Source organism: Vulpes lagopus, chromosome 1 (genome assembly GCF_018345385.1).
Source record: "Vulpes lagopus strain Blue_001 chromosome 1, ASM1834538v1, whole genome shotgun sequence".
Lineage (NCBI taxonomy): Eukaryota > Metazoa > Chordata > Mammalia > Carnivora > Canidae > Vulpes > Vulpes lagopus.
In genome coordinates, this window is record NC_054824.1 from 46,149,551 (window position 1) to 46,221,639 (window position 72,089).

Genomic DNA, 72,089 nt, shown 5'->3' on the forward strand with positions numbered 1-72,089 from the left:
ACACACTTAGTCTTTTATCTTATTTTCTCATTCACAGAGAGTTAACCGTTATTTAATATTAGTAATATTTCTCTACAAGTCATTCCTTGACTAGTGGGCTCTGTTATATGAGTCATGTGTGACTCAGCGATTGTTCTGGATTTTCAAATGAGTTACCATTTATTTAAGCGGGTTTTAGAAACATGATTAGTCATTCTGAGATGCAGCTTGCACATTTCCAGTTATAATTAATTAAAAATAAGAACAGGACAGATATTTACTTGGTAACTTTCTGAATTTTCAAAGGACTTTGGCATTATCTAATTTCATTTCATAAAGCATGTATTTTATCAGCTGTGAAAAACGGTACCTTATCTTAGAGGTCCTTTTTTATTTTTTATTTATTTTTATTTTTTAAAAAGGTTTTATTTATTTATTAATGAGACACACAGAAAGAGAGAGAGAGAGAGACAGAGAGACAGAGAGAGACAGAGACACAGACAGAGGGAGAAGCAGGCTCCATGCAGGGAGCCCGATGTGGGACTCAATCCTGGGTCTCCAGGATTACTCCCTGAGCCGAAGGCAGGTGCTAAACCACTGAGCCACCCAGGGATCCCCCTCTTAGAGATCCTTTTAGAGACAAACTGCAGTAAGTCATTTTGGAAAAACAGAATTAATTTGTGAATGAAAAAAGTGATGAATTTATGGAAAAAAAATGGATTATAAAATAAACTGAAGCAAAGAAAAATAAACTCTAAAAATGCACATTTGAACAATAATCAAAACCTTACAACTTAAGAACACAAAGAAGAGCTGAATAAATAATCATGTCGTTATAATAACACTATGAATTGTAAAGATGTCAGTTTTCCCTCAATATTCTACAAGTTGATGTGAATCCAAAGTATCAAATAGGTTTTTTTCTTGTTTTGGCCTTGTAATTCATCTGTAAGGGAAAATGCACAAAACTATCAAACATTTTTTGAAAAAGGAACAGTAAAGTAAGATTTGACCCACTGTATACCCAAAGTGTACTTTAAATATGTAGTAAGTAAATCATGCAGAATTAGTGTAAGACTCAACAAATAGGTCAACAGACTGTAATATGGAATTCAGAAACATACCATTTATGTTTGGAAATTTAAAGGGTGGTCTTTTATTAAATGGAAAAAATTTTGAAGCAAAAGATGTTGCATCAGAGATTGCTAATTGGCCCATTCTTCTCTGCCTCTTTAGTTGTAGAACCATGATTTCCAGCTGAGAATATGGATGCCCACAGCAGAGACTTTACCTTCCAGCCTCACTTACAGCAGAGTGGCCATGTGATTAATTCCAGATCAATGGGATGGAAGCATGAAGTTTGTCCTGTGATCTCAAAGTAAAGGGCCTAGCCACCTTTGCCTTTCCTCCTTCCTGCTGGTTGAAAGGAACCCAGTATCTGCTATCTTAAAGCAGTCTTGGCCATGGAAAGAGCAATGGTTGTAGTTGGCAGAGAAATAAGATAGAAGGAACAGGGGTTCATGATACTGTGAGCACTAGCTTGCCTATCTTTAGGTTTTATTTTTGGAGAAAAATAAAATCTTATTTTATTTATGCTGCTATTATTTTGGATTTTCTGTCATCTCCAGATGAACCTTGTTCTAGCTGTCACAGATATAAGGCAGTTATGATTATGCATTTAAGAAAGAAATTAAAAATCTACAAAAAGTAAAAAAAAAAAAAAGAAGAAATAAAAAAGAAACCATCTTATTGAAACACATTAAAAGGGAAAGAAAAAGGAAAGAGAGATCAGCCAAGTTTCATCTCTCTACTGTTGATGTAATAATTCTTTAAAGGGATGTCTTTATTTTTGTGGGATAATGGTATCTATTCCAAAGTTCATTTGCAAGTTTCTTGATTAGAGCTGGAATATATTTTCAGGTAGAACTAAAGTTACGGATGATGGTTGGGTTCCCTCTGAGCCCATGCTACAGAGGACAATAGCAGGTTTGGATGAACACATGGGAGAAGAATCTATGTTCAAGCCTTTGTAGATTTTTGATGTAATTTGGTTTTCATTTATAGGATTCAGGCTCCCATTTTCGTGCTAGAGCTCAGCTGCAGGTTGCTCACATTGCTTGTCAAGTGGCCTCTTCTATCTTCAAGTGACCAACAAATGGTCCTCTGAATCTTTCTGGTGCTTTCCATCTCTGATTTTCCCTCCAGCTGCCTGGCCAGAGAAAATGCTCTGCTTTTAAAGGGCTAATGGGATTAGATTAAATCCATTTGGATAATCTGTATATCGTAAAAGTCTATGATATGGAATTTGAATTGCCTAAGCAAATCCTTTCATAGCAGTACCTAGATTAGTATTCCATTGAATAACCAGATGATAGACATCTTGGGGGGCCCGTCTTTAGAATTTGGCCTATCGTAGTAACTACTTGTACTTTGGAGTGAACTAATTCTAGAGTTGCATAAATGAGTATAGAACAGTTGGGGTACTTAGTAACAGAAATCAACTCTGACAGATTTAACAGAAAACAAACTTGCAAAGACATCAGATAGCTTACAGAGTCATCAAGGAAGCTGATACTAGCCCCAGAAATTGGAGAAAAGCAGACTGAACTATGGCTTAAAAGAATGGCACAGAACTGACCGTACAAAGACACATTCACCACTGAGCAGTAGATGATGTAGCTTGTCCCTGAATTACTCACAGAACACCAAGCCCTGCCACTTCTGCCTCTAGAAACTGGATCTTTCAGCCACTGCTATGATGTACAGAGAAGTCTTCCCTGTCCCTGCTCCTTTGTCCAATAGCTTTGGACTGAGAGTTTTTTAGTTCTGTCTGATTGGCTGAGCAGGAGACAAATACCTGTTCCTAGATGAGGTGCATACAGGTTAACTGTAGGGTTAGAAATGTGAGAATCTAGTATTTTTAGCCTCTGTAGTGAGAATTGGTCTGTTGTTTCCACCAACATTCTCAACATAGGTCTCTTTTCCCCCCAAACACAAGATGCGTTTTAGATTCTAGGCAGTAAACAAAATGAAACAGAACAGCATCAATATCCATAAGAGGTTATGAGTAAACAATGCTCACTATGAATCTAACTGAATTGATAAAGCAAATAGCAAATTGAATATTTGTACTTTTACCATTCACTGATAATAGCATTTAAAATATCCCAGTTTTAATCATTTTTCTAAACATTGAATTCCTTTATGAGATTTCACATTATGTTCTTGATGCACTGGACTACTTTTCTTCTCTTTGGGGTTCTTAAAAAATGATGAGGAGATGGTGAGGGCCTGAAGAGCAGATGGCTGCTCTGGAGGGATCTGCAGGGCATCTCTACCCCTCTGCCCTCAGCTCAGTCACAGTGATATCACAGTGCTCTCCATGCCATCTTGTTTATTTTTTTAAGATAATTTTAAATTTACAAAGGACTTTCAAAAATAGTACAGAGTTCCAGCATGCTCTTCTCCAAGCTTCCTCTTATGTTTGCATCTTACATAACCATAGAACATTTATCAAAACTAAGAAATTAATCTTGGCACAATACTATTAACTAGAAAATTTATTTGTATTTCACCAGTTTTTCCAATAATGTCCTTTATTTGTTTCAGATACCATCTTGTGTTTAGGAATTCCATCATTTTATTTTTAGTTCATTTTTTTATTATTCCCTATGCCCAATACACGGAAATGTTCCAATTCTTACCTGGGCTACTCATGCTAGGTGCTTAGTTGGAATTAATTTATAAGGTCAATTTTCTATTATGGCAATTACAGCATGAAAGTGAAGGGTTTACATAAAACCTGGAATACACCACAGGGAGCATAAATACGGGAAGAATCTGAGACATCATCTTACCTCAATCCTCATTTTGCAAAGAAGCCAAGATCAAGCAAATTAGGTGATGTGCCTTTAAGGAACAAGGCTTTATTTGAACTCAGGTCTTTAATCTGCTGGCTGTTCCTCTATAGAACCTAAAGAACCCCTATAGGTTCTCAGTGTGGTCCAGGGATCCCCAGGGAACCTCAGACCCTTTGAGGAGACTATGAAGTCAAAATTATTTCTGTAGTAAGATGTTATTTGTCTTTTTCATTCTCATTCTCTCATGAGTGTAGAGTGGAGTTATTCAGAGGCTGCATGGCATGTAGTTCTGCAATGGAATGAATGCAAAAGCGGAGATGAGATTCTAGTGAGTTTTGACTTCTAGATATTAAAAAAGATTTGCAAAAATATAAAATGGTGGCAAGCTTCTTTTTTATGTTTTAGAGAATATAGTTATTTTTCTTGTAAATATATTTTTATGTTAATATTTAGTATGTTCATCACTATTCTATTTTGAAATATGCTAAATACTGAATGACATATCTACATAAATGAAAGATTTTGGAATTGCCAATAATTTTTAAGCACTGTCCTAATATTTGGAAGGACATTAGTAAGAGAAGGACATATGGACAACACTGACTATCAAATTTATTAAATTAATGGTGTTATAAAAATGTATTCTATGACACTGCCCTTCTTTTTCTAAATAGAGCTCTGGTTGTTTTGGAGTAATTTTTAGCTCATTATATGTGAATGTAAGCTCCTTATGTGCCTTGGAACTCAGATTTCATGCTCCTACATTCACGATCGACTTCATTTAACTTTATGGAGTTTGGCTAAATATATGAATAATAATTGAGAATGCTGTATTAAATGATTTTTAACTAGTATTTTTTTTTAAATTTTACCAACTCTACATAATTGTCATATACTTTTTTTAGGGAGTTGCATTATTTAGTACTTATGCTTAATTGAATTTATAGAAGGATCAGATGATAGGAGAAATTCTTTTTCCAGAGTAAATGAAAAGGACAACAACAAAAATCCTCCCATCTCCTGCTTATGTGTGTGTGTTTTTAAAGATTTGTTTGTTTGTTTGAGAGTGAGCAAGTACGGGGGGAAGGGCAGAGGGAAAAGGAAAGGGAAGAATCTTGAAGTAGACTCCCAACTGAGTGTGGAGCCCAACACAATGTGGGGATTGATCTCAGGAGCCCGAGATCATGACCTGAGCCGAAATCAAGAATTGGCTGTCTTACTGACTGAGGCCCCCAGGATCTCCCTAACCCCAGCAGTGTGTTTTTCTGCACATTCATGAAATCACTTATCTTCTACTCAGCTCTACCCAAACTATTTATTTTTAATGATAGGTTTTAAATCTCAATCCTGTAAACAGATCTACTGTTTCTTTAGAAGATGAATTATTTCTAGGCAGAATTGGGGAGAATTGGGGGCTGGGTAGGTGGAGGGGACTACAGGAAGCTGTTCAGATCAGGAGTTCCAGAACTACTGAAAGCCCAAATATTGCTCTTCACAATGTTTGACCACATTCTCTTCAACAGGTACATATGAAAGAGGAGCAAACCCATGCAGCTTCTAGAACAACCACAAATCTGGAGAAAGACAGGTGGAAATATCTTTGTCACTGTTGTCAAGGCCTCCCGCTGACCCTAAACTATGATTTTGTGGTGGATGGAGGTGGTAAAAAAGACTATTCTCTCTCTGTATTCAGTAATCATTCTTGCAAATCACCTAGGCCCTTAGTCACATTGGGCATGTTTTATTCTATTTCTTTAGCAGTTAGTGCTGGGAAGGCAAGAACTTTGTGTCTCATACATTGTCTTGTAACATATAATATACATAAACATGAAATGAAACCAGAATTATTATGGTTTTCATTTTCTCCCACTGTTTCTTCTACTTTGAAAGAATAAGTTTGATCTTGTACTTAATTTGCATCTTTTGCTCCTCCAGTCCTGTTAAATAATTCATCAGAAGGCAGTAACTTAGTGGTAAACAACCCACTATTTCCCCTTGTTGGTACTTAGTAAACTTTAGCTTCTGCAATCTGTTCTCATAAAATGAATCCCATCATTCCTTTAATCATTTTAGCCACTCTTTTCTGGATCCACTCAATTAGATTACCTCTTTTTGGCAAGAGAAGTACTCGAGTTGAACAGTCTTCCCATATGTTGTCTCAGAAGAGGGGTAGGGAAAAGCCTTGAATCTTACATTCATGGCTCAGTGGCTATAATCATTTGCCTGATATTGTAGGTATTGAACAAGTGCTTGTGAATGAGAAATATTGAATATGGACTTCTGACAATTCATTGCTTTTCCTTATCTATCTCTTAAACCCGTTACTAACACTTGGTTTCTTGAAAACTGATTTTTATAATAATAAGACTTTTAATGTATCTCCTGCTAATATCACAGATTTGGTTATATACCATTTATCCATGCACAGCAAGTGATTGTGGTAGCTGCCTGCATAGTTAACCTGTGATGCAGGTATTGACCACACATGTGCTGGACTGCATCATGAATAAAGGGATGACTAAGTGGACTAGCAAAAAAATGAGAATTTTCCAAAAGGTCGTTAAATATATGCACATCAATATGTATAAGGGAAATAGAGGATAGCAGCAGAGTTTCCTTTAACCCATATGGCTCCCGATAGGTTTGCATAAATGCAAAAGACAAGGATTATTAAAGATTCCTCACTTTAAATTTATGGATATATTAATGCTTTCTTGGGAACTGTGTTCTTTTAAGCTTGAGTCCCTTCCCATCTTGTCCTTGTGGTTGAGACTGTGGACTTTTGGGGCTAAGCTATTAGAGTTCGGAAGCTGGTGTTGCCACTTAAGCTGTGGAGCTTCAGCAAGATACATAAGATATATGTACCTTAGTTACTCCATCTGTGAAATGGGGGTAATAATAGTAACTCATTAATTTTGGAGAGATCAAATGAGTTAGTATCTGTGAAGCACTTAGATTTTCGCTTGCACAGACAAAGAAGTATATAAGTGTGTCTTATTTTATCTACTACAATGTTGTAGCAGGGTTAAACATTTGTAAAATTCCTAAAGCTTTTGTCATGATTACAAACTTTTACAGCAGGAGTAGAGGAAACAATGTGGGCTCTTCAACTTCATCTAGGTCACAGTTCCAAAGTAAAGAGATTGAAACACACTATATCAGTAAAAGGGCTTTCATTGAAGAAAGGGCCCCCCAAAAAAGGTATTTTTGGAAGTTTTCTTTATTTGCTTCTTTTTTTAAGTATGTTTGCTTAATTAAAGACATATTACTTTATAATTTATGAAGCCAGGGGATCCCTGGGTGGCTCAGTGGTTTGGCACCTGCCTTCAGCCCAGGGCATGATCCTAGAGTCCCGGGATCGAGTCCCGAGTCGGGCTCCCTGCATGGAGCCTGCTTCTACCTCTGCCTGTGTCTCTGCCTCTCTCTTTCTTTCTGTCTCTCATGAATAAATAAACATGAGTTTATTTATACAAAATCTTTAAAAAAATAAAATTTATGATGCCATCAGAAATTTGTTTGTGATATACCAGTGCACATGAGAAATATACCATTTAGATTATCATCTTCCATCCTTTATAACAGCCAGAATACAATGGAAATCAAATTTTTGAAATGAGGTTTGGCCCTATTAGAGTCTACTGTCTTTATTTTTTTTTTTTAATATTTTGTATGTAAATTATAATTCTATCTATTTTGCAGAAAAAATTATTCATAAATCATCTAGATTCAAGGAGAATATACAACTTATCCTTAACTCTGTCTACTGTCTAGGAGGCAATGTGGTGAGAATATTGTGTTCAGTTTGTGAATCTTCTTAATTGAGTACCCTGTAGAGGTTCTCAACAAATCTGAAATAATACATATTATTTTCTAAAGCAGCAACCTGGTCAGAGAACACTCAAGTGTTTGGTATATAAATTATATGAAGGGCTTTGACTTTACCTAAAACATAATCATAATCTTGAATATAAATTGTCACTTCTGGGTGCACATGTCTGAAAATAGATGTTTTCAGTCCTTTAATAGAAAGAAGGCACTCATGTTATCTTCAGTGGCTACAGTGAATGACTGGAGCATAGAGGTTATCATTGGAGACTGAGTTATCATAAAAATTTAATTTAGAATGGCAAAAGAGTCTGTTTGTTTTTTTGGCAATATATACTTAATTCTCATAACAGGAGTGTGGCATTTTTTCCCTAAACAATAAATTCAGTCTCTCTCATACCTCATTCATTCATTCATTCATTCATTCACTCATTCAACAAAAGTATATTGATGTCTTATTATGAAATAGGCAGTGTTCCAGGTGCTCAAGTTACAAAATAGAATCCAAACCCTCTAGAAACTCACAGCGTGATAGGGTATATAAAGACAGGTAAAATACTCTACCATATGGGAAACACTGTATAAACTTACGTGAAGGGATAAAGTGACTAATTGTACATAAAGAAATTACATAAGACTTTTTACCAAAAAGCAAAAAAGAAGAAGAAAGAAAAATCAAGTAAACACAATTGGAAGAGCTGCCTTTTCAAGAATGAATATCAGCAATTCACCCTTCCTCCACACACCAATTTTCATGTTTATTAAAGATCGTGGATTCAAGCATCGAGCAGTTCCTCATTGCACTTCTGTTTCCCTTCCCAAGACATCTAATCTCAATTTCTTTAGCTGGATCTTTTTAACTCAGTATCTCTAAAAATTGCACTTATATTACTGTTTACTCATCTTTAAGTTTTTGGCATTAACTATGGACTTCTCACTATGGATGAATGAGGATTTAGTTCTCTCCTTGCTTCTCCCTAAATACAATTGAAATGCAAAATTTCAATTCCCACAGTTGTCCTAACAAAGCATTGTAATGTTATTAAAATCAATATTTCATATCTACATTATCATGATTATGTAAAGCTATACACAGTTGAGCCATGTGATTTTTTTTTTTTTTTTTTTTACTCTTGATATTCAGCTGTTGTTCTGAGATTTTACCTTATCAATTTCCTGGGGATTCACTTTACTGTCTCCCATGTTGGATCTGCTGTTACTTGGATCTATGGTTTTCTACTGCATTGGTTTCCTCTATTGGAAAAATATATCCATCATTAGTTTTCTGAGAAAGGGTATATAAATCATATGTGAAACATGTGAAATATGCCTTAACTTTGTTAATTTGATTGATAGTTTTGATTCAATATAGAATAATGGGTTAAGTGTTTCTCTACAGAATTTCAAAATTTTTTCTCCATTGTTTTCTAGTTTCCAGTGTTGCCATTAAGAAGTCTGGGTTCTTTTGGATTCTTCATATATTGTATGTGTTAGAGTTTTGAAATTTTATGATAATGAGTCTTGATGTGTATGAATTTTAATCCATTTAGCTAATTATTCAGCATACCCTTTCATTCTGGAAACTCATGCCCTTCAATTCTGGGAAATGATTATTTTTGAAGATAGCTTCCCCTCTATTTTTCCTCTATTTTCTTTTTTTCTGAAACTTATTATTCATATGTCAAACCTCCTGGATTGGCCATCTTTTTCTTTTTCAGTCCCTTTGATCTTATTCTTTCATTTCTTTGCCTATTTTCTCTTATTTCTGGAAAGTTCTACAATGCACATTGTATTGTTTCTTGACTTTTCTCACTGATTATTTAGAATTAGCTTTCTGTGGTTTATTAAACATTTCCTACAATTTGTCTACATACTTTCTACCACCCAAATCTTTTTTCTGTTGTCTCCATTTCCATTTTCTTTTTCACTTATGCCCTTTAGTTAGATTTTCACTCTCTCTCTCTCTCTCTTTTTTTTTTTAGCTAGCAAAAGTAAATGCAGGTGTTATATCTGGCATCTCTCTCCAAAAGCCCTCATCCACTTTTTAAAGAAAAGTTTGTAAAGATAAAGAAGATCTTTTATCTTAAACAATCAGTGGAAAATTGGTTGATTGATCAGGAAAGTCAGCTGAAATAAAGTACCCTAAAAAGGAGTACTTATCTGAAGATACTCTTTTAACTTAAGTCATATAATTATACATTTATCATCCAATCTATTGATTTGGGATCAATACCTTGTTTTGAGTATATATTCACTGATTTGAATCTCATATTGTCTTTCTTGCATAAACTGTCGTCATAGTGCATCATATAAGAATAATATAAGATTATTTACTTATTTAGTGATGTAAGATCTTAGGATAAGCCAAAAGAAAATTCTATACTTTAATAAATTATCTTATTTTTTTACAGGTGTATTACCTAAACAGAATTTAGCAACAATTTTTTATTATACATGTACTGCTATTTACTGAATCCTTCATGAATGGGATTAGTACCCTCCTAAAAGAGACTCCAGAAAGCTCTATTTGAGGATGCAATGAGAAGACTACCATTTATGAACCAGGAAGTAGGCCCTCACCAGACATTGAATCTGTAGTGTCTTGATCTTGGACTTCTTAGCCTTTAGAATTATAAGAAATATATTTTTATAATTTATAAACTACCTAGGTAATGGTAATTTTTTTAAACATAGCAAACTAAGACTTGTATCATTTTCAAGTCTTTGTAAAGTGTTCATCTTAGCTTTGAAGCAATGTTAACTATCTTTCTTTGTATTAGTTTATATAATATTTAATTAAACTGCATATTTGCAATAACTAGTGCAATTAAGATAAGCGATTTTGAAAATAACTATGATTATTTTTTAGTAAGCATACAACTAGACAAGTGGAAGCAGTTGTGGAGGCAACTTGTTAAAGTAGCTAATCTTGAGGTTTAGAGTGAGGAGAGTCTAAAGCAATTTGACTGGGAGGTCAGAAATGATGAGTTACAGGTCTACTGAATACAACAAAATTGGAAAGATGATCAATGAATAGATTGTCACTGGAAATTAGAATCTCTGAATTAAGATCTCTCTGACATATGGTGTGCAGTTTGTGCCACTATTGGGCAGGTAAAACTGCTTTGCATGTGACATGAAAACTCTCATATAATGAATAATAAAGAAGTTCTAACAACTTAGTAAGACTTAACTATTTATCTGACTTATTTTTCAGAAATGTACCAACTCCCTGTTTTATGATACAACAATATTTTCATTTTACCTTGTTTATTAGAATAAGAATTGATGATTAATTGCAGGGTTAAAGAAAGAGAGTGTGGTTATGGATGTAAACAGTATGTAAGTTGTTATATTTCATATAAATAATATTGATTATCTGAAAACTTCAGCTATAATTATTTTACTTTGTCTTGATTTATTAAAGTTTATAAAGAAAATTAGTATTGACATTTGGATTTGGATCAAATTATGAAAAATCAACATAAAGTAATTAGGTAAACAAGTACAATTTGATTTTTTAAGTTTTAGGAGAGAAATGAAAAACTTTTTATATACTAAGTTTTGTAATTAAGAACAGAGAAGAAAACTTATCAGCAGTATAGCTTCTGTTATAAACAGTGTGTTTGAATTCTATCTTATGGTTTGATTAGAAGTAGACAGAGAGGGCAAACTAAGAAGATACTGAAATTTATAATGTAGAAAAGAAACACAAAGATAGAGGCAGGTGGAAAGATGAGTAGAGAAATAAGTGAAAAAAAGGAAATAAATGAAAAAGTAGAGTTGACTACAACAAACATAAAATAATAACTAAGCTATTGTGGAAATAGAACAAGGGAGTTAGGCCTGGATGATGGGCTGGAGTGCTGGCCTGAGCTTCCTCAGGCCAAAGTCCAGGAATGAAGTGATCAGCTATGGAAGACTGTACACTCAAACATGGAAAATGCTTAGAAAGGATTTGATTTGATTTAGAAACACCTTCTACCCACTTCCACCAACTTAAAGTCACAATTGAAGGCAGCAGAAGTGTAATTTCATTGAAAAAGCATTCCTTGTTCTCTCTGACTGCGTTAGGATTGTTCCTAGGACCATATAGGGTAACCTGTAGATCATCGTGTGTTCCCCCTGGCCAGCTGGGAAGGGCTGGGGTTTGTCAGAGGCTGACATTTGTAGAATTAGAAAGGCTAAAGAAAGATGGGTTTTGTTATATAATGAAGGACCGGAATTAATTTAGAGGCTAGAAGGGACCCTAGAAAAGAAAGGAAAAGAAAAATAGGAACTACAAATGAGTGGATCTTTGCTATTGGTACAAATCTGGGTCACTTACAGCTGTGTTTTTCCATTTGTGTTTTGTCTGTGGACCGTGATTGCATAGTTGTCTAATAAAGGTTTCATCATCTGAATCTAACAATAGATTTCATTCTAGAATACAATTGTTATATAACAAAATTCAGTATGTTGGAGAAAAAGTCAATCAACACAGTTTTAAGCATTGTAATGTCCTTTGTTTGTAGGTAGTCAGGCATAAATGAGCATTTGTCATTTGACTCTTCTAGTGCATTTCCAGCATTTGTCATTTGACTCTTCTAGTGCCTTGGGCATGACACATCAGAGTCTGGTGTTTATCTTTTATTACCTGCCAGACCACTCTGGAAAGAGCCTCCATGGAATTCATCATCTGCAGTGTTTGTTTCAGGTATACATATAAATACATGTTGAATGCATTTGTTGGGCATATTGTGGTTTCCAAAGTCGACTTAAATAAAAAAGTGTGAGATGAATGATGAAGGGGACCTTCTGCAGGAGGTATGAAGTTAATAGTTAAAATGTTATTTACCAAAATACTGACAGTAAAGATTTTTATTATTCTATGTCATCTATTTGAGTGCCAGTATGAATAAGGGCAGCATGATTATACTTGCTTTATGTCTGCTTTGGAGAAGTTTGTGAAGAAACTCTCCTCCACTATGTATTGAGTTTATAAATATAATAAAAACTAAATTCAGAATTTGCATTAGAAAAGCTCACTTAGTTTGAACGATCATTGAAAATAACTTCATTAGGCACTGGGTTTCAGAAGCATAAGGATGCTATAAAATTCTTCTATGCCTATGTTGGTTGTTATTAAGAGCCCAATCTTTGTTTTTCTCAAAGCTTTTGTCTCATTGTAATAAAAATGCTTTGAGGTTAAGTGGCTAAAGGTGAAAACCCATTTTCAAATTATAATTGAAAAGCATGGCATTTTAGATAGTGATAGCCTCTCATCTGCTCTAGAATATATTAAAATACTCACTTGTCAACATGTAACATTTCTTGATAGTTTTTAATGTGTATGTACCCAGCTTCTACTCTTGTATTTCTGACAGACCATTCTAAAAGACTGAAATGTAGACTGGGAGGCATGCTGTGGTCAAGTCTGGGAGGATGTGGGTTTTCTTTAGATGAAGTTAAGAAAATAAACTAGAAGAAACACTACTGTTATGTGCAAAGCATAGTGGTAGAGAAATGCACTGTATTTGAAATAGTGGCATAGAGAAAATAGACATGATATCCACTCCTCCATCTAGTGGAGAAGAAAGCTGGAAGATCAAGGAATAATGGGGTCATTGCTATGTTTAATGAGTATGAGCAATGCTCATGGAGACAACAAATGTACTTTCCACAAGGAAACTAGGCAACAGTATGTGCAGCAGAGGCTCGCTGGAAAGAAGCTGTGGTTCATCAAGCAGTGTCCTGTCATTGTCTGAGACATCAAATGATGGACATGTTTGTTCAACAGAACAAGTTTATCTGAAAGTAAATTTGTAGCTGCAAATGATGGCTTTGAGAAAGTAATTAGTATGCACATCTTTACCTTTTTGAGATATTGATGTCTAACTATTCGACTTCTTCTTGGTCTAGGTTTTACTACTTGTGATCCTATGGCAAAACTGTGTTTCCTAACCGTACCTCCTACAGTTTTAGCCAAGGATCCCAGGTGACTCTTTTTTTGTGAAAACCCTTACGAGTCACAGTCTCCCAAGAGCAGTGTAGATCAATGTTGATTGGAGAATAGAAAAACCAGCAATATGGTTTTAAAGTACACGATTTTCACAGCAAGAGACAAACACTGTCTCTTGGGGAAAAGTTCCTTGATAACTGGGAGAGAACATTATATTTAATAGATGTAATGAGTAAGCCTTGGTGTCCACTTGACCCAACTCTCCACTGAATAGCTCTTGTGCTGCCCTGTGTAGAGTCATATTCTCAGGAAGAAAAAGAATGTGGGAGGTGGGAGGGAGATAGTGTGTGACATTCCATTTTCCATTAACTAGTATCTGGAAAAGGACAATGATTTTGTTCCATACCAGATGCTCTGGTAACGTGAGCAGCAGCAGCATGAGGTTAACTGCAAAAAATACAGCAGCTGAACAAAGGCTGGATAAATCAAAAGGTCAGACTGTATGTGTGAAGAAAACTCCCAGGATGATTACTTCCCCAACCTGAACAAATTCTTTAGTAGAGTCTCTTCAGTGAAAATGAATAGTTCCTAATCTTAGATTTAGTATTTCCCTAAAGAATATTTTACTGAGATTCTCTATTCAAAACAATGTCATAAAGTCATGTATCCAGCCAAACTCTTAGCAGTAGTGAACAGAAAATAGATAAAAAACAGAGTCTTATTCCCAAAAGTAGACCTTACAGGTGTATGAAGTTGCAAATTGAGGGAAATGGCAGCACATCATAATAATTAAAATCTATTTGTCAAAAGCCATGTATGAGGTACTGAGCAGAGTAATATGCCAAGTGAGTTGGGGAAGATCTGTTCTCTGCCCTGTAGATGATACTTATGCCTCAATACCTGTGAGGTAGACACAAAGGAAAACACCTGCACAGGTAGACACAAAGGGGTGATGTTTCCATATTGCAGGAAGAATGGATCCTATCTGGCTCAGACCAGAGTTTCACTCTGTTCTGCAGCCTGTGTCATCTGTGTGTGCATGCGTGCGTGTGTATGTGTGTGTGCGTGTGTGTGTGTGTTGGAGCATTAAATGCAGCTCTGTGGGAGGCCATGACTGACTTTCTAGAAGCAGGACTCAAGGCTTGAGATTCCCCTATCCCAATTTACCCTAATTTCCCTTGCTTTATGCTTCTCTGTGCAACTCTAGAAAGATTTCCTGATTCTGTTTTTATATTTTAAATGTGTTTGGTCTCTTAAAATTCAGTTTTGTTTTTAGATTCCAAGGTTTTTAGTTCATTTTATATTTGTTTTTATTTACCTCAAATCCACTTTCCTTTTTTTTTGTTTTTTGTTTTTTTGTGTTTTTTTTTTTTGAGATCTTTTTTTTTTAAATTTATTTATTTTTTATTATTTATTTATGATAGTCACACAGAGAGAGAGAGGCAGAGACACAGGCAGAGGGAGAAGCAGGCTCCATGCACCTGGAGCCCAACGTGGGATTCGATCCCGGGTCTCCAGGATCACGCCCTGGGCCAAAGGCAGGCGCTAAACCTCTGCGCCACCCAGGGATCCCTAAAATCCACTTTCCTTTATGTACGTCTCTTGAGGTTAAAAATTAGGTCTGTGTTTCATATGTAGTGGTTAAGAGTATATTCCTTGAAAACGGAAGGCCTGTGTTTTAATCTTGGCTCTACTACTTATTAACTGGGTGAGATGGGACAAATTATTGGATTTCTCTGTGCTTCATTTGGATGTTAATATTATCGACTGGAAGAGATTTTGTAAAGAGATTAAATGAGTTAATATGTGTTCAGTGCTTAGAATAGTGCCTAGAACATAGTGAATAACAGGAATTATTCATCATATATACTTTATTATGTTGTAGATGACCAGTAATAACTCCCCTAAGTTTTCATTTTTATAGCCTTGAAGAGTTTTGCACTTTTTCTTTTACACAGTAGAATTTTATTTGCCTTTCTATATGATAATGATAACAATTCTATGTGGTATACATTTATATAAATAAACACATATTGATCCACTTCTAGCCCATTAATATTTTCCTAGGGACAGTGACTAGAACTATATTTAGTATTCCAGCCATAGCACATCATATTTTTCTAAAAGATGGAACACCTTTTGCTGTCACATTTAAAATCTTCTTTTTGATGAAGCCCAATATTTTTATCTGCAACAGCCTATTGGCTGATATCTTCACTGACAGTTCTATAATGTTTTTGGATCTTACTTCACACTGTATTATAGAACCAATTGCCATAAATATATATCATATACTATATGCATATTTAAATTTTTCTACAAATCTTTTCTCACCTTTGAAGCTTTGAAGCTTTTGTGTTGCTTTTCTGCCTATCACCAAGCCTTCAAAAATTACTTTGAACCTATTTAGGGACAAAAATCTTCATTTCTCTGGAAAATATGGAAATTTCTTTTTCAATAAAAAAAGAAAGCCAGTACTAGCACCAAGCTCAGGGAATTGACCAAATATTTGATCCTTAATTATTTTAGCTTCGTTTGTTATTTAGCTTCGTATTGTGAAAATAACATGCTGTTAGATATTTATAAAATCACTATTTTCCTTCTCTGAAACTATTGGCTATGCACAATTTTCTCATATGAAATGTTCTGTTACAGATTTTGCATTGCCTTACCTCCAGAGGTGAGATTTGCTCTAGGCTTGTTGCTGCTGTTGCATATTTTGTCATCTTCTTGGAAACAGAAGTGAGATTCAGAGCTCTTCACATCATTTACATTGTGGGAACAGCCGCCATCATTTACATTGTGACATTTCTTTCACATAGGAGCTCTTTATAACGATAGTTTTCCTATATTCTTGGGTGAGGGTGGAGATATAGGTGGAACAGTGTCCCATCTAACCTACCGACTTGGCTTGAGGTTATTTTATTACAAAAGTGGTGTCTCTGGTGGAAGATCTGGAAAGTATCTGAATCATTTCTGACATTTGACTGTCTAACCCCTCCACAGATGTGCTTGAGGATGAGAAACCTGACAAGTTTCCAAATAGCCCATCCCAGTTTTAGACATTCTATTAAGTAAAATTTGGATTCTCTGTAACTTCCAAGAAATTTACCTGTATTTACCTTTCTGTGCTTAGTTTTTACCTCCAAAGGCAGGGATGCTACTGAACTCTATACTGAACTGTGAAGTTAAAAAGAAAACGTTTGAATTTCTTGCTGCCTTTTATATAAAACTGCTCAGTATTTAGTTTTTAGGCAACATTTTTAGTTTTCAGTGTTTCTTTTTGCCTGTAACCAATGTAAGTAGGATGGGAAAAAATGGAAGAAGAGTTTCCAACTACACGTTTGGACTCTGCTACTTTCTAGGTGTGAAGTCAGAGGAGTTACTGCAACTTTCAGAGGCTCAGCTGCTTCATCAGGAAGATGGTTCTAGTAGTAGCTTCCTCATGTATAGTATACCTATGCCCACTATCATGTATTATATTTATTTTCCATGGAACAATAAGTAGCTCATCTTTATTTCTCTTAGAGCATCCAGACCTATGACTGGCCTCTCGTAGATATTCACTAAGTATTTGTTAAGTAAATGAGTGAATTTCATACAAAGGATGGCCCCAGTAGTCACCTGTCAACAAGGGGTATGAATGTACTGTATCTATTCCCTTCAATTTCTACTTTTGGTATATTTCAAAATGTGTCTAGTACCAATCAATATTGACACATTAAATCATCACTAAAAACAATTCTTAAAAAAACTTATATTAGAAAATAAGCCATTATAAGAGTTATTTGTAGTAGTAAGAAATAAGTCTTTCTGAAAATATTTGCTTGTTAAAAATCTAAAGGTTAGACGGAAACAGAGGACTCTTCTTGTTTTTTAAGTTTTCCATCTTACTTTATGAGGTTCTGACCTTTGAATTTTTACTTTGAAGATTGTTACATTTTTAATAAAGAAAAAATTATAACAAAAATCTCCAGAGAGTCCATGTATTTAGATGGAACTTCCTAAAATGCAATGCAGTTTAAGGATTAAAACTCTTTAAAAATATACAGATGAAGGTCTAGTGTTGGGGATAAGTAGATCTGTTGGTAAAGTCTTCCTAAAAGTGTCTCACTTTTTTTTAAAGTTTGGAAATGGTGCTCATTTGGGTCCTTGTCTTTAATGATCTCAGGGACTCTGATTTAATATAAGACTAAAATAACTTTGCAGAAACAACCTGGTTGAAAGAGTGAATCACTTACTAGACCATGAAGAAGTGTTCTAAATTTTCAAATAAGTTTCCAAATGATGCTTATTTATCTGGTTGGTGAACTAGAGAACTAAAAGGAAAATACTTCAGACAGATCTTGAGTAGGATAAACAACAGATTAAAATCGAAGAAAACATATTTAATTACCAAGACAATAGAAAACTGATATTTTGTAGTTTTGGTTCCTTTTTATTTCTTTTATACTGTTCCTTAATATTTAGAAAATTCTTTTGAAATATCAGCATGTTTTAATTATACTATGAGGAAACAGAAAATAAGAGTTTGTCTTAAAGGGAATAATTATAACCTTGAAAATAAGGTGTGGCTTTGAGGTTAAATACAGTGAAAAAATATTGAAGGAAAGGTAGCATTAATGGCAAAAAGGAACAGAGTCATTGTGGAGCATCTTATTATCAGCAGAGCTTCTTTTTCTCTTTGCTCTTCTTGAGAAAACTAAAGGAGTCCATGTAATAAAAAGTGTTTTGATTACATCAACCAATTGAATTACCATCAGGTCCTTTTGGACATCCAAAAATATTTAATTTTGAATCATTTATGAAGGAAAGATCTGAGTCAAAATTTCCTTCTGGCCTTATATTTCAACATGGTAGGCATTGGTTGTATTCATTTATTAAAAAATATTTACTGAATTCCTATTTTATTCTAGTCAATATACTCAGCTCAATGATACATCTAAAATGCTACCTTCTAGGGCGCTCCAATTTGTTGACTGGGTTCTTCTTATCAGTCTTTCCTGATTTCATTTTCTATTCCATCTATCTTGGATTCCATATTTCATTATTTTAGTCTTCCTTGTCAATATCTCCAACCTATTTTTTGTCATTGTCTTCCTAAGTTTGTATTCTCACAAAACCTCAATCCTGAGTTTTTCACATCTCTGAAAGAGTTTTGCTGGAGAAAAAATTATTTACCCTTGCAGATTGATGCCACTATAACTTAAAAGTCTCCAATTTCTATGGGGCACTCAACATTTTTTTCCCCGAGTTGATTTTTTTCACATTCTCTGCTATGAAAAATGGCAAACCATTTCCATTCTCTCTAAATTTTTAGTTTTCCATATTTCTACTGTCTGAGCACCTCCCACCTAGAAGAGAAAACTGGAAGTTCCATAACTGACTACCTTTCTATAGATAAAGATGAGGGTTTAAAATTAGTTTCACATTCAGATTCTGCCACTTACTGGGTGAACTTAATGATCCATTCTGTCATCTGAAAAGCACTCATTAAATGTTGACAATTTCCTCCTTCCTCTCCTCTTAATTTTCCTTTCCTCCTTAAGTTTTCTCTTCTTGCTTTCTTCTAGCATTATGTCTTCTTTTCTTCCTCTTATAGAGGAGGATATATTAAGGTTAATCCCTTCATTGCAACTCTAGTTTCCATCTTTTCTGCTTGAATTCAGGAACCTCACTTTATCCTTTTTCTTTCTCTCTTCAACATCTTTATTAACTCCTTTCTTCTTTTTTTTTTAAGATTTTATTTATTTATTCATGAGAGACACACAGAGAGAGGCAGAGACACAGGCAGAAGGAGAAGCTCCCCACAGGGAGCCTGATGCAGGACTTGATCCCAGGACTCCAGGATCATGACCTGAGCCAAAGGCAGACGCTCAACCAGTGAGTCACCCAGGTGTCTCTATTAACTCCTTTCATTAAGCATTTAAATGTGTGTCTGTTCTTCCTAAAAGCAACATGAGCTTTCTTAGACCTCTATGTACTTCTCCAGTGGTCATTGTCTGTCTCCTCCTTTACTTTTGAGTTATATGTCCTGACTGTCTCCACTTAGCAGTAGAGAACATTCCTGGTGTGCTTATCATGTGTAGACCCTGGATTAAGCACCTCTCATTCCTCCCCAAATCACTGCAGTCTGGCTGCTGCTCACATTCTTCTACTGAACCTGCCTTTACCAATGCCTCTAGTGACCTGGGTCACAAAATACAATGCACTGGTCTTAATACCAACCTTGTTTATCATTTCAGTAGTGGGCCTATTGGTGCTCCCTTCTTTTAAGACAGCTTTATCTCTTGCTATCAGTGAAACCACTCTGCCCCAACTTTTTCTTTCCCTTTCTCATCATTTTTTTCTCTGATTACTTTTTGGGACTTCATTCCTATATTTACTTATTAGATATTGTTGTTTCCCAGTTCTATCTTGTTCTCTTATTTTCTCAATCTCTGCTCTTTCTCTTAATGATTCTAAGCACTTTCAGGAGTTTTCTTTCCTTCCATTTTATCTTTTGGGTTCTGACCCACATGGCCAATGCTTGCTGGATGCTTTCAGATGACACAATTATCATACATTCCATGCACTCAAAACAGAACTTAGCAACTCATCTCTCAGGTCTCCTCCTCATTCTGGGTTCCCAAGTCAGAAACCTGACTATCACCTTTGACCCTCTATCTCTTGCACTTCCTATATCAAGTCAATCTCCAAACTGCCAAATTTACTTCCCAAATATATCTGTAGTATGCTCATTTTCACCATCCTTACAGCCATTACCATAGTCTGATCAATATGATCTCTATCCTAGATTGCCCAAGTGCATTTTGGGTTATAAGTAGTTCCATGTTTTATAGCTGCAGTGATTATTATTATTATTTAAAGATTTTATTTATTTATTCATGATAGAGAGAGGCAGAGACACAGGCAGAGGGAGAAGCAGGCTCCATGCAGGGAGCCCGACACGGGACTCGAACCCGGGTCTCCAGGATCGCGCTCTGGGCCAAAGGCAGGCGCTAAACCGCTGAGCCACCCGGGGATCCCCAGCTGCAGTGATTATTAATTCTAGAAGAACACCTAAATATATTCTTGGCACTTAAGGAACCATAATAGTTAGGCTAATCATTGCCTTTTGGTTGTGAGTCAGAGGAATGATAAAACTGGTTTTGCATGGATGGAGATAAAGTTTGTGCATAAAAATGGCCAGCTACGGAATCTGCAGGGGTCAGTGAGACTGGCCTTTGCAGAGCCTCAGAGAATACTAATTTAATTTTTTTATGAAGGTGATGCAAAATTGTGAAAGTATCCCAAGCAGAGAAATAATAAGACCAAAACTGTGATTTAAAGATGCACCGTGGTGGGGTGCCTCAGTGGGCCCGTCTGCGTCTGTTAAGTGTCTGCCTTCCGCTCAGGTCACGATTCCTGGGTCCTAGGATGGAGCCCCGAGTCTGTCCGGCTTCCTGCTCAGCGGGGGAGTCTATTTCTCCCTCTCCCTCTGCTCCTGCCTGTCTGCTCACTCACTCTCTCAAATAAATAAATAGCATTTTTTTTTTTTTTGAAAATAAAGAAGTACCCTGGGTAGTACCCTGAAGGATGGGTAGAAGTGGAGAATGGAGGGAGAACCACAATGTAACTATTGTGGTAATCCAGGTGACAAAAATAGGAAATGTAAGCATTCATTTTTAAATGGTGAATTTACTGAGTAGAACTACCACAATGTATTTAACTCTTCCCACTTCATTGTGTGCTGCTTTCAAGTTTCTATCATAACAAAGGTGGCATTGGACACACATATAACTTTATATATTTTGTATTATATTCTTAGAACAAATTGCCAGAAGAAGAAATAGTGGTAAATCAGTATGGATATTTTTAGATTAGTTGACGTAAGTTTGCACTGTGTTCTTTGAAGTGTCTCTTCTATAAATATTTTGAATACATTTTCCCCCCTTTTTCTTTGAAGAGCACACTTTAAGGAAACTGAAGGCACTTTCATATTCTTTTACATTTGGTAATCATTGATACTTTTTTCCCATTATTTCTAACAGAGGTTAAAACTTGATAAGATTCTTTTTGGCTTACTCTCTTTGTCACACACCCTTATCATTAATGAAATCAGAATGTTTAGTAGATCCATTAATGATTATGCCTCAGACTATAGCCAGTATATAAGGGTAAAACAAAGGTTTTTAAAGTATTGATATTAAAAAGGTGGCCATTAGACAAAATGAAAAGCAAATGAGTAAGTCAGTGATATTTAGAATCTAAATAACACCGGTTAATACATGGAACGGAAACTTATTAGGTCAAATTAGGGTCTAAATTTAATGGTTGGCAGGATCCCTTTAGGTGAAGCCTCTTTTAGTTAATTTGATCAAGCCACTGACTTGAAATGCAAAGTGACAAACTTATACTAAACCATATAACAGCTTTCAAAAAGAAACAATGTGATGAGGAAAACATGAATTGTGAAAAATTCTTGTGATATGAAACATTCTTTAAGGCCAGTCCCATGTATGAGACAAAGGAGTCCTCTAATGGGATGATAGCAGAAACATTTCTGAAGTGAGAAAAGCTTCTCCGTTGGAAATGTCAAATCAAGTCAGGATCAACCTGTTGTTGTAGAATTTTGAGATTGTCTAAATTAAGCATGAATTAGATTTGCATATTTATGTTATGCTATCAAAATGAAATTGAATATCTGTGCTTATGCTTGTGGTTCTTCCAACCTGGTTTACTTCACCTCTATCTTCAGCTTAAGTGTCCTTTCTTCTTTTTAAAGCTTGGCCTAGTTTCCCTGGCTGTCTGAAGACTATTTGTAAAATAGTCTGCCTGTTTAATAATAGCGGTGCTATAGAGTCTAAGCATGAGTATATAGGTCACAGCACCCTCTCTGAGGACCCTCAGACTGCTTGACATACCCTAATGTCTCTGAGAGGTTCCTCTAGTTTATCGTTCAGAATCTAGAGCTGTTTATTTTTATTTTAAGATTTTATTTATTTATTCAGGAGAGACACACAGAGAGAGGCAGAGACATAGGCAGAGGGAGAAGCAGGCTCCATGCAGGGAGCCCCATGTGGGACTCCATCCAAGGACCCCAGGATCACGACATGAACGGAAGGCACATGCTCAACCACTGAGCCACCTAGGTGTCTCCTCTATCTAGAGCTCTTTGGATAAGGGATTAGTGCTTGACTCAGTGAGAGCCAGCTCCCATGAGTCAGGGGCGCATGTGGTAACCTAGAATGAGATATCTTCCCAACAGAGATCCCCAGTAATGCACAGTGTCTCTGTAATAATAATCAGGATTAACATCTGTTTAGTACTTACTATATACATCAGGCACTGCTTATCCAACATGATGGAGCAACCAGGAGATCTGTATATTGGAACTATGTTATTGAATGCCTGACAAATGATGAAAAATTTATTTTTATTTTTTAAAAAAGATTTTATTTATTTATTTGAGAGAGAGAGAGAGAGAGAATGAGTGGGAGAAGGGCAGAGGGAGAGGGAAAAGTTGACTCCTCACTGAGCAGGGAGCTCAACATGGGGCTGGATTCCAGGACCCTGAGGTCATGACCTGAGCCAAAGGCAGATGCTTAATAAACTGAGCCACCCAGGCACATCTGGTGAAAAGTTTCTAAACTAGTTGGTAAACAGGTGCTGACAAGAGTCCCTTGTCTCCTCCCAAGCATCCTAACTTCTGTATCTAGCCAGCTAATCCTCTTGGGCCTTTGTACATTTTCACGATCCATCCACTGAAGAGTTAAGATCTGGCCCTGTAGGAGCTCTCTAGAACCTTGCCCTAGCTTCCCAGCACCCCAGCAGTGATGCAGGGATATTCTGATGGTACTCATTAGGGATACATTAAGTGCTCGTATCTGGAGCCGATTGCCTGGGTTCAAATCTTTGCTAATTATGAGAAATGTGATTTTGAGCCAGTTAATTCGTCTTTCTTTGACTCAGTTATCCTCATAATCTAAAATGAGGATGAAAATATATTTATCTCAAGGGCTTGTTTTGAGAATAAATGAATTGATATATACAAAGCATTTAGAAGAGAGATGACATGTAGTAGATATAATAAAAGTGTTTTTTACTTTTGTCAGCTATAGTAAGAGTTAAACGTTTTGACCATTATCTCTTAGTACCACACTAGATACCAGTGCTAGGGAAAATATACGTGGCCACTGATGCTATCATTGTGACCAGGCCCCTGTAGAACTGCTGCATATTCTGAACTGCATTCCAGTCTTTTTGAGACCTGGCTGTGTGGAAGTTGAGAAACTTTCTTTCCTTCTTTATTCCCTACTTATACTTTAATTGTTAACATTTAAAAATCATAAAATTTCACCAAAATCCAGACTTTTGGCATTCCTTAGATTGCCAACACTGGCATTCTAAAGCTGGCAACACTGGGGCCATGTTTGTCATGGCAGTGATTGACTTGAACCAAGTTAGGCTTCTTTCTGGAAAGAGATGTCAGCTTTGGTGGTCACTCTCCAGCCCTCTGAGTCTCTTTGTTTTCTGTCTGGTATTTGAGTTTGCTATCCCTGACCTATATCTCTTTCTTGACAACGTGGAAACCTTCAATTTCTATAACTCTTTATTGCCTGTACTAAATTGTAAGATTGTTTATGAAAGATATCATGTTTTATTTATTTTATCTCTTTGACTTTGCCTTACCATAGCAATTTGCATAGTCCTCACTGTTTGGACTGATGAAGTTTAAAGCTGGTAGTGACTTAAGGTTGTTTTAAGCCTTACACAGAGAAGAGTTATAAAAAATATGCAAATGAAAAAAATCTATAATTGAGGAAGTTGAGTGAACAAGGTTTTACCAGTTGTATAGATAACATTATATAATAGAAGTGAAATTTCTCCCAGTTCAACTGTCTGGGTACAGTGCTGTGGGAAGCTTCTCAAATAATTCCCATTCTTCCTTGGCTGTCATATGACCTTGAACAAATCACTTAACTTCTACGGACCTATATCTGCTTTGGCAAAATGTAGGCAATAATAAATGTTCCTTTGATGTTGTTGTATTAAATTAAATTTAAAATATTGCCTGATTATGAAAATACTTATAAATTGTGAATATAATTGCTGGGTATATTTTTATTTATAGCAGTGTTTACAGATGAAAATGACAAGGCTCCTGAAGGACTTGTAACTCAGTGGAAAAGTCAGAATTAGAATGCAAACTTCATGAATCTTGGCTAGTTGGCTTTTTTACTGATATATTATTCATATTGTAACCAAATATAATTGAAAGATTTAGGAAAACAAAAACATTCTACTGGGGTCAGGATAAGCCAAGGATCTAATAAATTTGGTTCAGCTGTTACAGCTGTGTCTATACTTTGATCATCCTTGTATATAAAAAATAATTCAAAGGACTGAACTAAATGTATTCTTAATTTGAAAAAAATTCTTTTGAGCATCTTTATGGAGTTAGAGGCATGAATTATGACTTAGTTCTTGGGCTTTTATTGGTAAAAATCTCAGGTTAGTAATGAGGTGAATTATCTTTTTTTTTTCTTAAACTTTCCCTTTTGATCTGGTTTATATGAAAGCAGGTGAACGTTATTAAAATGAATCCTCTCTAAACTTGAATCTCTGGCATTTAGGAAGTAGAATGGCATTTTGGAAATTAGAAGACCTGTTTGTAAACTGCATCTCTCATTCACTTCTGTGGCCTCGGGCAAGTTATTTTAGGTCTCACTTTTCTCATTTGTAAAATGGAGATTCTGTTACCTTAAGGGTTATGCTGAAAAATGTGCCTGACAAAGTGCTTAGTTTTAGCACATTGTTATTCAATTGAGGTTAGAGGTTTTTTTTTTTTTTTTTTTTTTAAGATTTTATTTATTTATTCATGAGAAACACACAGAGAGAGGCAGAGACATAGGCAGAAGGAGAAGCAGGCTCCCTCCTGGGAGCCTGATGTGGGATTCGATCCCAGGACCCCAGGATCATGACCTGAGCGGAAGGCAGATGCTCAACCACTGAGCCACTCAGATGCATGAGGTTAGAGTTTGAAGCTGAAAGAAAGTCTATCTCATTTGATTCCTTTAATTTGTATGTGAGAGGATCCTTAATGGATAAAGTTAACACAAATGTTAGTTTACTCAATTTCCTTTCATGTTTATATACCTGACCAAGTATTTCATTTCTAAACAAGACTTTTTTAAAGATTTATTTTATTTTACAGAAAGAAAGTGCACAAGCGAGGGGTGAGGAGGGAAGAGGTAGAGGGAGAGAATCCTACAGTCGACTCCCCACTGAGCCTAATGTGGGACTCTATTTCATGACTCAAGCCTGAAACTAGGAGTTAGAATCTTAAGTGACTGTGCCACCCAGGCACCCCTAAACAAGACTTCTTAATAAAGCTAGAGTCATTTATTTATAAAAACACTTACCAAAAAGTACAATTATATAATGTATATTTCTGGCAATGCAATTTTGTAGATAGTGACTATGTACAATAAGGCCAGTATATCACTGTCAGAATTCTATGAGAAGTGTATTGGGAATATTTAAATAAAATAATAAGCTGCTAGAAAAAAATAAACTATATCTAGCAAGAAGTATCACATCATCCAAATATAAAATTATCTGGGGTAAAAGGAACCACAATCTTCTAAGATGTGAAATTTTAAGATGACATGAAAGATTTTATCCTATGAAATATCATTTTTAAGCATAGTAACAATAATAACAATGTATCATAATTACATATAAATACAAGTTCAATTCTTTTTACTTATTTTAGCTTTTAGAGAGTGAATTGGTATCGACAAATGTGTGCAGCTGTTCCCCAGCAACCACTCTGGACGCATATTTATAACTTGCTCCCAGATGTGGAACCTTTCAGAACCTGCTCTTCAAAAAGACAATAGCTCAAAACATTTTAGACTACAGTTATTGACTCTATCCCTGCTCCTTTCCTCCTCCTTCAAACTACAAAAAGGGTTTGCAAAAAACAAAAAACAGCAATGTCAGCTTTTTTTGTTTTCATTCTTTCTTTTTTTTCTTTTTCTTTTTTCTTTTTTTTTCCCAGTGTTAGCTTTTGTGTCCTGGGACTGCAGGGGTGATTCATTCCACTGTTAGTGCAGAGATGCAGGAGCTCTTCACCCCTCAGCCCCTGCTTCACCGCCCAGCTCCATGCTGGGAATAGTCCTCGACAGGTCTATCAAGGAATTCTGTCAAGGATGAGAACTAGATTGTAAAAGTTAGGCTATTTTTTTTAGGCTATTTTGTTTTAAAATGTTTTTTTTTAGGTTTTCCCAAGCCAAAAACTATTTAAGTATAATATTTGTTTTACACATAAAAATAGTATTTTATGAATGCAACTGCTTTTTTTTTTCAAGTAAATATGGATACAATAAGGATGAGTGTAAGAAAAAAGAGAGAATAAAATCTAATTCTTCAGGTACTTGTGCTTCTGGCCAAAAGGTTTGAGATCCGAAAAAAGATGGAAGTCATAAAAAGAGGACTTTGAAGCTGAAATGGATTTGGTAAAATATTTTTAGGAATGGATAATATAAAATATCCCAGGGTAAAAAATAAACATAGAAATCTTCACTAGTTGGACAAGATCTTAATTTATTTAATGACACTTCTATACCACATATAAAAGGAGTGTAGAATATCCAGACTGTAAGCAAAATATTAGACTTTTAAATTTTGAATTATTCAAGAGCATATGGAAGTGACAAAATTTACCTCTTTGTAAAAATCTTTTATATTCACTTTAAAACTTAGCTATGCAATTGCCATGCTTTCTTGACATCCAAATTTAGTTGCGTGCATGATCTGTTATTTGGCCTTTTGTTTATTAATTATTACAGAATACGAGAGATGAAGGTAATGAGACTGAAGCCAGCAGGATGAGTAAATTAAGAAGAACAAGAAAGAAAGTCACAAAACAACATATTTTTTCAACTGAAGTAGGAGAAATGGATGTATCAAACTCAAAAGGTATCTTAGCTCTTATGATCTCTTAGGAATATATGATGTCAATGACAATCTCTATTTGGTTTTCTTTTTCCTAAAACGTTTTCTTTTCATCTAAGGGAGAAGCAAAAACAAGGGAATAAAATTTATTTCTACATAGGCAGTGTACAAGATACCAAATGTAAGGGTATAATGTAAATATATAAAAATAAGCAATCAAAATATTCAGAATTTAAAGGGAACAGTACTAGGAGGTAGTGGAGGTGGGGGAGCAGGGAAAAAGAACACAACAGAAGGAACATATGCATAAGAAGGGAAACATGTGTCTGCTCTGGCACTTGAGTGCAAGGATCATTACTAAGGACTTGGGAGACCACAATAAAGATGTGGAACAAGTTTTCTTATCACATGCTAGAATTCCAACTTGACTCAGTAGATCTGAAACAGTGCTGAAACTATGAATTAATTGAACAAGAGACCCAATCCAAGAACAGTGGTGTTCCAAGGCCGGGGCAGTAGGAATGGCCAATGTATGGTAACAGTAAAAAGCAATCAGAGCTTTTGTCGATATTACTATCGTTTTTAAACTTTCTACAGACAACATACCCCCTTCTGGTCCACAACTAGGGCAGACCATTGCCCTTCATTTGGTATGTCACTGCCTAGAAATATATATATATATATATATATATATATATATATATATTCTTTGATCTGTTATTTGATATATATATATATATTCTTTTCTTAAAGATTCCTCTCCATATCATGTTAAAATACAGTTGAAAACAAAGGCAATGTGTTTTAACATTTTTCTTTATTATTAAAGAAAGGATCAGAAGCCAAATGGTGTGCCACAAGTTGGGGAATATGAGCAAACCAGTTGTGGGACCTGGCTCTGCAGACTCTCATCTGCCACAAGATGACAAGGACTCTGAGAATCAGACGACAGTGATAAAACCATCACCCCTCAAAACATCAGCCAGTGCTCCTTGTAGTGAATTTAACACAAACTCCAACCATGCTGGTAAGGACTCAGAAACAAACTGACATATGATTCTAGCCACTAATCCCAAATTTGTATTTGATTTACAGATAATGAGGCATTGATTGAGGAATGCCAGTCTGGGAGTCAGAAGAATTTTTATAACTATCATTTATAAAAGACTTTATAGTTTTCTCTAACCACTAGGCTGCTCATTTAGAAAATGGAAGGGCTGCAATGAATGATCTTTCTAGCCTTTTCTAAAAGTGAAATTTTGTTGTTTTAAGCTTCTGGCTTATCGATAGTGATACAACTATTTTGGCCTATCAGTGCATTGGTTAAAAATCTCTGGGACTGAGTTAAGCGGAAACTAGTTAAAATGAGGTATTTATTTCACAAGGGAATCCATGATGAAAGGATTGAACAAAGAAGGTTTGGAAAGGCAGAAATACACAGTATGTGAAGTTAGGACAGGGTCCATGAGGCTACCCCTCACTACTAGGATCAATTGGAAGTTAGGGAATTCCCTAAGACTAACCCTAGTTTTGCTATAAGGACTCACAGAACTCACTGAAAATTATTACTCAAGGTTATAGTTTATTACAGTCAACAAATACAGATTAAAATCAGCCAAGGGAAGAGGTCCAGTGGGGAAAATACAGGAAAGTTTTAAGCATGGAGATTCTATTTGTTTCTCCCAGTGGAGTCATGGACAGCACCACTCTTTTGGCAATGATATGTAACAATATGCATGGAGTATTGACAAGCAAGGAATCTCACCTCAGTCTTGGTGTCCAGTTTTTTGTTTTTTGTTTTGTTTGTTTTTTGTTTTTGTTTTTGTTTTTTCTTTTCTTTTCTTTTTTTTTCTTTTTTTTTTTTTTTTTTTTTTGAGGCTCTACAGTGGGGCTTCATGTGGCTGACCATAGTTTCCAGCTTCTCTGGGAATCAAGCTGATACCATATGACTCAAAGCTTCCAGGATAAATGACATTATTGGATTTTCTACTGTGGCCCAGAAGCCCCAGGTAAACAAAGACACTCTTGTCAGGCAGGAAACTCCAGACTATCATTCAGGAGCAAAGGGTAAAGAGGTCTTTTTTGGCAAGGTTAAATTCCTTATTACACACAGGGACTAAGGAGGAACTAGAGCCTGGGAAGTGAACACTGTCCGAATTCCATATGTATTTGCTTTCTATTGCCAGCATAACGAATCACCACAAATTTAGTAACTTAAGAGAACACAATTCATTACCTTGTAGTTCTATATGCCAGAAGTCTGGGTTGATTCAGCTGGTTTCTCTGTTTCAGATTTTGCAAGATTGAAGTCAAGGGGTTGGATCTGGATTCTTATCGAGAGACTCTAGGGAGTTTGTTCAGATTATTGGGAGAATCCAGTTCCTTGGGGGTGTTGGACTGAGTATAGATTCCTTGCTGGCTGTCCTCTGGGGTGGCACTTAGCTCTTGGAAGCCTCTCTCTGGTCCTGTGTCTTAGGACCAAGATGATCCCTCAAATACCTATGTTTGGAACCTCTCAAAATTTTCCTTCTTCCATACCTCTTTTCTGCTTACAGCTGGAGAAAGTTCTCTGCTTTTAAGAACCCAGGACAATCTAAGACAATACCCCTATTTTGAGGTTTATGTCCTTAATTGCATTTGCAAAGTCCCTTTTGGCCTGCATTTTAACATATTCTGCAGGTTTCAGGGCTTAAGATGTGAACATCTCTGTGGGGCAGTTCTGCCTACCACGACATTTCCACTATTAACACAAATGGCACAAGGGCCAGGTAAATAATACAAGTGAGTGAGGTGAGCTGGCATAAGGAAACGGTCAATAATGCTGGCTGTGAGAAACTACAGCAGACGTTGACAAATGGCGGCCCACAGGCCAAATTCAGCCTGCTGGCCATTACTTGTAAAAGTTTGTGTATTGTCTATGACTGCTTTTGTGTTACAATGGCACAGTTGCAAAGTTGCAACAGATACCATATGGCTTACAGAGCTGCAAATGTTTACTATCTGGCCCTTTATAGAAAACATTTGCCAATCCATGAATTAGAGGATACACGCCCCATTTCGGGCCACCTCAGAGCACTAGCCAGTGGTTGCTATGGAGAAATAACCACCCAGTGTTACCAAATTTAATTTCTTCAAGAGAAGCTTGAACTCAAGATTTTTGTATGAAATTTTCAGATATTTAAGTGTTGACTATTCTAAAAGTTTCCAAACAGTGGGACCACTATTAAGAAAACATCTGCTGGCCACATTGGCTCTTCCAGTTTGTGACCCTTGTTTTATATAGTCTCCGCCATAACACTGAGATGAAATTGACCATTTCTTAGTCTTCAATCAAAAAAAATATGAAGAAGAAACTTGTGTCACAAACTCTCTGTACCAACCGACTGTGACTATGAGGATGGGCATCATTATTCACTTAACTTGGTTAATTCAGAAGCTCCCTCTTTGGCCCCAGGCTAGATTGTTTCTTAATAGACCCAAAGCACCAAAAAGTTTATAGCTTTAAACAAACCACTAATACAGAATTTAAAGATGAATATGAAAATCTACTCCTCAATAAGTGTTAGAAATTTTAACATGGTGTTTTCTTTTCTGTGATACTTCTCTGATGTTTTATTTTTATTTATTTATTTTTTTAAAAAGATTTTATTTATTTATCCATGAGAAATACACAGAGAGAGAGGCAGAGACATAGGCAGAGGGAAAGCAGGCTCTAAGTGGGGAGCCTGTTGTGGGACCCAATCCCAGGATTCCAGGATCATGCCCTGAACCAAAGTCAGACGCTCAACCGCTGAGCCACCCAGGCATCCCATTTCTGACGTTTTAAAAAATATAATTTTTTCAAAGAAAAGCTCCTCCTCTCCATTTTTTTACTGTTTTTGCTTTTTGTTCCTGCTTTTACTTGGTTATTCTGCTATCTGGGCTAACATGCTGTGACGGGAGGTGGGGTCACATTTGCTCTAAGAGGGTGTCTCTCAAAGCAGCCATGTGGATGAAGGAGAGCAGGTCCTGGGAAAGTAGTATGGCATATCATCCCGGGCATTCCATAAGCTAAATAAATGTGTTGCAGAGTATTTACTTCTGAATGCACTTTCTCCTTTATGGATTGATATTTCTGAATGCTCAAATGCCTATTCAATCTGCCTTTATAAGCGATCACAGCTTGTTTGCTATAACTGAAATATGTCCTCATCATCACTGAACACAGGCAACATTTCTCCAAGGTCTTCTAGTTGCTGTAGAGCTTTGAGGTATTATTTTAATTTTTTTTAGTGTCCCCCCCCCCCAACACTTACAGCAGGAAAACTTCCTCTATTAAAGCAGATTGATTTAATTTATTAGTCTTCTGAGGGGATGGGAAAGGAGAACACCTCCCAGGAACTATACTGTAAGAAAAACAAATGAGTCCCCAAACTAGCAATTATCTGCCTGCTATTCATCATGTGCATCTGGGAAGGTCTGACCAAAAGGTTTAATTGTAACTAACAAGTATGATTTATTTGAAGAAAAGAAATTCAGACAATGATTCAGTAAGATTGGTTGATTCCTTGTAAATGAAATTAGATTGGATAGAGTTCTCATATTTGGTGAAAGAATTAAACTTTCAAATGAATAAAATGATACTTAAGATACTTACCAAAATACATGATGACAATTTTATATTTGTTAATTAGACAAGGTCAAATCACCCAGGCTGTATTAATTAGTTAATTTACTCACAAACCCCTTGTTAAAGGACTAGTCATTGAGCATCTATGATACTTTTATATTGCTGCAGGCACTGATAGCAGCAGGTGAAGCTGAGCCCCTATTCTCCTAGAACTGACCTGCAGGGGGGAAGGACAGAAAGTAAACATGTGATTACACAATATGGTGGGTGGTGATAAGGAGTCTGAAGAAAATGGAAATGGGATGATATATTATGGGCTGAATTATGTTTCCCCTCATTCATAGGTGGTTGGAGTCCTATCCCATCACACCTCACATCGTGACTGTATTTGGAGATAGGGTTTAAAAGAAGTAATTAATGTTAAATGAAGTGTATGGGGGGGGGGCTCTAATCCAACATGACGGGTGTTCATATGAAGAGAAGATTAGAACACCCACAACCAGAGGGAAGATCATGTGACGAAGATAGCCATTTACAAGCCAGCGAGAGAGGCTCTCAGAAGAGACCAATAAGGTTGACACTTTGACCTTAGACTTCTGCCCTCTGGAACTGTAAGAACATAACATTTCTGTTTTAGCCACCTGGTCTGTGGTATTTATTAGGGCAGCCCTGGCAAACAAATACAATAAGTATATTGTCCAGCCCTAGATATATGTCCAATATAAATAGTATATGGTAACCAAACAACCTGTCTTGAGTGGATGCATATTTATTTTACAAACTTTAGAAGATATAGATAAGACAAAGAATTAATAAGATTGGCTGTGATCATATTACTGGTGAGCCAATAAAATGACTTTACTCCTTTAATAGGAGATGCCTACTGATTTTTTTATGTTGTTAAAATATTTATAGCTTATATATTAGTCCTTATTATTTTTAGAATACTGCTTTTCTGAAATTTTCCATATTTTCAGGTGCCTGTAAATTTCATTTTTCAGTGAGGAGAATTGTTCAACTTGGGCAAAACACCCAATACTTCAGGATAGGTTGGGAAGACAGCAACTGCTAATTTAGCATGAAACATTGTAATTGCTACAGCTTAATTGTTTGTGTTAAATGGGAGGTAGTTATAAAGCCTCAGGAGTCTCAGAGTAGCCAAATGTATCAGTGACAGGACATTATCTCTAATATATTTGTATAGGTGGCAACTAGTAATTTGTTTTCCTCATGCTTCATGTACTTAAAATCTACTTAATCTGTGTTTTTTAACCTGTCAATCTTTATGCTTATTTCTAAAGCCAATTATATCTCAAAAAGGGATATTCAGGTATCATTTTAAAATTATAGCTGCTCGTCATCAGTGATGTGACAGATTGATGGGAATTCAGATTCAGACATGATCATGGTACTATGATCCCTAGTAAGGGTTAGAGTAATTGTGTTCACTTTATGTGTTTAAGAAGCACTTATATGGTGCTTAATGTCTGCCAGGAACTGTTAAATGACTTGCTTAATTGTCACAACAAACCTATGAAGTGGATAATATTGTATCAATGAGAAAGCCCAGGCTCAGAGAAGTAAGAAAGCATCTAGGGCACAAGCAGGATTCTGAGGGAGGCAGATGACTTCAGTGTTTGTGTTGAATCTCTACCGTCTGCTACTTCTCTGAAAGTTTGGACGGTAGCTAACATTTGTGACGTGTACTATGTGCCTGACCCTTTTATATGTTTTAGATACATTCATTCATTTTATGGTGATGAGTCACCCACTGGGAGTTAAGAGGTCTGGTTTGTAGCTTCAGTTTTGGCAACGAACTGAAAATAATTTGGACTATGTCACTGTACCTACATCTCTGGGACTCAAGCTAGCAAGTCAGTTGGATTAGGTAATTTATTGCCAAACTCTCTTCTAGCTCTGAAGTTTTAGAATTTGTAGTCTATCTTTATATATATATATATATATATATATATATACACACACACACACACACATACATACATATACATACATATGTATATATATATATTTAGATTTCTGTTTTTAATATTGAGTAATCAGTCTAGATTTTCCATTTCTTACACTCTTACCCTTGAAAAATAATTTTGTTTGCTCATTTATACTGATTTTAAAGTTTAAATTTGACAGAGGCATGTAGATGTCTTAGATTCAGCTGCTATCATAAAGCCCTTTTGGCAAACAAAACAAAAAAATGCAGATCTGCAGAAAATAAACAAAAACCAAACAATGTTGCCCTTAAACATACAAGAACTTTTAATTTAGGTATTACCAGTTAGTTCAAGAAGCTCAGTTTTTTCAATGATCTGCATGCAGACTTGTATGGTGCCCAAGCTGTCCAGTTATGCAAATGTATCCTAACTTCCATAAGCAAAGGCATTTTCAGTTAAGTACTTACATATGATATTGCTCTATGCTTATGCAAGTAACCTAACTATCACTTAGCCCCAAGTGCCAAACAATCTCTTAGGCTGTTTAGAGATCATGTTCTTGGGATTATGGTAAAGGCAGAGTTTGAAAGGTAAAATCTCCAATTGTAAGTCAATGACATGAGTATGTGATGATTTTGTCGACAATCATGATGATTAGACTACTCTGTGGCCTCCTTTTGCTTTTCAATTCATCATGACCTAATGTCTTAGGGCCATCTTCTATTCTACAGATAACACCTGGGAGGACACTCAAATTCCGACCACACCTCACCTCTCCTCTAGAATGAAGCACATTAAACAAGAGATGGCCAAGAATCACCTTCAATTTGTGAGATTTGAAGCCACAGACCTTCATGGTGTGTCCAGATCGAAGAGTATCCCTGCACACTTTTTCCAAGTGAGTTTTACAGATAGAGTTATGATTGAATGTAATTTCATGACTGTAAGCAAGCACATGGTCCTTACTGCTCTATCTTATTTTCTTGTAATCTATACAGTAACTAAAGGTGAAAACCAATAATTTATTTTGTTTCTCCCTTGTCCCTCTCCAAACACATCATTGCTCCCTAAGGAGCTGAACATACACTTTCAGGGCTCAAACAGCAATTCCTTTACCCAATAGAAATACAAAACTAATTAAGACTGGTAATTTTAGTCTTTCTGCCTTGAATAATTTGCCTCCATAGAATTATCTTCTCTCTCTTACTGCAATTATGGAGATTATATTTTGTTTGACATGAGAAAATTGCAACGGAAGACCCAAGAGCAAATATAAAACGAGAAAAAAAAAAAAGATTAAAATTTGCTAGGTAGAAAGCCTGTCCCTTTCAGCTTCTAATTCTGATAAAAAAATACACTATTGTTGTTGGATGACTTAATAAATACTATTAAGTTCTTGAAAATAGTGATACCAAGAAATGTTGTCTTTTGAATATGTTTTGAGACTTTCTGAGATTTTTTTTCAGTTTATGTCATGTTTTTATTTTATTGACTGATTTGTTGTGTCACTGAAACATTTCTTAGAGGGAAGGGACATCAGTAAGTATTATATAGGAAAATATAAAAGTTAAACAACCTCCAAATTTATTTTAATTGTAATTTTCTCATTTGTATTATGTTGGGAAACATTGAGCATCATCAAAAACACTTTTTGAGATAATTCCAACAGTTTCAAATTTGTTTCCTAAAAATGCTCAACCTCACTCATCATCAGTGAAATGCAAATCAAAATCACAATGAGATATTATTACCTCACACCAGTCAGAATGGCTGGTATCAAAAAGACAAGAAATAATAAGCGTTGGCAAGGATGTGGAGAAAAGGGAATGCTTGTGCACTGTTGATGGGAATGTAAATTAGTGTAAGCACTGTGGAAAATCACAGTATGGAGGTTACTCAAAAAATTAAAAGTAGAAATACCAAACCATCTGGTAATTCCATTACTGGGTATTTATCCTCCAAAACTGAAAAAGATCCATGTACCCCTATGTTTATTGCAGCCTTATTTACAATAGCAAAGATATAGAAGCAGCTCAAGTGTCCATTGATAAATGAATGAAGAAGATGTAGTATACATATATAATGGACTATTTCTCAGCCATAAAGTGATGAGATCTTACCATTTGTGACAGCATGGATGGAACCAGGGGGTGTCAGGTTAAGTGAAATAAGTCTGAAAGAAAAAAGACAAGTATTATATGATTTCACTTACATGTGGAATCTAAAAAAATAAAACAAATGAACAAACTGAAACAGAGTCATTAATGTGGAAAACAAACTGATAGTTTCCCAAGGGTAGAGGATGGGTGAAATAGGTGAGGGCAATGAAGAGGTACAAAACTTTCAGTTATAAATAAGTCATGGGGATGAAAAGTACAACACAGGGAATATAGCCAACACTATTATAATAACGTTGCATGGTGACTGCACTTCTCTTGGTGAGCACAGAATAATGTATACAATTGTCAAATCACTATGTTGTACACCTGAAACTGATATAACATTGTATGTCAACTATACTTAACAACAACAATAATAAAAAAGAAACAAAAATCCCCATATTTGTCTTTTAAGAAATCCTTTAGACCTGCCTGCAGACATTATTTTCTCTTCATTCAGGGGAGAATACATGCTGGCTAATTTTGATAAGAAAATGTGAAATTTACTGTGAACTGGCTGAGAATCTAATTTATATGAATTTCTTTCAATCAATAAGAAAACACAACTGGCACTTCAGGCACTTGCCAGAGACCTCAATATAAAATTGTTTGCTATTCAGTTTTTGTCAAATCCTAATCTTCTATTCCACTAATGGCATCTCAAAGCTACATATTTGGAGTATTTTTCTAGTTCCTCAAAGAAACTCTTATGAAAATATAATTTAATGTGCTCCCTCTACTTGCTGGGGATTGATATAATTGACATAGAAAGAAAATGTTTGCATTTCTTTTTTTTAAAATACTATTGAAAATACTTTTCATTATCTTGTTCAGTGTCCAATATATTAGAATCATTTTTTTCCCTGGAGTTTATGAGGGGAAAAAGTTTGTCTATCCTCAGAATTTTAATATATCTTGTCATACTTCCTCTCAATTGCTGCATTTATTTTTAGCCTTAGGTTGCTAATACAAGCTCACTTTCTCATTTCATTACCCAGTCATTATTTTATTCTTATTTAATGATCATATGGTATCTATTTTTTAACAAAATATTTTAAATTCATTTTGGAACTTGTGAAGTATAGGTAATAGTGAATACTGACATCACAAGTATTTGTAATTTAAAATTAAATAATTTGGGGGATCCCTGGGTGGCGCAGCGGTTTGGCGCCTGCCTTTGGCCCAGGGCGCGATCCTGGAGACCCGGGATCGAATCCCACGTCGGGCCCCCAGTGCATGGAGCCTGCTTCTCCCTCTGCCTGTGTCTCTGCCTCTCTCTCTATCTCTCTGTGACTATCATAAATAAATAAAAGTTAAAAAAAAATTAAAATTAAATAATTCATTTTGGAAAATGTATTGCAAATGGACATAAAAAATAAGTTCAGCGTGCAAAACAATATAAACAACATGTGTTTGTTTATAAACACAATTCTGTATGGGGAACTCATTAAATAAAGAGTGGAGTCCATGATTTAAATTTGCCTATAACTTAGTGAAAAGTAATTTCCATCTTCCTAAAGTAATTTTTAAACCTCTTTCTATTTGTGGAAAACAAAATGTCAATTTAAAAATTATTGTTAGACCCTTAAAGGGAATATAAGAGAATATAATCCATCTTCTTCATTTGTAGATGAGTGAAGTGAGGCCCAGAAAAGTTAAGGAAAGCTTTCTTAAAATTATACACATAATTAGAGACAGAGCTGAGATGTTCACCTGTGATTCTTCACTTCCAGTTCCTATTCTCCTCCTCTCCCTCCTTTCCTCCTCTCCCTTTCTCTCTTCTTTATTTTCTCTTTCTTACTGTACCTACAGTCTCCAGCTCAGCTTTTTAAAAAATATTTTATTTTTCAATAATCTCCACAGCCAACATGGGGCTCAAACCCACAACCTTAACATCAAGAGTTGCATGCTCCACTGACTCAGCCAGCCAGGTGCCCCCAGCTCAGCTTTTTTTTTTTTTTTCAGGTCAGCTTTTATATTTCTTTTTATTCTTTATTTGTGCTAAGTATCCTTTCTAATTAAAAAAAAAAAAAACAAGATTGATTTCTTCTTAAAACAAGCCACCTACTAAGAATAGAGGAAAAGACTGCTGGGTAATTGGAAAAAGCCAAATTGGGAAACTCTGATGGTATCTACTTTTCAAAGAAAATTTATCAGGTGCCTGGCACTGTGCTAAGTCCCTTACAAACATTAGCTGATTAAAACTTACTACCAACTTATATTGTCTCTGTTGCATCAAAAGACTAATTTCTATTTAAATTATATACAGATAATGTGGATTCTTTCTATCTGTGATCTGATCAAAACATGATATATTAGAATAGAATTTATAACTAATTGTTTGGTGGCTTTCACTGTGGTCCAAATTTCAGTTATCATACAGATTTGAGCTATTTTACATGAGTTTTTATTGAATCCCTGGTGAGCAACATTGAAGTGTAAAGTTGTCCTAGTGCTTTGTACTTAGAAACACATTTTAAGGTAACTTAATTTGTTGTCATGAGCAAGACATGTTTATATATATTTTCCACTACTAATAAAGAGTGGTTTGAATTCAGAATGTCCAAAAAAAGAATAAAGGAAATTACAATGTTAAAAAAGAGTGCTTAGAAAAACACATATTAAATAGTTTGAAGAATAAAGTGTGACTTTTTCCTATTCTTTATTTTTATTTTTTTTCTTCTCTTTTTCTTATTCTTTAAATATGTGAAAGCATAGGGGAAGGAAATGGTAACAACTATTCCCTATTGTTCACACCCAGGTGAATACAAACATAGATTTCAATTGTAGGAACTTTTGGAAGTCTCATGAATAAAATACATTACCCTTCATTTTAGGAATATATACAACTAACATACAGATTTTCAAACTAAAAAACTGAAAAGTAGGGAAATAACATTACTTCTTGCAGTAGAAATTAAAATTAAAAGATTTCATACTAAAGTTCTCTAGAATTCTATAATGCTTGTGTGTGTGTGTGTGTGTGTGTGTGTGTGTGCGTGTGTGTGTGTATGTGTACAGGTCCCTGATGGAATTGAAAAAATTAAGCAGGCACTGAATAGTGCTTGACTTTCTCAGCTTTATTACTGGCAAAAGCAGAATTGTATCAGCCAAGTTAAATGACATTTGAAAATCTATGTATAGATGGTGGAAAGTAAAAGAGGTCATGGGTTACAGTCAAAGGCAGAAGAGTGACCAGTAGGTTATCTCTGTTAGTAACAGCTCCTCTTTGGTAGCCATACTCTTTGAGTTGGAGGTAACATAAGAAACAATTTGGCTTACAGACTGTTAGTGTGTTTTACAATATACATTGACATTATGGGAACCAAACTTTATAGTTAGCTTCTTCGCTACCATTAATATAACCTTTAACACATGAAGCCTTGTTATATTGTTATGACACAATTTCTAGAAATTGTTTCACGTGTCTGCTCAACTTTATAACCTCATCATATCCCTGTTGTCTGGTACATAGCAAAAGTTAAATAAATGACCAAATCCACTAACCCCAAGAGGTATATGGCTAGAAAGTGCCTTAGCAAGCATCGAGTCTAACACTTGTTTCACAGACATGGAAGCTGACATAGTCCAGTGATTTGCTTAACTTCCAGCAAGTAATTAGTGAAAGAGCTAGGGCTAGAAGTCAGATTTGGTGACACCCAGTTCATGGTTGACTTGAAGGCTACAACGTTTTGGATCTATAGCTTTGAGGATATAGGTCCACACTCACAGGCAGTTTCTGGGACCTTGAGGCTGTGATGTATTCATTTTACTGAGTTGTAAAAGTGAATGAAGAGAGGAGTGCAGCTTTCAGCAGATCTGGCTCCTCTGGTGTTAGGTTGACTGTCGAGTGTGTTCTAGGACTAACCACAATCAAGTCTCTGGGAAGGACTGAGGACTCTCAGTTAACTATAGGGATTACAATAGAATAAGCCAAAATAAAACCTTCTCTAAAGTATTAGCAACTATGCCATAAAATAAAAAGTGTTTTAAAAAAGACTAGGTAATAATCATTTCAAATAATTTCACAAGGCTTTACCTATGTCATTTGCTATAAAGACATTTTCTTTATCTTTGTACCTTCTATTTATGACGCTATTTTCAGATCTCAAAGCATGTAAAGACTTGAAGGCTAAAATATTAAGAACTGTTTATAAAAGTAACCTGGGGGTTTATTTTAAAATATTTTAAATTTGGGGGCCCCTGGGTGGCTCAGTCAGTCAGGTGGCCAACTCTTGATTTCAGCTCTGGTCATGATCTCAGAGTCCTGGGATGAAGCCTGTATCCGGGCTCTGCATTCAGCAGGGATTTGGCTTGAGGATTCTATCTCTCCCTCTCTTCTCTGCCTCTCCTTCCCACTATTTCTCTCTCAAATAATTAAATATATCTTTAAAAAATAAAATACTTAAAATTTATTTGATATTAAGCTAGTGTTAACCAACGGATGTTAAACACATTTTTCCTCATTAGCAATGCCCCCCCCCCCCTTTTGTTTGTTTTCAAGTTTCAAAATCTGATTGCTCTGTCTTTTCGTTTCTTTAGGAAAAAGTGATCCATGGTGTTTGCATGCCCCGAGGTTATCTTGAACTGATACCAAATCCTAAGGATGATGAAGTGGATCACATAAGAGCAACATGTTTTAATAGTGACATAGTCCTAATGCCAGAGCTCTCAACCTTTAGAGTCTTGCCATGGGCTGAGAGAACTGCAAGAGTGATATGTGACACATTCACTGTGACTGGCGAGCCTCTTTTGACTTCCCCAAGGTACATCGCAAAGAGGCAGCTGAGCCAGCTGCAGGACTCTGGCTTTTCCCTGCTCTCTGCCTTCATCTATGATTTTTGCATTTTTGCTGTGCCTGAAATTATCAATTCAAAGACCATATCTTTTCCTGCCTCCACATTGCTAAATAATCATGACCAGCCTTTCATCCAGGAACTCGTTGATGGTTTGTATCATACTGGAGCGAATGTCGAGAGTTTTTCCTCCTCTACCAGGCCTGGTCAGATGGAAATCTGTTTTTTGCCCGAATTTGGCATCAGTTCAGCTGATAACGCATTTACCCTCAGAACAGGTGTCAAAGAAGTGGCAAGGAAATATAATTACATCGCTAGCTTTTTCATCGAGACTGGATTTTGCAATTCAGGAATTTTGTCTCATAGTCTCTGGGATGTCGATGGGAAGAAAAACATGTTCTGCAGCAATTCTGGAATTGAAGAGCTCACGATCACTGGGAAAAAATGGTTGGCAGGACTCTTGAAGCACTCGGCTGCTCTCAGCTGCCTGATGGCTCCTGCTGTCAGCTGCCGAAAGCGTTACTCCAAGGAGAGTAAAGACCTCAAGGAGAGCGTGCCTACAACATGGGGATACAATGATAACAGCTGTGCTTTTAATATCAAGTGTCATGGTGAGAAAGGCACCCGGATAGAAAATAAACTGGGCTCAGCCACTGCAAATCCTTACCTGGTGCTGGCGGCGACTGTCGCTGCGGGCTTGGATGGACTTCAAAGCAGCGATGGTGTCCTGGCCAGTCCAGATGACAGCACGGACTTCTATCCGTCAAAATCTTCCGAGATCCCCTTGAAACTGGAAGACGCTCTTGTGGCGCTGGAGGAAGATCAATGTTTGAGACAGGCTCTGGGGGAAACGTTTATTCGCTATTTTGTTGCCATGAAAAAATATGATTTGGAAAATGAAGAAACAGATGCCGAGAGAAATAAATTCTTAGAGTATTTCATTTAGGATAGAACCCTTAACTATTCTTTTGGAGATGTGACTTTTACTTAAGTAGCTGATCTCCCAGGAAGAAAAGATTGGATTTTTATCATCAACAACAAAAAGACTACATATGCTTTCGCTCTTCTTCGTCTGGGTGGAATACTTGGCAGATGACATGGGACTGCCGAGAGGATTCTGATAGTAGAAACAAACAATAAAGTTGTGGTGCAGCTGTAATATGCAAATTTCCCAGGTCTCATTAGTCAGTCATCATTTCCTCTGTGTATGTTGACCTAGATTGAAACCTTCAGTTATTTCAGACAACAGATACCTTCACACAATAAAAAAAGTCTTAAGAATTATATAGCAAAATTTAAACGACCAAAAAAAAAAAAAAAGGAGAATTTCAATCATGCACATACATTGTGACTGCCAGGGAGAAAAAAAATGCTAACTAATGCAATCTCACTAATCTCAACATATATAGGATGGATGCTCTATTTCCTGCCCTTCCCCCATCCTTCTGAAATTACCCTTCCTGTCAGCTAAACTGCAGATCATGTGGGTTAGGGTAACACTCTAGGGAATAGAGCCCACAAAAGATGGAGTAACAAGGTGGAAGCTCTGCTTTGTGGAGCAAAATTTGCAAACATCATTGTGATCTTTCTAAATAATTGTAAAAAGTTATCAAAAGTAAGTCATGATGGCAAGTTAGCAGATAGTTTCATCCCTTCTTTTTACCCTTCATTACTAGCTCCTGAAAGGCCTAGAAAGTTCAAGGCTATACTGTCCACAAGAAACAAATTCATAAGAAGTAAAATTTGATGGGGAGCAATGAGGTTAAATATTTGAAAGTCATGAAAATTTTTCTTTAAACAATATCTCATATAGAACCCAGATATAAAACACAGGTGGAATGGGTATGTGTGTGGGGGTGGGTGGGCTCTTTGGGGATGGTTGGGCTCTTTCTTCATGCTTTGTTCTGTTCTTTGAAGCTAAGATTTCAAAGACACCTGTAGTGCTTTCTGAAGTGTGAGAAGAACTGCCTATATAACCAGGGCTATGCTTGTGGCTTAAATTTGTATTTAAATGACTGGTTCTGCGGCCCACAGAGGTTGATATGTCCGAGAGAATACTAAATGTTCCAGACCTTCATTTGAATGAGATAATATTGGAACTATCACTAAAGTTTAGCTTCTTTGGGGAAAAATCTAAAATCCACTGACTAGAAAATGAAAACCCTATTCTCCTGCTTAGAATCAAACAAGAGATTTTATTGTTCAATTAAACCTGACAGAGGTCTTGATTTAGATAGCAAACACAAAAGCAGAGGATTACACTTGGCTCAGATCCTCCTATTCAAATTCATAGTACCCAGTAGCTTAAATAGTAAAAGTCATCTGTCCTTTACTAATCATTCCCCTCTTTTCTCCTTTGAGCAGAGATGTGTTTGAATACATAAGAATAATGTTCTTGGTGTATTAAAAGGTAGAGGAAAAGACAGCGCAGGGCAGGTGGGGAAGGAAAGGAATCTGCCTTGAAACATCTGGGAATGAAATCCCACACATTATGCCATGGGAAGGGTAGTAGGGAGGAACGAACCCCATGGCAGCTCACTAGTTATTTACTATATCCATTCTCCGTCTGTTCTCAGGAATAGTACCTAAATGTGTCAGTTGGGAACACACTATGGAAAATAAAAATCACATTTCTGAGTTCCCACTGTGGCTGAATGTGGTTGTGTTATTAGATTCAGGCCAAAGAGATGGAAGTAGAAGTGTTGTATGGAAGCTCTGGGAAAATTCTTTAAAGGACAGATACTCTATTTCTTGCCATTTCTCTGTCCTGCCTTTGCCCTTCCTGTTGGCTAACCTGCAGGTATTGTGGCTACAGTAATGCTCTTGGGAATGGAGTCCACACATTATGGAGTAACAAGGTGGAAGCTCTGCTTTGTGTAGCTGAGCTCTGTTTGCCTACATTGAGATTTTTACCTGGAAGAGAGAGAAACTATCTCCTTTAAGGCACACTGATTTGGAGTCTTTGTTATTGTAACAAAACTTACTTTCCTTCCTATTTGTGAGTGTGACTGTGTGTGTATGTGTACATGAGTGTTTGTGTCTGGGTGAATGTGTATGTATGTGCGTGGGGAAAACATTTGAGGAGTTTGGGGATAAAAGAATAAAGATATAAGAAACAGTGAAAGACCACTTCCTCAATCTTCCTCTCCCTCTTTTTTTCTTTTTGAGAGGGACAAAGAGAGAGAGCAAGTATGCACTAAGGAACAGGAGGGAGGGACAGAGGGAGAGGGGGGAGAGAATCTTAAGCAGCCTCCTGCTGACAGTGGAGCTGATCATGAGGTTCAATCCCAGGATCTTGAGATCGTGACCTGAGCCAAAATCAAGAGGCAGTCACTTAATTGACTGAGCCACCCAGGTGCCCCTCAATCTTTCCACTTTTTGAGAAGAGAATCTAAATTAGAGGGATACACACATGTAAAAAAAACAAAACAAAACAAAAAACAAACAAAAACAAACCCTGTGCTGACTCCCACCCTAAAAGAGCTGTATAAACACCCTTGTGGGAAAACAAAACAAAACAAAACAAAACACCCTTGTGGGGCCTTCATGAAGCATAGCTAGTGCTTTGGCTTGGCTTTTCCACAACAGATAAAAGATGTCATAAAAATTCTGCTAATCAAGTTGTTTGTAGCCTCCTCCTCTTACATTATATTAGCATAACTTAAAAAACCACAATATTCAGGATGGCAGTGTGAAGGAATTATGTAACTAGCAATAATACCTTCAGTGTTAATTGTACCACAATGAGTTGACAAAAAATATTCAGCAGTGTGTTACCAATCAATAAGTTGATGCGACAATCTTTACAGAGACTTCCCTTAGGTGTGTGCTGATGTATATTTTTGTTCTGTGAGGTAAACCCAAAGTAAACATGGGCCAGGAGTAAAGCTTAGGGCTAAAGAAGAATTGGGTAGATGTAAAAATTCAATTATCTGTTTCTTTTCTATTTCCTTTATCTGTTCACAAGCTTTCTATCTCAGAGGGGACTATTTTTTTTTAAGATTTTTTTATTTATTCATTTGAGAGCGAGAGAGAGCACCAGAAAGCATAAGAAAGCATGAGCAGGGGGAGGCGCAGAGGGAGAGGGAGAAGCAAACTCGCAGCTGAGCAGAGAGCCTGAGTGGGGCTCCATTTTAGGATCATAACCTAAGCCGAAGGCAGATACTTAACCAAGCTAGCCACCTAGGCACCCCTCAGAGGGGACTTTCTGCTGATGCTTCTACCTTTTTAGTCTAGGCAAGAGGGTGAGACACTCACTCAGCAGCATTTATTTAGCACATTTTGTGTGCTAAGCCTTCTGCTGGGAGCCAAAGTACCAGGCTAGACCCAGAAAAAGAAGATGAGCAGACAATGAAAATGTGTTGGATCTGTGTATGTTCAGCAGAACAGAATCATTTTTTTTTTTTTTGGTAGACCCAATGCTGAAAAAATCTATTTGGAAGGCTGCTTTATGGCTTGAAAAGGATGCTTTATGAATCTCTTTACAGAAATTACTTTCTTATTTTCATTTACTATAATTGTTCTAATCAAAGCTTAGGGGAAAATGTGATTACTGAATTTAAAGTTGGTTATTAAATGAGTATACATAAGAAGTGTAAATGAAAAACTGTAATGTTTTAAGACTAGAAACTAAAACATTAGTATCATAGTAAGAAGTATCTATTTTCAAGGACACTTTATGATCTAAAATTTCATTTTACAGTGTCTGAATAATAGCAAGGCTTGAAATGATGATTTGAAGGCCATGAAAGATCTAAAAACTTTAATATGAATAAAAATTGAAAGTGCACAGTAAGGTCTGAACTTATCAGCAATGTACAACAGTTCATTGACATATCTCCAGTCTCCTGTTTAACAAAATAGACTTACCGATATGTTTTCCATGTAGGTATTATTGGACAATACCTTTAATCCTAGGTTTCCTACTACAAGTATCTCTAAACATTACATATATGCACAGTGCCCTACATCTTCCGTTAAAGTGTTTTTCATGTTGCCTGTAATTAGCAGTTTATAGGATAGATTTCCTAAGTAGAATGTGAGTTCCAAGAATGAAGGGCACAGATCTTATTCATATTAGTGCTTATATTTCTTATTCCTTGCAGATGTTCTGGAATTCAATAAATGTTTAAACAAGTAATCAATGTATATAGCATCAGCATAAGTTCTATGCTTGTACAGTATGATACTGTCACACATGTTCACATGTCCAGAGAGAGTGAAAAGTAGAAATGGAGACAGCTGAGAGAATCAATGATTTGTGGTTGGTTATTGCCCTGAAATTAATTAATTTCTTTCTTTCTTTCTTTCTTTCTTTCTTTCTTTCTTTCTTTCTTCTTTCTTTCTTTCTTTCTTTCTTTCTTTCTTTCTTTCTTTCTTTCTTTCTTCTTTCTTTTTTAAAGATTTTACTTATTTATTCATGAGAAACACACAGAGAGGCAGAGGCAGAGGGAGAAGCAGGCTTCTTCCCATGGGGAGCCCAATGTGGGACTTGATCCCAGGACCCTAGGATCATAACCTGAGCTGAAGGCAGGCGATCAACCACTGAGTCACCCAGGCACCCAGCCCTGAAATATCTGCCATTAGATGAACTTCTTTAGCTTCTCTATTTCTAGGAACTCTTGAGTAAACAATTTCCTCAGCTTGATGTGGGGTCGTAAAACACAGAGAGCAGAGAGGAGCGGTTATGCTTTTTGGCCACATCGAACCCTTGTGTAACTTTCTTCTGTTTATAGAATTTCTTTTGTCTCCTCTCTTCCAAGCTAGAAGTTAGAACCTCAACTTTCCTGTTTTCCTGGCAGCCATGGTACAGTGTCTGCCAATCAAATGCAATCATTTACCCCTCATGGGCTCCACTCTAGGTAAATCTGAGGAGGCAGCAGTGACAAGTGGTAGCCTCCTGGGGTGGCATTGGTGGTACTGTTGCCCAGCGACAGTGGCTTTGGATCTCTGCGCAACAGTTGATATAACTTCTAAACCTGCTTTTCTTACCCTCCCAGATTCTGTGACTTACCTAATATCTCTTAATAAATTCATTTTCTGCTTAAAATGGCTAGAATTTGCAAAAAACACTGGAAAACAGTACATAAGGATACACAAGGAACAAGAAACTTGGGTAAGAGGGAAAAGGATAATAGAGAATGCTCCCTAATTAGAAGAGTAGGAAAATTCAATATTTGTATTAGATTTATATTAAACAAAGGCCGACTAGGCTGCTTATACATGCACCATGCTGGCGCTTTCTCATTCACTGTCTCATTTGATGGTTTCTACAATTTCATGAGCATGGTATGCTCATCATTTTAAGTGTAAGAGAGGCAGGATTCAGAAGTTAAGTGAGGCAGAACTCTATGCTATACTCAAATGTCATTTCCTACACAGTTCCAGCCAAGAACAATGCTGAAAATTAAGCTGCACATCATATTTCAATTTTAAGGCTTTGGAGCACCAGAGTGCAAGTAGGTACTTAAATAAACATACCTTTCCTTTTTGTTACTATATGGTTTAATTTAATGTCATTTTAGTCAATATGTTCGACTATAAATAAATTTCAACAAGCCAGATGTGTAATTGTTCAGGTAATGAATAGCTGATACCTCTTTCCAGGCCAGAAGATCTCATTGCATAGGAGTATCAGCTCACAACAGCATCTAATTCAGAACTTTTTTCAGAGAAGAATAGTAATTCAAGCCTTAAATAGTTTTATAATTTTTTGAACATAAAAACACCTGGTTGAAGTTTCTGACAGTCCTGGGAATTTGAACTGAAATTATTTTGTTCCATCTTCAGAGATATCCTTTGACAAGTGTTCAGCATTCACCAAGAGCATAAAAGATTTGATACTTCTCTCTGGCTGCTTAAGGAATAAAAGATAAGAGAAAGTACATTGATTTTTAAAAACAGTCAGCTTACCTGAAGGGAAAAGGTGTAAATTAAGGTGAAAAGAGAATCGGCTGAGAACCTGGCACACAATGGGGGAGCCTTTTCTCTTTTTTTCTTTTTAAGACTTTTATTTTCTTTTAGAATTTGATCAGTTGATTAACTGATCATTTAATCTTATATGGAAAGCAAAGAAATGTATAACTCCAATTAATAGCTGTGCAAAGATAGAGCTTTCAATATATCATTCATTGAAAACCAACGGATATCTGTTGATTGGACATATATGAGGGATTTACCGAATAAATTGTTATGTGGTGGAGAACTTTGCAAAAGTAAGCTAGAGGGCGGCAGTGTACCATCAAACATTCAGTATCTGTGGTTCAGAATTCATCATGAAACCTAATATTAAACATGAAAGTAACCAGATCTTAAATGAATGGAAATTGAAAAAAAATGTATTAGAAATACTAACAGCAGAAATGCATTTCCAATCACATGACTTGCATTTGAATATCTTCAGGTTAACAGATATTAAGTACAGGCTCAATATCGGGGCAGGGTGGGGGAGAGAAGAAAAGAGCATTGGAAGGATATATTATTACTGACACTGAAGAGTAGATTCAAGAGCCATTAGAAATATGAAACCATGGAAACATTAGCTTCATTATGTGAAGCCTGAAATTAATCCAGGTTTTTAAAATTCTGGATGACTCTGCAATGGATTTGGAATAAATAGTTCTGAAAGGGACTAAAGAAGAAATGTTTAATATTTAACAAGCTATGAAAGGAATGATAAAAAACCTAGCTATAATTTGTCACTTGTTTGGAGGTTCACTTCAATGAATCAGATTATAAAAGCCTCTACAACATCTACAAATTAAGTAAATCCCACAAAGTGCTAGTTTTCTTTCTGAGATCACTAGAAAACACTCATGCCAACTCACCTTTTACAAGGTAATCAGAAATTATGATACTTTAGTGTCAGAAGTGAAAAGAAATGGTGAGATTTCAGCATATGTGCTGCTGAAATGAGCAAAAGATGGTGAGATTTTTAGATTGTTATTGACTTAGATACTAAACAGCATTTCTTTTTTTTTCTTTTTTAAAGATTTTATTTATTTATTCATGAGAGACACAGAGAGAGGCAGAGACATAGGCAGAAAGAGAAGCAGGCTTCCTGCAGGGAGCCTGATGTGGAACTTGATCCCAGAACCCTGGGATCATGCCCTGAGCCCAAGGTAGATGCTCAACCACTGAGTCACCCAGGTGCCTCCTAAACAGCATTTCTATCTAACTTTTTAAATGATTGTTTTTGAGAGTCTTTGGTACATAAATTACTGAAGAGAAAGGTGTAAAACTGAAGGGGAAGGGCAACACATGATTCTCTCTCACCAAGAATTTTCAACTTCACTGAGAGAGTAAGACATGTTTATATATGTCTATGGAACTGAGTCTATGGACTGAGGACAGGTATGTGTTGCAGAAGAGAATAAAACAGCATAGAGGAGAATGCCATTGAGCAAGCAATACTAAAGTCTGTTTGTTTCTTGTCCTTGACTCCAACCTCGTTCCCTACTGGATGGCAGGGGTTATAGGGTTCCGTGTCTCCAGGACTTGCAGAAGGAAAAGATGTGTGGCTAGGAACAAGAGAAGAAACAGCTCTTCCACAGTTGCACTTCCTTCATCCCTTGACAGAGAACTGGCACTTCACCTCTGCTTTGCCAAGTAATGCAAGAGGCATCTCTTAGATGTTCTCAGGATCCCACTCTTCTGGTCTTCTCAGGCTTAATGCTACCGATCACCCCTTTTCTACTCCATCTCCTGTATGGCCCATTCTTGATGTTTCTTTCCCATCAGAATATAAACATGTTGACGCATTTCCAATGTGTATAATACATGCACACACAACCTGAGAGGAGAAAAAACAACTGTACCAATCCCAAGAACCCTTCATACTCTCCTTTATTATTATTATTATTTTTAAAGATTTTATTTATTTATTCATGAGAGACACAGAGAGAGAGGCAGAGGCATAGGCAGAGGGAGAAGAAGGCTCCCTGTGGGGAACCTGAGGTGGGACTGGATCCCAGGACCCCAAGATCATGACTTGAGCCAAAGGCAGATGCTCAACCACTGAGCCACCCAGGTGCCCCTATACTCTCCCCTTTAAACCAAATTTGTTGATTAGGTTATATACCCTTGCTCTTTCTACCTGTTGTTATTTACTATTGTTATTTACTCCTGACAATTCCATACCAATCTACTCCAACTGCTCTCACCAAGTTCAACAGTGACCTCTCCCCCTCTTGCAAGGCCCACTAGCCATGTCTTCTTTATGTCCCATGACTGCTAGGCAGGCAGGATTTGACATAGCTGACCTCTACCTTTTTGTGGAAATGCTTTTCTCTTGACTTGTAAGAGGCTCTGGGTTTTCTTCTCTCTCTGGCCACATCTCAACCTCCTATGAACCTCTGTCTTCTGTCTGATATTTATTTTTTTTTAAAGATTTTATTTATTTATTCATGAGAGCGGGGAGAGAGAGAGAGAGAGAGAGAGGAGAGAGAGACTGAGAGGCAGAGACACAGGCAGAGGGAGAAGCAGGCTCTATGCAAGGAGCTCAATCCTAGGTCTCCAGGATCACGCCCTGGGCTGTAGGCGGCGCTAAACCACTGAGCTACCAGGGCAGAGGGAGAGGCAGGCTCCATGCACCGGGAGCCCGACGTGGGATTCGATCCCGGGTCTCCAGGATCGCGCCCTGGGCCAAAGGCAGGCGCCAAACCGCTGCGCCACCCAGGGATCCCTGTCTGATATTTATTGTTGGTTATTACTATTGTTGATTTTTATTATTCTGGATCCTTCTCCTCTCCTTGTTCTAAAAACTGTCCCCACAACATCCTATCTCTATTATTGATATTACTTTTTATGGATTAATGCTTTTGGTTTGAAGTAACAGAAACCAAATTGAACTTGATTAAATGAAAGGAAAGTTGTTTTTTTTTTTTTTTTCCTGGAAGAGGTAGAAGTGTGCCTCATGGGCCATGAGAACTTGCAGCTTGGTCCCAGAAATGGGTCTAATTAGGGACCAAAGCACTGCAGATATACCAGGATGTCTCTGTGCTCTCTGTGTTTCTCTATGCCAGCATTATGCTTTCTCTCTTGCCATAGCCTGGCTTTCTGTTTCTTTCTCTGTACAATGGAGAATGGCTGCTGGGACAATAGACCAAATTCATATCTTTTATGTGCAATAAGCACCTGACTATAGCTGGACTTTCCAGTTCCAATTTCAAATTGGCTGGTTCAGTTGGCCAGTGTGCCCACTCCTCCTGCAGTTAACTGTGGCCTGCGAGGGAGAAGTCAGAGTGTACAAACATGGCTGCTTTCTCTATTACAACATGGGTGGGACAGAGAAGGGGGAGTCCTTACCGGATTACATGAAAATCCAGTGAGTCCACACTAAGTCCCATCTCCCCAGTTGCCGTCTACAAGCAGATGACTGCCAAAATGATTTCTCAAAATGCGCTTCCACTGGAACGTCCCCCCGTCATCTCGAGCTCAGTATCCAGTGTTGAACTCATGACCTTTGGCCTAAAAATTTACCTATCAGTCCCCTGCTTTTTCTTCAGTCTTTGCTGACCTCCTCCTAGGAGAAGGCCCTTGTCATGCCTGGTTACTGGTCATCAGCTACCATCCATAGTTTAAGCCCAAGAGGCCTGGTAAGACATGTAGTCTCTTCTCTTGACATAGTCAGGGTTCCCCCTCACCCCACTTCCTCTTATCCACTCATGATAGTGTTGCTCCAGCTTCTTCTGGCAGTAAGGGCCCTCTGAGTCCCAGTCACATCCTCCATTCACTGAAGGGCCTACGTAGTACACTGGGCAGCTTCAGCTACAGCTTTACCTCATCCTGCACACTGGTTTGCAGCTGCCATTTCTCTCTATGCCTTGGCATGTGATTTTGGGCAAGTAACCTAATTTCTTTGAGTCAGGTTTCCTCCATTAATAAAATAAGGATATCCTCCTTAGCCATAGCAGCAGGTCTTTTACAATAATTCTTCCTCCTGCCACCCTTTTAACTTAAAAAGACTATAGGAACACCCATGTGGCTCAGCTGGTTAAGCATCCAACTCTTGATTTTGGCCCAGGTCATGATCTCAGGGTCCTGAGATTTTGCCCAGTGTCTGGCCCCATGTTGGGCTCTGCACTGGGTGTGGAGCCTGCTTAAGATTCTCTCTCGGGATGCTTGGGTGGCTCAGTGGTTGAGCGTCCACCTTTGGCTCAGGGCGTGATCCCAGTCCAGGGATCCAGTCCCACATCAGACTCCCTGTGAGGAGCCTGCTTCTCCCTCTGCCTATATCTCTGCCCCTCTCTCTCTCTGTGTCTCATGAATAAATAAATAAAATCTTAAAAAAAAAAAAGATTCTCTCTCTTCTTCTCTATCCCTCCTAGCAGCTCATGCATGCTCTCTTTCTAAAAAAAAAAAATCTGACTCTTGAGCTTAGCTCAGGTCATGATCTCAAGGTTATGAGTTCAAGCTCTGTGTTGGACTTCACACTGGGTGTGAAGCTTACTTAAAAAAAGAGACCATAGATAAAGTCAGATCACATTGCTAAGAAGTTTCAAAAAGGAATTGTACTAACCTTCTTTGGATATTCCTTTAGAAACATTACACTAAATGAATGATCATGTGACTTAATCATCCAACAGTTACTGAAAACTTTGTCATGAGTTAGATGAGCAGAAACCTAAAGCTGAATGGAGAATAAAGAAATGTTTTGATTGAAATCCGCAGAGAGCATCTGAATTGGACCCCACATGCAATCTACCTCAAATCTTCTTGGTTTCTCTTTATAGTATGAAACAACACCCTAAGGATTCAATTGGCAAGGTCACTTGCCACAGTGGGAGCTCATAGAGACAGTGGGATAGAATGATTCTCTCACTTCAGGGATACTCATTTTTCATACTCATGTACTCAAGGAAGCCCCATGCTGCATGGTGGCCTTATAGTTTGTTTTGGTTTTTTGGTCAGGGCATAGTAATTGTTTTTGCATGTCCTGTGGTTCCCAGAGCTGTTTCTCTGTCTCACTGGTATGAAAGAAGAGGGAAAAAAATAGTGAGAAAGTGAGGCAGCTTTGAGAATCACAGTGGTTAAAGGGATGCCCTAAAACAGTGTTGCTTGGAGATGCTCAAAGGAATCCTTGCAACAGCAGAAACATCACTTCTGAGCTTTTTAGAAATGCAAACTCTCAGGCCCAGGAATGTGTGTTTTCACAAGTGCTCTAGGCAATTCCTTTGCAGCTTAGGTTTGAGAAGCACTGACCTGCAAGATCAAGGCCTGTCCAGTAGTTCATGGAGATTTCTATAAGCCCCAAATCTAAGGGGAAAGCACACAAAGTCTCTGCTGCTTTTGAGAAGCTACTTCTGTGCTTCTAGTTTCTTGTGTCCCTGGGGCTAACATTTGCTATTCTAAACTGCTACAGAGCCAAACAGCTGTTCTCACACCTAGGATATCTTCTTAATACTCAAGAAAGGCTTTTACACGCTTCAAAAAAGTACATTATCTGCTGTGCTATTAGGTCCAATGTGATGACTATTAATCATGTTTGTAGCTAAGACAGTTAAAAGCTTCTTGACATGTGAATGATCTCACTTCAGTTCATCACTTACTCCTTTAAAGAAGGAGAGAAACTCTATCAAGAATAGTCTTTGACTGAATGGCTCCCAACTTATTGGGTTTGGGATATTTTTAAGAATACAATTTTGGCAGGACATTTAACCTTATTGAGTTATCTGATATTCCCAGGAGGCAAAATTCTTGCATGATCAAGAAGTCACATGGATTTGTTTGGTACTAGTTGGGGTTATGCAATGCCTCTTAATTTTCGTAATGCCTCTTAATTCTCTCTAATAAGCAGCACATTTTTTTTTTTCATAGGACAGGAACAACTGTGTCAGGATATACACTCACAGTAGGAAACACATTGTACACATTGCATTTGTAAAAGATTCTGAAATTTCTGAAATGCATTATTCACATCAGATTCACAGGCACACACAGACGCACACACATACACAAGAATGAGAGAGAAAGAAATGTATTTATGCACAATAGATCTAAACCTCTACGTAAAACAACACACAAATGTGTGATTTGGAAAGTGCAGTTATTATGCCTATTGGACAGTCTAGTGCAGAGTCTTCGACGGTGCACTCTGGAATTAGACTCTGGGCTTGAGACCCAGATCTATCTTTCATTATCTCTCTGTCCTTGTGAAGGTTTTGTAAACTTTCTGTGTGCAGTTTCTGCATCTATAAAAGGAGGCTCAAAATAAAACCTCAAAAGTCAAAGTGAGGATTAAATTAGTTAATGCATGGAAAGCCCTTGAAATAGTGCCTGACATTTGTTAAACATACAGTAAATTTTGCAAACAAATTGTAATATTATTTAAGTTTTGTGACAAGAGAAAACGGGATTTCCTTTTACCCTGTCCATTTGGTTTGAGACCTTCCTAGCTGGGGGCTATAGTTTTAAAAAAGAAGTTCTTGTGGAGACATTTATCATGGGCTTGTACAAAGGAGGCAAATTTAGGGATCCCTAAATGTCTTCCAACCTCTATATTGTTCTCCTCCTTCCCATTGTAAATAATTCCTGGACAGGATAAGGGAGATTTCTTTTTTCTCTTTTCTTTTTTCCTTCCCTTCCCTTCCCTTCCCTTCCCTTCCCTTCCCTTCCCTTTCCTTTCCTTTCCTTCTTTTCTTTCTTTCTTTTCTTAATCTTTATGGTTTCTAAAAATTTACTTTATTACCTGTAATAGACTTCACAGGTAATCTTTGACTGACAGGAAATATAATAGTATATCAGATTCAAGCAGTCCTTCAAACATTATTCTTTGTGGATATATTTTATACATATGTAAGAAGAAGACAGCTTTTGCAAATGGAAGTTCCTGGAAGAAATCCCATGTAGCATGGATTTTCATCTGCCTGTGAAGTTGAAAGGAATCTTTCTAGCATACTAAATCACGATGTGTTTCTTGAACAATACAAAGGACTGAAACGCAAGACTATTCATTCCTTTGCTTACTACCAAGTACAATTTTCATGTTAAGTCAAAGAAGAAATATGCAGGGTTAAGAGAAAGGCAGATTTGAATAATTTATATAAAGGATAGAAACCTAACATACGCTCAAAATAATGTTTGACACTGGGGTTTCTTCTGAAAAGAGCTCACTTTATTAGATTTCAAGGAAAGCAAGCTTATTCTAAAGACTAATAGATTTATAACTTTTTCAACCAAAAAATTATCTCAGTGAAGAGTATCTATAATTAAATTTAGAAATCAAATATTACAAACTGACAACAGCTTTTGGACCAAGAAACATATAGTTTTATATATTTTATGTTTTTTCTATATTATTTTCAAATTTGCAAATCTTAGAAGACTTTTTTTCCTGAAGTCTTTAAAAAAATCATCCCTAGTATAGCAATCTATTGTGTTTTGTGCTACTTCATTTAGCTCTACATAGTTCAAATAGATTAAACAGACTTTTCTAAATGGAAAAAAATATGAGCAAATTTAGATATTCACAAGCAATCTCAAAGTATTTTTATAAAGTATAGCTAATCTTAAAATGAATGATCACATTGTTATTTCTCCTTCCAAATTTATACTATGAACTTTGGTATTTACACTTTTTTTGTGAGGATAAAATCTTTCATCCTTCTTACTAAGATGAAGATTAGCAACACATGTCTTACGCCAGAAACTGTTCTCCTGAGGTTGTTTTTTCATGAGTTCCATACAGAACACTGTGCTTGCTACTGTTCATGGTTGGTTAGAGCCACATCTCAGTCTATGAAGGGCTTCTACTGAGAAATTCACAATGAATTAATGAAATTTCAAGTTTTGTTACTATAGAGTGACACAATAAAATCCTCTGGGATCTGTATTAAATTAGAGGGTTTCACTACCCTCTGTGACTGAGTTGGTTTCATGCTACCGCACAATGAATAAGAATCTCTCAATAAAGCCACACCATGAGCTTCTATATATTGTACAGTAAATCAATAGCATTTTACAACAGAATTATATGGTAAGCTTCCCTGTGCTTTACTTTAAATCAATGGAGAATCACAATAGGATTCACCTTTTAGCTTCTATGAATTGCATGGTAAATCAAGTAGCTTTATTTATTTTAAAATTGGATAGTTGCCATTACATTAGGCAATAAAGCTATAGGCATAACATTTCTGATAAGAATGAAGTCTTATTTCCAACACTTGCCCCAAGATAATGAGTTTCTCAAGAATAATGATAGGAGCTTCTATGACGTCAAATATTGGAGCTACTTGGACAAAAGGAGCAAAACTTACTGGAAGTGGCAAGACAATTTTCTGAACCACAAAGTCATGAAGAAACCAAGGTCTAAGAAATCTTTCTGTTGGGAAGAGGTAAGACGAGGATGGGAAAAAGGATTTAGAAAGATTGAGGAAGTTGTAAGATGGAAGAGAATGGGATGCTTGTCAAACATTGACTGAAAAGTCCCATCCAGCAATTACTAAAAATTTTATTCTTTATTGCCAGAGAGAAATAGTTACTTGATTCCATGGTCTCTTTTAATTATGACATTTTAGGAATTAAGGAAAAATAATTTCTAGAGAAAATATTTTACTAATCTGGAAATGTTTTCTCAATTCTGAAAACATCTTGCCTTTTTAGTACAGTGCTATTAATTTTCTACAGACTAAATTTAAGTAGGGTGAGTTCAGATTGGGTTTTAGTCTATTGTAGTGGGAGAGAATTATATGTATCAAATTTTATTTTAAAGCGATTTTCACTTATGAGACAATCAAATAATGTAGAACTTTCAGACAATTCAAAGTGTGAGGCTTTTAAGTAGATATAGAACCAAACACTTTAGGAATATGAAAGATACCAATTATCCCTCACCTTTCTTTTAAAAATGAGGAACCTAAGGCCCAGAAAGTTTTATACGACTTGCCCAGGGCTGTTAGTCACTGGCAGAGCCAAAATTGTATCAGGATCTGCTAATTTCCAGTCTAGTGCTTTTTTTTTTTTTTAATGCTGTACAATGTCATCTTCCTATCATCCCATATTTAAATAGAATTTTTGTGCTGTCACTGGAACTTGTAAAATATTTTTACCCTTGAATCTGCCCTTTTATTTGCGTTTTGCCATGTTTTAAAGCCCCATTGGTTTTCTGCCTAGAGGAATTTTGAATTAAATTGCCTTTTGGGTTCTAAATTTGTTTTAAAACTCATTTTGAATTGGCTCATAAAACCATGAGCTTGTCCTGCTTGAGTTTGGGCCCATCCCCTGATTTAAATTGACTTAGACATAAACTGGAGGTAATTTCCAATTTTCCTTTACTTCCCAATCATCAGTCAGACTTTTGCTATCCTGTTTTACGTTCTTATGACAGAAACTGAGGAAAGCCTCCAACCCTTGAGATGATTTAGAGAATCTTGGACCAGATTCAAATACATTAAGGGGGGAAAAAAAGAGTAGTGGTAGATTTTAGATAAAAAGTATATTCAAACCTGTTCCAGAAAAAATGCCAGGAAGTGTCGCTGACTCATAGTCCTCCAGTCCTTTATCACCTCATTAGCTTCTGACTGTCTGACTCTGGATGCTCATGGCTATGTCAGTGCCGGCTTCTGGTTTCCTATTTGTCTCAGACATCTGAATTATCCCCCCACTCAACCTAAAGCTTTTACTGACAATATCTGGGAATCCCAGTAGCAGAGAAATGCTGTGTAAACCTACTGGTTCTGTTTTGTGCATCTTTACCTTTAATCTTCAATGACCTTTGAGATTTTTACTTTATCTTCTTTGTGGCTAGTCCAGCCCAAAACTTGCAACATTCTGACCTTCCTTTCTTCCCATTGAAGTCTTGAAATACTCAAGGGGACAAAGTTTTAAGCAAGAGTTTGGAATGGACATTACGTGAGTAAGCGCCTATGTGTGTTTCAGAGTGTGGGTGTGGATGCAGGTAAACAAGTTAGAAATAGAAAATCATCCATATATTTTTTTAAGAGTGAAAGGTAATGTTTACATTTAGCTTAAATATCTGTTGGGTAAATGAGTGAAATGAAGAGACATTTCTCTGGCATTTCAGGTTAGAATGTTTAAGTAATCTGATCCCGTGCAAGGCAGGTTAACTAGAAGCTTCGGACCCAGTTCTCTGCTCTCTGTTGGAAGCTACAGCCAAGCTGGCATCAGATGTTCACGTGTCATCACATTCAGGGTGATGACTCTATGACTGCAGCCGAAGGGGTGCGGTGGGAGAGAGAAGGCAGAGAGAGAGAGAGGTGAGCTGGGGGAACACAAAACCAAACAACTCTGACTGATTATTTCCACCCCTTAAAGCAGTGGTTCTCTCCTTGGCTGCACATTGCAGTTACCTGGGGAGCTTTGAAAAACCCTGATGCTTTAGGTCCCACCCTCAAATGTCCTGCTGCAGTTGGTCTGGAGTGGGGCATGAACATCAGGATTTTTCAAAAACCTCCCAAGGTGATTGTAATGTGCAGGGGAGTTGTTCTTAATCTTGGCCTTAAGGAACTATTGACTATCATTTCTGCTTCTGATTTAACCAATAATTCTCAAACCTGCCTGTGAATGGGAATTGCCTTGGGAGGCTGTTAATGACACAGATTCCTAACCTTATCTTGCTTAACTAAACAGAATTACTTGAGGGCGGGTCCCAAAAATCTGCTTTTAAGAAAATACCTCCTCAGTGATATTTTATGCAGCCAGCTACTTGAGAGATAGAGAATTGCTTATCATTCTGACAACTACACAACAATTTCTACTGACGTGTGTCCTTAAAGCTCCATAGGAGTTTCTGCTGACAGTACTCTTCATAGCTGAGGAATGGGAAGGTTTACAGACTTTACAGAGAAGTCCAAGTTATGCTGGAAACACCTTCCAAGTGGGAAGAAGAATAGGAAGGAATATAGAAAAGGAGGAGAAAATCTTTGTGCAATTTTAATACTATTTATTGATAAACCTCTCTTGAGCTAGGTATAAATTGATTGAGTCTCTACTGATGCAAAAGATCTGGATTTGCATCCTGGGGCAGCCACTTATTCTCGTGTAAACTCGAGAGATCTGTGTTTTCAGCTATGATGTTTTTACTTTCTCTTTTATTTATTATTTCACAATAATCCTACATTTTTTGGTGGGGTATTATGAAATAACATATGTAATGTGTCTAGTACAGTCTTTGTGTGGAAGAGAGTAAGAGGCAGCCACTACTTTTATCACATATACATAATTTTTTTCTGAGCAATAATACATGTAGGGAGGATGACAAGGAGAGGATAATTAAGCAGAAGCATATCAAGCCTGGAACAATCGTAAAACTTAATTGCCGTCTATTAAGAAAAACAAAAATTTCAAGGTTTTTTTTATTTAAATCTTATTTATTATGTTGCTTTTAAAAATGTAGGCAGTCTCAAAAATGCAATTGTATTTTGAAACATTTCATTTTAAGATCATTAGTGACTTCTATCTAATCAAGAACATATCTATCCAAGAATGTTTGCAATTATCACTGGTATTATAATCATCATCCATAGAATTATTATTTTTGTATCCTAGATATGCAAAAATAGCTTAAAAGATGAATTTTGGCTTCATTATATTGAGTTTTCTTTCTCTTCTCCAAAACCCTATTAGTTTCTTAAATTACAGGAAAACATAATGTGAATTTGAGTCTGGTATTTATTAAATAGGATATCCATTTGATCTGATGTATCAATTTTAATATATTCAAGCCTCTCAAAAGTCTATATTTATAGATAATACAAACTATGTAAATATGAAAAGCAGGCTGGCTAAGTTCCTTTGGCTTCCTTGGTAAAGCCTATGATTATAAACGGCAAGAAGACTTAAAATATCTCCTGATCTGGCAATGGAAAATCATCACATGTACTATTCTGATAGCCTAGTTTCAGAGAGAGAACAAGGAAGGTATGTTTTTACCATTGCAGGGTTTCCTTTTTTTCTTAGTATGAACCCTTCACACAATGCCCTCAAGACCTCTGAATGGGTCATAATATAATTATCCCTTTATAAAAATATAGTACTGGTGACCTATTTTAAAAGTATCATTGGTAACTACCATAGCCCCAGGAATGCACAAACAGATGAATAGAAAAAGAAGACTTCCAAGACCTAGTGGTATAAGGATATGAGAACCATAGACTTAGGTTCTCGAGGGGAGTAATTGTACCAGGAGAATGAATGGAGGATGTGGAATTCACACAACAGCTTCAGGTTACGGAGTGAGAGCTTCAAGTTTCAAGAGATGCTGCAAAGCAAACTTAAGAAATTAATGGTTTCGAAGACAAGGAAAGAGAGGCTTCAAACAGCCTTCTCTAATGAAGGACATTTATAACATTATATAACATCATGATGTTGATGGGGAATAGCTTATGAAAAGTAATTTGTATTTGATCAGAACTATAGAATAATTAGCTTAAATGTGTGGTTTATTCTCCAGTGGCTCACCCCATTTCTGAGATACTACCAGAGTGGGCTGCATCCGAGCAGTTATTATGCATGAGGGCAGGCCAAGAGTGCCAGGCATTCTTCTAATACCCGAATAGCAGTTGTTCATGGGGGCTTAATGTGTTTCTCATTATTCACGCGGAAGAGTAATATCTCCGAGGATTTGACTCATGTAATTAACAAAAAGATCGATTCTTCCAGGCTGGAGGACTCAGATCTTCTCAGTTGGTGGGTTCTCCAGAGAACTTTTCAGACAGAATAATAAATAATCCAAAATCCTATTCAAATTTAAGGTCTCACAGGGTGGCATACACCTAGTCATTAGATGTCTGTAATTTAGGTGATCTAAGTATGAGTCCAGCCGTATGTCCCCTATTTTGTTCTCAGATGACAAAATAAGTATATGTCATCTTATAAAAACTTTCATGTGTTGACATCTTATATGCAAGATATCTTTTTCTTATTTTTTTATTTTTCCACTAATAATATGGATATTTAATTCTTCTTATACATGGATGAATCTTTTTGAAATATAGTTCAGATATAATCACTCCTGCCCCAACAGAAAACATTAGTGACTCACAGCTGCCTGGAAACAATATTTATATTCCTTAACCTTTATCTACCCTCTGCATTCTCCATAGCCCAGTTAAATTGAACTATTCACAGTTTTTATTTTCACTTGGTGTTTTTGTATCAATGTGTCTGCTTTTGTTCTTGGTGTCCCTTTCATCTGAACTTCCATTTATCCACATCTTTATCTGTCCAAGTCTTGTATCCTTCACAAGCCAGCTATGATATTCTTTTCCACTCCATCTCTTATTTTCTTTAAGCCACACGCAAAATTAAAAATACATTTTTTGAGCTCCTGGACTAGCTGGCCAATTTGCAGGAGATTTTATAGACCTCACAAACCCAATCAGGGTCTTGTGAGTAATCAATGTAATATCGAGACTCAAAGGAGTAAACATTTTCTCACATTTAGTATGAACAATTCCCATGTTAATGGTCCAGTGTCTTTTCTAAAAGGCTTGTTCGTTCACCTCCCTTCCCACAGCAGGAAAATCCTTGTTTTGACAAGGTCCATTATTAACAGAGCCGGAGGGGAATGCAGATGGAGGAAGCTTTTGATATTTCTCTCTACTCATTTCATCTGGTACTCTTATTTTGTAATGTCTTCTTGTCTTAGTCAGCTCAGCTGCTGTAACAAAATGCCATAGACTGGGGTGGCTTAAACAACAGACATTCACTTGTTTTTCACAGTTCTTTCTATAAGCTAAGAAGTCCAAAATCAAGGTGCCAGAAGATTTGGGCCTTGTCAAGGGCTCTCTTCCTGCCTTGCAGATGGCTGCCATCTCTTGTGTGCACACATGGTCTCTCTTGATGCATGCCAGTGGAGAGAGAAAGTAATGTATTCCTTTCCTTTTAAAGGCACTAACCTCATCATGAGGGTTCCATTCTCATGACCTATTCCAAACCTAATTACCTCCCAAAGACCCCAAAGATTACTTCTTCAACATACGAATTTTGAAGGGACATAACCATTTGGTTAACACTATCTTAATATATTGCTCCTGCTAAGTTTCCAGGACAAGTTCTAGATGTTTTGGAGGATGTCTGAGTCTTTTGCCTGAAGTACTCTACTTAAGTTATTATTTGTTCTCTCCATATCCATAATCTATAAGTTATTAGAAAATGAGAACCCATCTTAGAGAAACTGTGCAGAACAATTAGGATAAGGGTAATGGAAGAGTAACTATAGTCTAATTACAGGCTGTAGAACATTTCCAAACAAAATAGAATTCAGAGGGCCTTCCATTTTCTCAGATGATAAAAGGTAGGATATTAAAGAAGGTGGTATTTATGCTAAAACCTTCCAACCAGGAACAACAAAATTCGCTGTGATAGGTGAGTCAGGGAAAAGTTTAAGAACTCTGCATGTTCTGCTGGATGATTAGATGGATTCCATCCCATCTTCACATGTTCTCATTTGAAAATCTATCAGATAGTAACCTCTTTGAAGACAAGTACCATATTTCATGCTTTATAATTCCTGTAGCCTTTGTATGGCCTAGGCACTCAGGAAATAATTATTGAATTAAAAAATGAAAACTGGTATTCTGTGTGGTATGTTGGAAAATGTTTAAGATTTTGAGTTGAGTTTCAGCTTGGTTATTTACTAGCTGCATGATATAGGTAAATCATTTAACTTGACAAGTTCTTAGTTTAGCCATAACTTACTTATAAAAGTAAGTTATAATGGTATCTAATTTACAGTTTATTGCAAGGATTAAAGTTAATTTTAAAAATTCCTGTCCTCAGTTTGTATTCATTTATTCAACATACAGTTAATGATACCCGCTCTGCTTCAGACAGTTCTATGACCTTGGGATACATCAATAAATGGAAGAGACAAAAACTCCCTTACAGAACTTGTATTCTAGTGCAGGAGAAACAATAATGAAACCAATCAATCAGTTGTAGAGGATGTTGGAAGGCCACAAGTGCCATAGAAAGAAAAAAAGAACAGAGATGAGGGGATTGAAACTATGGTTATGGTGGTGCAGGAGCCACATCAGTGTTGGATAGAATATTCAGAGTAAGCCTCATGGTGAGGGTGAGATATAAGCAACAATTGGAGTGAGGGGAGCGTGTTAGCTAAGTAGATACCTGGAGGAGGATGGGTCTAGGGTTGGCCAATGTCCTCAGAGGAGCCAGCCTAGGGATTCTTTGGTGAGGTTGTTATCATATGAGCAAGTGGGGAGAAGAGCAGCAAATGAGTCAGAGAAGTAAGGGGGGATGTTGATAGCAGAACATTTGGGGCCTTGTAGGCCGCTGTATATATTTCAGCTTTCCTTTGGATCCGACTGGGACTTTGAGCAAAGATGACATGATCTGACTTCTATTCACATTTAGTGCATTGAACACAGTGGACATCCATTGCACATCTCATGATGCTTGTGAATTGAAATTTATATTTAAGTGGTTATTTATGATTTTCTTTAATCAGAATAAAATTTTGGTTGCATCTGTAGCATGCCAAAGTGATAAACAAAATACAAGGAATTTCTGTCAGCTTATTGTCAACCTTCTAGGTTGACTAAGTATTATTATTTTTAAAGATTTTATTTGATTTCTTTGACAGAGGAAGACAGAATGTGTGTGGGTGCAAGAGCACAAGCAGAGGGAGAGGGAGAAACGGCCTCCCTGCTGAGCAAGGGGGTCCGGGCAGAGCTCCATCTATCCTGGGACTCCCAGATCTTGACATGAGCTGAAAGCAGACACTTAACTGGACCCAGATGCCCCTTGACTCAATATTAATTATATATATATATATATACATATATATATATGTATATATATATATTTAAAGATTTTATTTATCCATTCATGAAAGGCACAGAAAGAGGCAGAGACATAGAGGGAGAAGCAGGCTTCTCGCAGGGAGCCTGATGCGGGGCTCAATCCCCAGACCTGGGATCATGCCCTGAGCCTAAGGTGGTTGCTCAACCACTGAGCCACCCAGGCATCCCTATTAATAAAATATTTGATTTGTGTTTGCCATAGAGTTATTTCTTAGAAAGTGAACATATTTTTGCTTTTGTGAAAATCAGTATAAAATGTCTTGTCTTCTTAAGTACTCTGGAAACTTAGGAGAAATTTTTGGAGAATTTAAAGCACTTTATTTTTCTTAAAAATAATACTCTTTTTCTATGAAAAGGCATTTTTCTGACCTATATCTGGTAGAAATGACAAGACAGACTTTCATTCTCTAGTAAGTGAAATGAGTTCACTGTGCTTATTGCACTGGTTGGGGTTCCACTACACTGCTTTTTCCTTTAGCTCAAACCACTAATCCAGGCTTCTCTGTTACTCATACTGTTGGCATTGTCAGAAAAAAAAAAATCAGATTTAGCATTAGAACCTTCACAGAGCTTTTAATTTTCTTCTCTACTAGGGCCACTCCTGTCTCCCAGCAACTTGCTTACTTCTAATCAGAAGAAACACTTTGAATCGTTCTTTTCTTATTTTCAAAGGGTCCTGAGGGTACAGTTGCAACAACTATACTAGTTACAATTTAATTAAATGACATTCTTTCCTGAATAAATTACTGACATCCACAGACATTTAGTCTTCAAACTGTCTTCAAAAACTAAAAAGGAAAAAGCCCTTTACGAATTTTGCAAATCCTCACAAAAGACAGGTTAGAATACTTTTATCTTTAAAAGCATTTAATGCACTTTATTGACACATCTTAGGTCTGTCAAATGACAACATTCTCTGAAACTTATTTTATGCTATTTCAAAATACTGACAATGTATTTGATTCAATGAAAAGAATATTAAATTTTACTCAGTTGTCAAGAGAATTATAATCTTGTTTAGGTCTCTGAATTTAGTTTCAAAGAAATAATATGCTAGTATATTACTTGGTAATATTTATGCTATACTCTGGTAGGCAGACTAATGGCCCTCCAAAGATTCCACATCTACTATCTGGAACCTAGGAACATATTACCTTAAATTGCAAAAGGGACTTTTGTGATTAAGTTGTGGGTCTGGAGATGGTAAGATTATCCTGAATTATACAAGGATCCTTATATGGGGGAAGCAAGAGGATCAAAGTTGTAACAGGTGATATGGTAAGAATAGAGGTTTGAAGTGAGCTGAGTCACAAACCAAAGAATGCCAGAAGCCTCCAGAAGCTGTAAGAGGCAAGGAATGTCCAAACGGAAGCATCCCTGAAGACACCCTGACTTTAGCCCAGTGAGGTTGATTTTGGACTTCTGATCTTCAGACCTGTGAGATAATAAATTTGTTTTGTTTTAAGCTACCAAATTTGTGGTAATTTGTTACATAGCAATAGGAAATAACACACTGCCATATAACCAAAACAAATCTACATTTTTAGAAGTTGATAACACACTAATGTATGTGTTCAATTTTTGATAGCACACACAGAAAAAGAGTAAGAAGTATCATCCACTATTGTTTTAATGTAATTAACATAGAGACAGAAGTAGAGGACTATTCTAAAAATCTTGTGGACTATGCAGTTCCAGGGATAGCCAGTAATTTAGCAGTCTATTAGGTTATCCTGTAGGTTACCATGCCCGGATGATATGTGAGAGACATTTGTAGTTACAATTGGGAAGAGGGAAAACTCGTTGTTGAAGTCCTTTGCTGGACACCCTTCTGGGGTCCTTTATTATTCCTGTGGCTTTCTTCATCTGATTCTGCCTTTTGCTTTATGTCCCACTTATCAAAAGTAAAATTTCTGACAAGTTCATACTGTATCATCATTTTTTGAATTTGTTGAATATAATCAGAGATATTTATCTTTCTGGATATATATATATACACATATATATATATTTTATATATTTTATATATATATATATACATATATATTTTTTTTTGAACAAACCCAAGGGAAGATTAAACACCCATGGGGTAATTTTAAGCATCAGGGCATCTTTTTTGAAGAGAAATTGAGTAGGACTGGGAAGTGGGGAGATGTGATGGTGTGTTACCATACTTTGCATAGAATAGAAATCTGAAACTGATATATTTTGAATTTTTAAAGCTTTCCATTTTTATTCAATATAGTAAACAATTTAACAGGTAGTGAAGTATATAAAATGAGTATTCCTATAATAAGAAATAATATTAATAATTGCTAGTAACAGTAGTATTCCTTTCTGATATTATTATAGAGATATATTTTTATACATCTGATGCTAAATTTTATATTTTTAATCTTGCTTTTTTCACTTAACATTGTACCATGAATATTTCTTCATGTCATTGAAAACTCACAAGAATTCTGCTATCAAGAAAATTAAAATTCTTCGTTGTTTTTTTAACTCAGAGTCACATTTATGTATTTTTATTTATTTTATTTATTTATTCATGACAGACACAGAGAGGCAGAGACACAGACAGAGGGAGAAGCAGGATCCATGCAGGGAGCCCGATGTGGGACTCGATCCCAAGACTTCAGGATCACGCCCTGAGCCAAAGGCAGACACTCAACCCCTGAGCCATCCAAGAGTCCCCAGAGTCACATTTAATTAGCTGTTTTATAAAGAGAAAAATCTTTAGATATGTTCTTGTTTCTAGATCTGCAAATCCTTCCATACTGGTTAGGTTAAACATAAGTAGATGAATGTAATCATAATAAATATCACTAAGTCAATAAATATAATCAATTTTAAAGTTTACACCAGACACCATTTCTCTGACAAAAATTTTAACAAGTAGACTCTTCATTAGCACTCCTAGAGTTAAAAAATGCTAAGAGCTCATGAAAACATAAAAAAAATTCAATATTAGAGAATAGGATGTTTTGATCCCTTAATTAAAGAGATTTAGAAGAGATAGACAATAAGAATAGTTTATTTTATATTTTGTTGTATATGTGAGGTGTATATCAACTCTTTCTGATTTTCCTAAGTAAATACTAATACATAATATTTTCCTTTATAGTCTCAAAAGTCCTCATGTCAGCAACTTTTCATTCTCATGTTTTCTGAAAAAAGAATGCACTTTAATTTTGATAAAGACTGAATTAAAGACTTTGAGTGCATATAAATAGTATATATCCATTCTTCTTAATAGATTTACCATAATTTACTCAGCTCTTTCTCTAGTTCAGACATTTAGATTGATTCCTATTTTTCACTCCTATAAATAATGCTGCAGTGGCTCCTTCATGGATGAAATCTCATTTATATTTGCAGTTTTTTCTTCAGGAGGGGTTTCTAAGTCATAGGTTATTTGCATTTCAAAATGATACATAATGCTTATCTGCTTTGTAGAAAAATTAAAACATGTGAATCTCTCATCAGCAGAGTATAAATATTTTTATTTCATTGTGCCATTGAGGAAATTGAATATTACTTAAAAACACTTTGTTAATTTGATAGGAAAGAATGATAGCCTACTGTTGATTAATAACATTGTCTCTTTGATTATTCTTGAGAATTAATTAACAGGAACTTATTTGAACTTCTTTTGTGATTTATTTGTTCATTATTAGGAAGAGGAGAGATTAATATTTTTTTTAAATTTTTGATCTCTTTATGTAGTAAGGATACAAAACACTTATCTATCATATTTATTGTAAATATTTTTCCAATTTCTCCTTTGTCTTTTATTTCTATTGTGTGGTTTTCCGGTGTTGAAATTCAAATTTTATGTAGTTTAATCCATCCATCTTTTCTGTTGTAATTTCTTTTATTATTTTTAATATCAGAGAGTTCCTCCCTCAAAATATTAGATATTCATTTATATTTTCTTGTAGCTTGAAAATTTAGAATTTATTGTTGATTTTTTTTATTTATTTTACATTAAGTCCACTTAGAATTTATTTGGAAGTGTTTTGGAAGACAATCTTCTTTGAATCTTTTATGACTCTGCACATGTTGCATGAGAGCACTAACTACTCTGTTTCACACTCCTTCTTAAAGGATGTTTGTATAGCAAATAGCCTTAGAAGATAGACCTACTGTCTCCCTCCAGAGCAAAGGGCAGGCATACTTACTGAACATTATAAAATATGAAGGTTCCCTAAATTCAGAGCTTTTCTCCTTTATTGCAAACCGCTATGTGCACAGGCAGCAATCTGGGCCCAATTGTGTTCCCTCTGTGGGATACTTAGGGGCCAGGAAAACCAATGCAAGTATGCTTAGGCTCAGAAGGCTTGCCAAGCTCTGAGTAATAAAGTCTTTTTTCTTTAACACAGATAGCATTCATAGAACTGTGGCAAGCTAATTTGTTGCTTTGCAAATAGGGAATAATTTCAGATACTTTACTTTTCTTTTTTTTTTTAATTTTTTATTTATTTATGATAGTCACAGAGAGAGAGAGAGAGGCAGAGACACAGGCGGAGGGAGAAGCAGGCTCCATGCACCGGGAGCCTGATGTGGGATTCGATCCCGGGTCTCCAGGATCGCGCCCTGGGCCAAAGGCACGGGCCAAACCGCTGCGCCACCCAGGGATCCCAGATACTTTACTTTTCTTGATAAGTATACTATTTAATTTTAAGTAATGGTTGGTGAACTACTTGCTCATTAAGTAGGTCTATATCATTTTATTATATTTTCTAAATATACTTTAAAATATCTAAGGCATGGTATGTATTTTTAAGCCTATGATGGTATAAATGTTCTTTTTTTAATACTGTGAATGTCCTATTGAAAGAATTAAGAAATTATTCTCTTATATCCATGTTTTTCAATTGAATTAGTATTTTGAGATCCATTTGATTGCATTTATAAAGAATTAATAGAAGTCTGTGTACCACAGTTTTGAGACATATTCCCACTTAAAACTGCTTGGCTAAGCAATAGGTCATACTTAATCAGGACAGCTAACCTAATGTTTTTTTGGATACTGAACCAAAGTGTAAAAAATTCATTTAGGATATCATGGACTAGATATTTGTAGGTGAAGAAAAATTAATAGCCATTTAGAATCTTACAAATTAATATGGCACCTCAAGAGTTTTCCAAACTAATATGTATGTGTGTATATACATGCGTATATATATATTATAAATATATATCAAAAGGCAGTAACTGATAGCTGACAGAAATTATGATGCTTTGACATAAAACTAATTGAAAGAAGTTGAAAATTTCAGCTGATCATTTTAATGTTCAATATAAACAAGTGATGCTTAAATACTTTTCAATATTAAAAAAAGATGACATATATCTCTTTTGTTATGTTTAGAAACAAAAGATCATTCTCAATTTTTTCAGTAAAAAAAAGTATAAAATAATACGAAATGTAATTTTAATTGTCAGCTTCTGCTGCTATAATAAAATCCTAATATTTCCATGGTTTACAATAACAATATTTTTTTTCTCTTGTTCACAATTGCATGAAGGCTTTGGATTTGGCTGTAGGGTTGTACTGGGCTAGAGTAGGTGCAAGGTCATAGGTCAGGTTTAGGTATTCTCCAAAAACCTATTCATCTTGGAACTAAGATAGTCCTCATCTTAGACTCTTACCCCCATTCCTCACAATTTATTTGAATACTTCAATTGTGCCTTTAAGTTTTTTGTAATGCCATGAAATAAATATCTAGATGGTTTTAAATATATTCTTTGAAAATTATTTAAAATAAATATTACTGAATTATTAAAAAAAAAAAAAAGACCTGAGACAGGGTTTTTCCCTGTCAGTGGGCACAGGAGCAAGAAAGACCAAGCCAAACAATGCAATTATATTTGAAACTTCTTCTCAGACATGACAATATTATATCCCACTTGTATCTCAGTGGCCAAAGCCTGTCATATGATAAACCTCAAACTTTTAGGCAAGGAAAGTGAACTCAGCATGATTAAACTGGCAGGAGAACAAATAATTGTGAGTAAATAATATTAATGCAGAAAAGTGTTCATGACACAAGGAATAAAGATATAAAACTCTTATTACTAAAATCTGTATAACCATTGATTGGATTAACAGTATATTGTTACTAAAACAGTATATTGCCACTATCAAAAGGCCCGTCTTTATCATTTCTCATCTATGGTTCTGTATTTCTGTTGTATCAATGTAGCTCTGTTGCTCCCTTTCTGAAATCTTACTTACAGTATGAGGTCTAAGTTGAAAAAGCAATCAGGTTTTATGCTGTTTTAAACTGTGGAATATTTAATGCAGATAAGAACCATGTTTATATGTAAGCTATATTACAATTTTCAAACTTCTTTCAAAAATATATATGGATGAGGGGTGCCTGTGTGGCTCAGTCAGTTAAATGCCCGGCTCTTGATTTAGGTTCAAGTTATGATCTCAGGGTCATGACATCGAGCCCCACATCAAGTCCTGCATGGAGCTCCCCTCTAATGGAGAATCTGCTTCTCTCCCTCTCCACCTGCCTCTTTCCTCACTCAAGTGTTGTCTCCCTCTCTCTCTCAAATAAATAAATAAATCTTGAAAATAAACCCCAACCATGTAGAAGACATTTGACATTGACCGGTCTAGCTGGACAGTAGGGCTTTTGTAGATCATTGGAATATTAATTTGCATAAATGGGTCCAGATTGTGGAGGCCTTTCAGTATCGGCCTTCCTCAAGGCCCTGTTAAAATCTATGTAGGTCATGGAAGCTGCCTCCAGGATATAACAATCTCTTCATTGCACTAGAGTCCAAGACTTTAAATTTCTTAGACCAAAGATTGTGCTTTGACCAGTAAATGGATGAAAGAAAAGAAGTTTGAGAAACTAAGAGATGTTATAAAATTATGTGTCTGAAGCCATGTTTGACTGACTATTCCCCTGCTTTGAGCACAATAAAGACAAAATATTCTTCCTGTTTAAAAGCCATCGTTGTTTTTGGTGCCAATATTTTAGTAGCCCCACCAAAATATTAGATGAGATCACTGTGAAATTTATTTAGAAATATATATATATATATATATATATATATATATTTTGGACATATATAACAAACATATATATCATATAATGTATACATTTATATCCCAGTATAAATACATACCATACACGTATACATATACATACACACATAGGTAATAAATTAATGTCATCTCAGAAACTAAAAGGGAATTTCAGAATATTTATAAAAATAGGATATTGAGTCTCATCAAATTGTGGACTACTGTACTATAAGATTGTATGTAGAGGGATAAGTTTAGAGAAATATCCCCTGCTATCTGGACTAAGGGTGCATTACAAGCAAGAAACAGATTTGAGACAAGAACAAAAGTGACAAGGGCTTGAACAAGGTAATTTTTGTATGTTTTATAGATTGAGAATCTTGAAAGGTGTTATATGAACAGAGTGCCACCACTATCTTAGTATTGTGACAATCAGTATTTAAAAATTATTTTAAAAATTATTAAAGTTTGCAAGAAAATTCAGAAATACAGAAACATAAGAAAAGGTACCCATGATACCTCAATGATATTTGATATAAATATTGTTTTTGAAATTTTTTTCTGTAAATTTTCTAAGCATTTAAAAAAATCTCCAGAAATGATTTTGGAAATAACATAAATACCTCCATATGCACCTCACCCCCAAATAAACTAAAACAGAAGTTTCTGACATGAAAATAAAGTCTCTCCATCCTCAGTACCAATTCCTTGATATAATTATCTTACTATTTTTGCAGTCTGCTTATGGATATGATAGCACAAAATACTTGGAATTCCAACTGATAGGGGCTACAATTTATGTGAGTGTGTATGTGTGTGTGCCTGTGTGTGGTGTGTATAGATAACACTGACATACAATAAACTGCATATTTATTCTTTTTAATACTTTATTCATTTATTCATGAGAGAGGCAGAGACACAGGCAGAAGGAGAAGCAGGCTCCATGCAGGGAGCCCAATATGGGACTCCATCCCGGGACTCTGGGATTGCCTCCTGGGCCAAAGGCAGATGCTCAACCACTGAGCCACCCAGGCGTCCCATGTATACCTGTTTTAATTGAAGAAGGAAAAGGATTTTTAATTTTGTAAAGAAAAAATTTGAATGGATTCACAACATATTACAGTCATTAAGTATAAATTCTTAAAAAGTCACACCTCATTCAGAGCCTCCAAATACTCTAAAAGCAAACTGCAAGTAA

General features: G+C 36.2%; 1 protein-coding gene across 1 annotated transcript; it reads left to right on the forward strand.

The window, feature by feature from the left end:
* The first annotated feature begins 12,329 nt into the window (after positions 1–12,329).
* Positions 12,330–42,317, forward strand: LGSN (lengsin, lens protein with glutamine synthetase domain). Its single transcript, XM_041766683.1, has 5 exons — positions 12,330–12,470; positions 27,444–27,573; positions 28,379–28,576; positions 34,839–35,005; positions 40,809–42,317. The coding sequence occupies exons 1-5, from the start codon at positions 12,441–12,443 to the stop codon at positions 42,006–42,008; spliced, it is 1,725 nt and encodes a 574-aa protein (XP_041622617.1). The 5' UTR covers positions 12,330–12,440; the 3' UTR covers positions 42,009–42,317.
* Positions 42,318–72,089: the final 29,772 nt, after the last annotated feature.

Bases quoted from the DNA above. Each gene is read 5' to 3' on its own strand.
- LGSN (XM_041766683.1), top strand. From the start codon at position 12,441: ATGAATGATGAAGGGGACCTTCTGCAGGAG. The intron at 27,574-28,378 runs GTATCTTAGCTC...TTATTATTAAAG, and splicing joins GGATGTATCAAACTCAAAAG to AAAGGATCAGAAGCCAAATG. The intron at 28,577-34,838 runs GTAAGGACTCAG...TCTATTCTACAG, and splicing joins CACAAACTCCAACCATGCTG to ATAACACCTGGGAGGACACT.